Source organism: Physella acuta, unplaced genomic scaffold, assembly GCF_028476545.2.
Source record: "Physella acuta isolate Inbredline_101_S28 unplaced genomic scaffold, ASM2847654v3 ptg001036l, whole genome shotgun sequence".
Classification (NCBI taxonomy): Eukaryota; Metazoa; Mollusca; class Gastropoda; family Physidae; genus Physella; species Physella acuta.
Window position 1 is genome coordinate 120 of NW_026732553.1, and position 71,074 is coordinate 71,193.

The following is a 71,074-nucleotide window of genomic DNA, read 5'->3' on the forward strand; positions in this document are numbered from 1 at the left end:
TGCGCAATGTTTTTTTTATGAGATTCTATTCTATTTTTAAAAGTTTAAGTATTTAAAATGGATTAAAAATCATAACTATATCCCCAGTTACCATCCCCTGTTGTTTTATATAAGAATATTCGAGAAAGTTTAGGGGAGATCACTACCGGTTTATTAGTTTCCCTATTGTATTGTTATATTTATTTCCCTTCAGAGATTTTTTTGTCCTTCTTTATGCCTTTATTTATATCGTTTATTTGTTTCTCAGTCATAATATCTTTGTGGTGCGCTAAGACGTGGTGAAAGTTGTTATATTTTGGGAGGACTTCACCACAGAAAATACATCTGGAGAGAGATGTGTAATGCTTTTCTTCGTAGTGTTTAGAAATAGCATCGTGGATTATTCCATCGTTGCAGGTGGTGGCATTGCTTGAATTCCTGATGTTCTGTAGCTTCGTGATGCATTAGTTCCTCGAGTGTTTGGTGCGAGTTAAGGCAGTAGTTACATGTGAGGGGGTTTTTGATTTGCTTTGCGTGTTTTTTTCTTTAGTTGTTTTCCCTAATTCAGTGGGGCTGGTTTGGTTTTTTTCTTTTCATTGACGAGCTAGTTTCCATTTCTGAGGCTAGGTTTGTTGTTGAAGGTTTTTTGTAGGTTGCTGTTTTAATGTTTGACATAATGCTTCCTTCATAATAAGACGGTCAAAAGATATGAAGCATGAAAGCTTTGTATGTGTAATGGTTTCTCGACTGATGTTTATTTTTATGTTTTTTTTGTATTTATATTATTAGTTTTTAATACATTTCCTTTTTACACTATATCATTCTTTATAAGTTATTTTTTTTAAATAATAATTAAGAGAAGTAATTGCTTTTTAATTTGTTTAGTGCAGATATATTAAATGTTTTTTAAGAACACGCATATTTGGCTATTTAAAAAAGGGAAATAAGTCATGGAAGTGGTTTGAACGTTTGCCTATCTTTCACACTAAAACTCATGTAGCCTATATATTTTTGTTCCTTTACGAAACAGCGTACTGTAGAACATCACTACTGTAGTAGATATGTTTGCTTTTTCTCAATAAAACTATTTTTTAACTATAAAACAATTGATTATGGTCGGCTCTGGGCCCCTAAACGGCCTGGGCCCCACCGCATTGCGGGGTCTGGCGGCACTGTAGTTCCGCCCCTGCTTAGTTATGGCTTAAAATGATGGTAAACATAATGGTTTTGTTAGGGCCACTTTGGTGGAGTTTCCTTTAAAAATGAGAAAATTGTTTCGCCACGAAAAATTAAATTTCCTGCAAAAAAATCCACTATCAAAATCAAATAGTCTAAAGCTATACACACGCTAAGGGGGTCGTCCATAAATGACGTCACACTCGTAGGGGGGAGGGGGGTCCGTAATTTTGTGACGGTGTGTGGTGAAGGGGAGGGGGGGGGTCAGATGGTGTGACGTCACACTTTTGCATTCTAAAAAAGAAATGTTAGATAACGAATTTTAGACGTTATTTCGCGTTTTAGACAACTGTTTTAATACATAGGAATTGATCAAAATACTCTATGTTGACGGAGTTCAGACAAAATTTTGGAAAAAATATCGATGTTTTAAGAAAAATTCAACTGCAATTTTGAGGGGGGTTGTAGGCTGAGGTGTGACGTCATTTTAGGGGGGGGGGGGGTCAGGCTTTTTGTGACGGCGTGTGACGGAGGGGAGGGGGGGGGTTAAAATCGTCCAAAAAAGCGTGACGTCATTTATGGATGACCCCCTTAACATTATTGTAGACATTAACGTTTGTGTTTAGTTACAGTAAAGAAGGTGGTCTTAGTTACGGTGTAACATGATGGTAAACATATTGGTTGTCTTAGGGCCACTTTGAAACAGCTTCTTTAAAAATAAGAAAATTGTTTCGCCACGAAAACTTAAATATAAATATTCACGATCAAATCCGCGATCAAAATCAAATCCTTGATTAGTAAAACAAAGTCTAAAGCTATACACACACTAAACCTCGAATATGTACTTCATAGGGTTAGACCTTTAAGACGTTTATCTTTAGTATTTACAATTAATACAAAATATAACGTACATTTTTTTTTACACTTTCACAGGTCGATACTTGTACATCGAATCTTCCAGGCCTCGTATGATGGGCAACAGGGCCAGACTTAACACACTGTCATTGGAGTGAGTACTTCAAATCATTAAATAATGTCGTTAATTAAACAGCTAGATCTTCTTGATGAGATGGGTTTTTTTCTGGGAATCATAAACTCGAGCTCCCGATTTGATTTCAAGACGTTCGTAATCTTAAAAGAATGCAAGCGTCACAGTTGGTAGATCTCCGAAAATCTTTGAGAGTTGGGCTGGCAAATGTTCGGTTGTTTTCATCTAGTTCTTGTACAACTGTAACTGTTTTTGTATAATAATTTCATAATCACTTCTAAACTTTCACTCAGTGTTTCTTCAGGGCGCACCCCATCCCACCCCACCAGTGTTTCTTCCAGACTTTTTTCTCCGGGGGGGGGGGGGCACTTGAAATTTTCGGGGGGGGGGGCGGTAGACTTTCTTCGGGGGGGGGGGGCGGACACTGTTAAAAGTATATATTTTATATTTTCTATACAAATTATATAAATTTCATTTCGTTCGCGGGGGGCGGTTAAAATTTTTCGGGGGGGGGGGGGGGGGGGGGGCTAAGCCCCCCCCCCCCCCCCGAAGAGATGCCTGGAAGAAACTCTGCACCCCACCCCCGATTCATGTCTACCGCCAACCTGAATGAAACATAATTATACATAAATTATATACTTTTATATAAATGATATACTTTTACCAGTGTCCAGCCCCCCCCCCCCCCTCCAACGGAAAATTTATTCCGCCCCCCCCCCCCCGGACTATGTCTGGCCATGATTCCCATTTATTTAGTCGTCCCATATTTAAAAGTCTAGTAGGCCCTAAAACTATGACAGCATATAGATGAGATCCCTTTTTTAAAAGTCTAGTAGGCCCTAAAACTATGACAGCATATAGATGAGATCCCATTTTTAAAAGTCTAGTAGGCCCTAAAACTATGACAGCATATAGATGAGATCCCATTTTTAAAAGTCTAGTAGGCCCTAAAACTATGACAGCATATAGATGAGATCCCATTTTTAAAAGTCTAGTAGGCGCTAAAACTATGACAGCATATAGATGAGATCCCATTTCTAAAAGACTAGTAGGCCCTAAAACTATAACAGCACATGGATGAGAAGGTGTAACCAACCCCGATGGAATCCTATTTCGGCACCTTTTCAGACCTGACAGAAACAGGTGAAGTAGAGTTCATAACCTTGGTTTTCCATTGAAATGTGTGGTCAGAAACATACCCAATTACCTTTACTCTCCCCCGTTTATGCCCGGTACTGGTCAGGGCTGAGTGAGCTCCAATACTGTCCTGAGTTCGGGAAGCGACACCGAGGCTTAATGCATGGGACCCGCTCGACCAATGTGTTGATAGCGCTTACAAAAGCTGCAAGGCTAAAACATCTCACTTGGTCGCTTTAAATAACAGCAACCATGTTTATCGAGGCATTTGTTAAAATTGTTGATCGCGCTGCTTAATTTTTTTACTGCTAGGTCTTTTTAAAAAAATTGGGCCGACACAGTGTAATTCATTATTCAAATTTACTGTACAGTTCAAATTTCGCGCTTTCTATGATTTTTGGAAAGAATAAGAACTTTCGTGCTCCCTATTTTAAAAAAAAGATAATAATTACTATTGATCGCGTTAACGTTATTTTTAATAATCTTCCTTTAAAATGCATTAAGAATGTAAAACTTCATCCACCCAGTTTAAAGGAGAAGTCAAGCGATGCCTATCCTTCTACTATCACATGTTTGGTGAGCACATTGGAACACTAACGGTCAAGCTGACCAACGTCCTGTCAGCCACTGAGCTCGTCCTATGGGCAGCATCGGGTGACCAAGGAAATAGATGGCACATCAAGGAGTTGGAGTACAACGCGCAAGAAGCGTATCAGGTAGGCAACTGGCCAGATTGCTTTCTTTACAAGGGAGGCAACTGATTTAATTTAATTAAATTTAGGGTTGCTCTTTAGTTATATCCCTTTACAAGGGGAACTGTTTTTGTTATATTTAAATAAAAAATTATTATTAATATGAAGTAGGTTCTTAACTTACTGTACTTCACTTCCAGTTTATATGCATCATGTAGTAAGGTAACTGGATGTAATGTAGAGAGCCTTCATTTAAGTTTCATTAATTTTTAAAGATTTCATTTGATGGGACAGTCGGCCCCAGCTACAGAGGAGATATTGCTATTGATAACATTGCCATCACTGAGGGTGGATGCCTTAGTAAGTACTATAACTATACCAGTACCACTAGTTTAGAATGTTATTAAAAATTACATTACCCTTAAGCTGAATTACTAGTGTAAGCTTACAATAAAATGACTTACTTTTTTTATGGGACAACAATGTCTCTCAATCCCAGCTAACCCATAATTAAAGATTACGTTTGCTGGTTCCCTAATATAAAACTCGATCTTTGCAGGTTCCCTAATTTAAAGGTCCATATTTATTATTTACAAGTTCCCTAGTTTAATGGTCCATAATTGCAGGTTTCCTAATTTAACACTCCATGTTTTTTAGGTTCCCTTATTTAACACTCCATGTTTGCAGGTTCCCTTATTTAACACTCCATGTTTGCAGGTTTCCTTATTTAACACTCCATGTTTGTAGGTTCCCTAATTTAACACTCTGTGTTTACCGGTTCCCTTATTTAACACTCCATGTTTGCAGGTTCCCTAATTTAACACTCCATATTTGCAGGTTCCCTAATTTAACACTCCATGTTCGCAGGTTCCCTGCAGGTCAACTGCAGCTTCACCCACAGCCTGTGTGGGTGGGTGAATGCACCCGCACCAGGGGACATACTGGACTGGACCAGACACAGGGGGGAGACAGAGACCCCAGACACTGGACCCCTATCTGACAGGCTCGGCCCCAGTGAGTAGTTTTCTTTTATTCTCATGCAAGCCTCAAGCTAATTTAAAATAGGCAGTTTAGTGATACAAATTATCATTTCGCAAATTAGTTTTAAAAAAAAAATGAATCAAAGCACAAACAGGCTTATTGCATTTACAGTACTGTTCCGTTCAGCACTAGGATTTTTTCCCCACAATGTCCTGTCAGTATATTAAGTATGCTGTAGATCAGAATTGCTAATCACAAATTTTATTTCAAATGCTGGTGTAGTTTTTATTAATTCATAACTGTTGTTTTAATGTTCTTGTTACTTTATTATAAAGTAAAATCAGTTAAACGTAATGAATGGCTTTCCAGATGGTTATTATGTGTACGTGGAGTCTTCAAGAACAACACTGGGGGACATGGCTCGCCTGGTCTCTCCCACTATCAGAAGTTCTCTGACAGGCTACTGTTTCACCTTCTGGTACCACATGTACGGCAGAACTGTGGGCAACTTGACCGTGTCCAGTCAGTCCAGCAATGGTCGTGAGACTGTCTTGTGGAGCAAGCTGGGTGACCAGGGAAATAGCTGGCACTCAGGGTATATCAATATCACATCAAACATCACCAGTAGCCAGAGCTTTAAGGTGAGACACATTTTAAGGGAAGCTACTCTAATTGTTTCACAATTTATCTACAAGTCTTGAACCGAAATGATTAAATAGAAAGTTTTAAATAAAAATAATTTTAAAAATTAAATTTGTGAATTGTTAGACAAAAAAAAAAAATTTTTGCGAATTAACTCTAAGATAGAACCATATTACTGCTGTTAAAAATGTATCTAGATTCAAATTTAATGACTTTTTTAATTTTCCATTTTTAGATTGTGTTTGAAGCCACCATGGTGGGCTTTTCTGGTGATGTTGCTATAGATGATGTTAGCTTACAAGAATCACTTTGCAACCAAAGATAATACACCCGACCCAAGACAATATTTCGACTACCCCAGAATAAATGGCATAAACTTTATCCCAGCCTGACTGGGTACAATTGGTTGATTGGATTTCACCTTGTGACATTTTGACCATGTACAACTGATAATTTTCTAACCGGTACCTCAAGTACATGGGCTCAATGTTTGCCAAAGTCTACAACATATAGCTGTGTTACAGTGTGTTTGTGGCATATAATGTTCATTCCCGGAATTCATTTGTACTAGAACAGAATTTCTGATAAGAGACATTGTTACGTATTACATAATAAACTTACATTGCCTGAAGAGATTATCTATCATATAAATGTTAAAATTCACCCAGACATATAGTAAAATTAAAAGAAATTCACAAAATTATTATTTATTATATAAATTAATATGCATAACTAGTTATAAAGTATTTTAGTAGAGAAATGTACTTACTCGGTTTAGTTAAATAGAAAAGTAACAGACATTTGTTTTAAAAGCAAGTTCTTTCAATTATTTACTTCTCAGAATCAACCTAGAGACTCAAATTTCTTTATTAAATAAACAAGACAACAACTGTAACATCAATTAATTAGTGCAAGGTCTCAAGTTAAAATATACACGTAGATTTTTTTTTTAAATAGAATATTTATAATTAAATTAGAATTATCTCCATCTAACATTTTGTTTTCATTCAACAGTGCCCATTTTGTTCAAAATAGTTACAGGTTTACTTTCTAAAATTTGATTGCTTTTCATTATATGTTGTCTGTCTTGTACTTATTTAAAAACAATCTGTTCACAAGTTCATCTTTAAATAGACCAGCCACCATTTGTTGATTCTTGTATTACTCAGACCAAAATAATGCGTTGAATGTTCCAGCCATATTACTTTTTATCATTTTAACATGTCTTCCACACAAAGAAAATAAGTTATTTAGTATGTCTATATTTTTCTATCAGTTAAAATCTGACCATATATACTATTTTATACTAGTTATAACCTAAGACGAACAGCTGTTGAAAATGTGTTTGGAGTGTACAGCCACATATATTTAACAGTTGATAAACATAATCTTCTCTGATTATAAACATGGCCAGTTGATTTTGTTTCCTGTTGTTCAGCAGTAAAATAATTATTTTTGTAAATAGTTTCCAAATATGCTGATAATAGCATATATTATTCTACCAATTGAATACCAGATATTGAAGACAAGGCTTTTCACGGACTGCTAATTAAATATTTCACCTTTCCATTAAACTAATCTTACTCTGGTTTCTGACAATGGTCACCTGACCTATTTTACTGTACATATTACACTCTAGTTTTCACCATACAGTGAAGAAATCTGTCATGTGTGAAGATGTTAAATGAAATTGTTTTCAAGCTTTCATTGTATACATATATATATATTTGGATTGTGCATCTGTCATTTTGATATTCAGTGACATGGTCTAGTTACAAGATTTTGTAAATTATTTTATTGAATAAAATGTATTTATGTTTGATTAGTAATTACTACTTGTTCTTTTTTAACATTACAGAAGGCTTATTACTTTAGCCATCAAATTAAAAATCAAACAATATTTTTTAAAAATTTAAATTTCAACAAAGAAAAAAGATGCAAAAATAAAAGTTAATTTAAAATGTTTATTTTTCACTAGCTTCCCAACAAAATTAAAATCTTTAATTTATAATTTAACACCCTTGAGGGGTGATAATACTAAATACCCATGAAATGAAAGATAAAATACACATTTTAAATTGTAAGATATAAATAGCAAAGCCAGACCTGCTTTTTAAAAATTGGGTATAACTATACACTGATCAATTGAAACTTTAGTAGCCTTAAGAATGTCTAACTTTGGGTCATTTTTTACATCATGTATACAGTTCTTTTAGCTCCAATTACACAAGTTCTTCATCATGAAGAAAAATATTCAAGCTGTCTCAAATCAATTTTTACTTTTCGACTTCATCTGAAAAAGTAAAAAATTTAAATTTAAAAAAATAATTCAAAACATTCTCTTTTGAGTAAATAATAAAATCTACAAACTTAATGATAAATAATTTACCATCATCATCATCGTCTGAATCATCATCTGAATCATCGTCATCATCATCATCGTCGTCATCTTCATCCTCATCTGACTCAAAAGTGTGATCAGGAATATCATAGATCCTAACAACAGGCTGCAAGAAAATTAGTTATACATTGATAATTTTTCAAATGTAAATACTATACTACACAAAAAATGAGTAAAAAACAAAACAATGAATGGAATGATTTAGCTTGCTAGAACTAGTTAGTTGTTTCATTCTGTATAAATTAGGAAAAGACAGATAAGTTTATGTAAACTGAATATTTCTGAGACTTGAATGTAGATTTAAAGTAGCTTAGTCTTTAAGAGAGTAGTGGTCATAAACTCTATACATTGAACTGTTTCATTAAACCTTTACAGGCCTATACAGTCACCCTAGTGGTTCATTTTCTATTTTTCTAAAGTTACGAATTTTTCCCCTCAAAATTACAGGCAATATAATTAGTGAAATCAAATCTAATTAAAATGCCTGAACCTCGGAATTGGGCTTTATTTATAATGTAACTATTGGAAAAGAAAGTAGCTCCAGTGACTAGTGTTTTGTTTACGTTTTTCTGGGATTATTGTTATTTTTATTAATTATTAGTAAATTATTTAGCCATTTAATCTCATGCATAATAAACTTAGTCCCATTTTGTGAATATTGCTTTTATTTTAACGTAAGTGGATATTTTAATAAAAATATTTTTAAAAGTGTCGTGGTTGAAAAATGTTTCGTCTTTTCACCGGCCATAGTTTTGATGACCAGGCCGGTAAATGGTTAAATATCAAATGCTAAAATCAACAGTTCATGACAGCATCAAAAAAATGTATTTACCTTGTTTGGATCTTTCATGATGAGATATTTGCCTTCTTTCAGTTTCATACACGTGTCCACAATACATCTTAGAATACCCCAAGCATTATCCATGTTCAAGTTGATCTGACTGGCAAATTCTACAGGCTTAAACTGTTGGGTTCCAAGTAGCACATGCTTGGCTGTGTCTTTCACGTGTAACCGAGACACATATCTAGGATTAAAAAGAAAAACAAAACACTGAAAAATCTTTTCATTACAAGAGCAATATCAATAATTTTTTCAAGTTTTTAAACGTAACAATTTTAAGTGCGAAGATGCTATCTTACCCAAATTTAATCTGGTCAGATCCTGCCAACAAAGCACTGACAGTCCATTTGGCTAATTTACAACTATTGTTTTTAAGTTCAGTGGCAAGAACAGCACCTCTCTGGCTGTCTAAACGACTGCGCCAATCAACACCACCAGAAAACTGAGGGATTAAAAAAAGTATGTTTAATTTAATATGTATCAGAAAGACTAAAAACAAAAAAATCAATACAAAAAAACTTTGATGTAGAAAACAAAACAAGCAATACCATAAGTTAAATTTTAAACCTAAAACACTCTAAAACAGGATTTTAATATACCAAAAAAACATAGAATAAAAATGTCGAGATTTGCATGCATCATGTATCTTTACCTACCCTTGAATCCCATTCATTTAGAGACTTGATATTCATAAATTGAATTTCATTATTGGGACCATTTGTCACAGCATCATGCTCTGTTCGAGCTATCAAGACAATATCATTACCAAGATCCCATTTACGATACCTAGATTTAAAAAAAATTAAAACATGGAATAATATATTAAGTGCTTTTTAAATATAAATATACACAAAATAAAAATTAATATTCTAACAAAACCACAAAGAAAATATATCTCTAAGTAGTTCAGCCACCAAACTAACTTAGTAAATTATAAATCCAAGTGCACTAACCTGTATCCAACAGATGCTACTTCTGAATCATCAGCACCTTGGATGAAGGGATTGGGCTTCTCAAAGCTGTATTTTTCCTCATTCTGGGTAACAAAAATGAAAAGAACAATTTATTACATCACAGATAATTAGTAATTAGTAAAACATTTCAAATTCAATAGGCCTTATTATGATAGAAACAACACAATGTAACCAAGCTCTTAAGAGAGAATTATAAAGATGGAACTTTAAGTATATAAAAACATATCAATACTCACCATTCTCAAAACTTGCTGAGAAAAGTTGTGGTTAATAAAAGTTGCCTCAAGAGCTAAACTACGAGGGGAGTTGATGCTAGCACTGCCATCTTCTTGTGGGGGTTCTGTTGCTGTCTCACTTACAGTGAGAAGATCAAAGTCAGAGTCATCACGTTTGTCAAAGAATAACTTGTTTCCAACACGCTGGACAACAACATCCCAGGAATAGGATGAGCGGGGGCAACACATCATTGTTGCTAATATAGCATCGGTTGCAAACACATTTCCTTGGCTTTTAGCCAACTGTAAAACAAAATGCGATGAACCAATAAGCTTTGTGTTATCTGATTTTTCAACATCTTAACCAATATTTTTCGGTGACTTGTTACATCAGTTGTCTAGTAAATATTTCTTAGTGAAATGAAAATTTTAGAGAGTGCTTCTAGAGAAACAAGCAGTAATAACGTTATTTATAATAAAAATTTTTTTTAAATTTATAGCATCCCCAAAACTTTTAAGTGACCGAATTGTGTACAATATAGAAGTTTATGACATCTGACTAAAAAGGTTAACATGAATAATATTGCAAGAAAAAGTGTTAACTATTTAGCTTGGTTTAAAAATGTACCCCAATTGACAGTACACATTTTTAAAAATCTGTTACCTTAGTTACACTACTCTAGGTTAAAAGGCTAGTTACCATATTCATACCAATCGATTTTTATGTAAGTGCCTTATTAATTGAACACATTACCTGTCTAATGATGGGATCATCTGTTGTGGTAACCTTGTGAAAAATTCGGTTAATCCTTTTCAACCGTTTTTCATTTTTAGTTGTGACTCTGTCATAAGTTTTGTCATAAAACTCCATGGAGCCACATGTCATCCTACACAAAAAAAAAAAAACAAAGTGTATTGATAAAACTTACCTCAATAGCATATTGAAAAAAAAAAAAAATCAACATGCAAATATGTGTCCACTACTGGGTTGGAGACAATAGTATATACTTACAAATCTTCTCCTTCTTTAATATCAGGAAGATTTAGCTTTGTCAGTCGTGGGAAATCCATCTCTTCAACTACGACCCAATCATCCTTGATTTGCACAGATGCGTCACGGTTTCTAATGGGCATCTTGCTTCTATTCTCCTGCATTTGTTTACCAAATTGTTTCTGCCATTTTTTAAGCAGTCGCTGCCTATCCCTCTCACGATTCTTTTGAGTCTTGGTAAGAACAAGCATGTTAGCTTGAGTTTGCTGCTGGCGGCGTTCTCTATCCCTGCGCTGACGATTCTAAAAATGAAAATAATGATAGAGATTTTATACTTTCAGTAAAACCTGAACTATGGTCTGCCTGTACTTCCCGTAACCCCACCCATAATATGTCAGAATACTTGCATCGTCAAATTTACATAGATCCATCGGATAACATAGCTTTCTGCATAAAAGCAAACAATTACCCCACCCTTCCAACTAACATTTGATACCATAGCAAGCTGAGTGTATACAAAAGCAGCCGCCAAGTTCAACTTTCTTTGTTTTCCCTTAAAATTTTATAAATGCATGCATGGATTTTTAATTAAAGAATCTCAATATATAAACATTCAAATTAATTAGTAAGTTTAAGCAGGGGACAGTCGTGAGTTCATTCCCAAGCTCTCGACTCTAGGTCATCCCTTGCCTGAACTGCCCTAATTGTGTAAACCAGATGGTGTAATGCACTGAAGGAGGAAGCAAAACCCTGACAGAAACCCACATATCTAGGGGTTGATAACGTGGGTGAGAGAAATGCTCAATTCTTAACCCTGGCTAAAGAGCACAAGATTGAGCCAGTAATAACCTTATATGAGAAAGTTCTATTAGTATGTAGACTAGAATACCAGGCTACCAGTATAAAAAGTAAAGACCGTCATAGCAAGTTATTAGCCAGTGTAATGTTGGATTTGATTTTCCCCACTCAATTTTTTTTTAAAAAGTAATTACTGACCTGTTGAAACAGACGACCTCTTCTCTGGTAAACTGGTTTTTGGACCCTTGAAGTGTCCACCAATTGAAAAGTGCTTTCATCCTCTTCATGGTAATAGGCATATTGACTCCCACCTCCAAATGCAGAATTGTATTTTCCTATTTAAGAAAAAACATTTTTAAAAAAAGATTAGAAAGGGAATACTAATCTAATACAGCACAAAATAAATTTTAAAGTACTGGGTCCTTATAGCATTGGCAGCTATTCAGACGCAGCATTAATTTGGTCTATAGGTAGGTGTTCAAATTACCTATATTAAAATGTATACCTTTAATGTCTATTTAATTTGAGTTCTTATGGATTTGTAGTGTATTAAATTGTTCTGTGGATTTATAAGGAGCAAGATCCAATATTTCTAAATAGCTGACATCTATCTACATAATTGGGTAATACTGCCTATAGCAGAGTGTGTTTAACGTGACACAGTGGAGAACACTCCTGCCTAATCTCAGTCACTGGTTCAAAGCCGACCATCACCTTCTTTGTTTTTCATTTTTACCCAGAAAACCTGAAGCTGGATTTGTTCAGAAAGAAAACCTTTCAACTCAACAAGTTGATTGGTCAAGTTTCTATCTTTTCTAAGTATAGATTTTTTTTCAATATTCAAGAAAAATGCCTATCATAAACATTGTTGCTTCTATGATTGGCCACTCATGTTTTTTTGTCGGCAGAAGAATGTCATGGATTACTGTCAGTTCATATTGGTTAAGATATTAGAATGGGCCTATAGCTTTTGTTGTAGAAATAAAATTATTATTTTAGATTGTGGAAGAAATTTTTTTACTCCCAGACTAAGCATAATGAAAACCATAAGCCTAATTGGGGCCATTGTGAGTTTACAAAGGTTTCTACTACACTCTACTACCATGCAACCAAGATTGGTGTTCAATCGTTTAATTTTATGATTGGAAAATAATAAAAACAAAAGATTCTAATCAATTGCGCGAGGTCAGAAATAAGTTCATAGGCTAGGGTAAAGCAGGGCACTAAGAGCTGTGTGGCATTATGACACAGTAAGCATCCTACCCCTACAAAACCCACAATGGAACCTTTAATCTACTTCTGAGGTAACAACCACTGCTGATCTTTGATAATAGAAATGCAGAGGACTCTTCTTATGTCATTTATGACCCACTTGGAGGGCTGCCTCCCCCAAAATTTTTTTTAGTAACAGGAGCATCAATTTTCCTTAATAATAATTGGATTTTGTCCGTAACTTTCAGTATTTGTTCACACTTTTATACAAAGTAAATAAGACTAACTTTATATTATTGCAAAACTTATCTGTGTAATGATGGTCATCTGCTATGTTACATTACTCATACTACTTTATTTTGAAGAAATTGACTAATTTAAAAAAAAAAGCCTTGAAATTCAGCACATAAGGCAAAAATGGAAAATCTCAAATAAGAATTGTTCTTGCGTTGAGCAGTATGAAGTTGGTTTACAGTCTACACTACCGATATCTAAACCTATGTGAACTCAGTGACCCCTTGACGGAATCAGAATTTCCCCCCGCTCACAAGAAAATGTGAGAGGCCAATCCCACAGTTGACGATGTTTGGAATTAGCATTTTTCTTTTTTTTTTAAATCTAGAAAAAAATATTTGTTAAATATGACCTGATTAATCTAGGTGGGCCTAGATATAATTAATTAGTTAAAACATTTGTCGCACATCACAAACATGCCTCCTTAAATATGACTTGCTATTTGCCCGTAATCCGCAGCTACATTTCGCCCTTTCGAGTTTTACTCACACACAGATAATTTAATAAATAAATAGAAACCTACGCTTGCATAGCTTAGGCTACTCTTTTATTATTTAAACCTCAGATTTATTTTCTTTAAAAAAATAAAGAGTAGGCCTACATTTAGAAGTAGTTATTTTCCATGCGCGACTAGACTTTCAATGGTTTAGACTGCAGACAATTTTTTTCGACAAGGACATCACCGTCTCATGAGGTAACACAGATGACTCGCTGGGTCAATAGTTCACAATATAAACACAATGCCACCTGTCGAGGCATGAGCGGGAAAGGAAAGGGGATTGTTTCGGAAGATGCTCAAAACAGTTGAACAGATAACACAAAGAAATTTTAACTAGCTAAATATAAAACTCAGACCGGGAAGGCAAAAGTGTAGCCTTTGTAGCATTATCGTAATCCTTTAATAAATAAATAATGACTCCCGGTGACATTGACATTTGTCAAGAATGATGTCGGGTATTTAGATCTAGAGCAAGATCTAGATATCAAGCGGCCATGGCTATTCGTACCCACATCGAAATAGATGCAGCCTAAATAGAAATTCTACACAAAAACAAAAAACAAGCCATTAGCATTAGACTACAAAATCCAAAAACTGCAAGAAAAAAAATGACTAGAGGTTGACGAATGTGACATATCACTATTGACAAAGACAGTACTGGAGTTTTAATTGGTATAAAATGAATGTATTAGCGTACCTAGATATCTTTTATCTTGATAAGTGCTTCCTGTCCAATCAGATACCTAAAAAAAAGATTTTTTTCAAACAATATTTTAAGAAAAAGATAATACATGATGAATCAAGCATATTGTATAGGCCTAACTTTAAATCTAGATCTAAGGCTAATTAAAACCACCTTTAATCTAGATTTCAATACTAAATAGATCTAGAGAATCTATTAACTAGGAAAACAAAGATGAGAGATTCAGAGAGAAGGAGAGCCTTGTTGCCGGTTCAGGCGGTTGACCTGTTTCAATGTCCAAAGAGACCATATTTTTACATCGATTTAACTTATTTAACAAGTTAATAATCATTACCTTTCCAAGACGAACATCTTTAGAAAAAGGCTGATAGGGCATATCTTTAAATTGATCGGGTATTTGATTGGGTCCCCATCCATTCGGGTTATCCTGAATTTGCGGCGGTATAAAGTGGGCTGTCGACATCTTTATTACAGAAACGTGAAGACTAGTCTGAAATCAATGTACGTACGCTTTCGACCTGCACTTATACTATGGTTAAATAAGGTGGGCCAAACTAAGCCAGATATTTTTATTCCGAGTTATTAATTTATTTGTTGGCTTAGAAGTTCTTAAGAGAAGTCTATAAAATTAAATACCTAATAAAAAGAAAATTAATCAATATAATGTAAGAACAATTAATTAGCTTAACCATATTATTTAAATATTATACATAGGCCCAGCCTTCTTTGAATTTGAGGTCAGAGGTTGGCAACCTTAAATTTAACCTTTTCAAAATTTGGTCGGTACTTCCATGTTGTGGTATCGATGCTGGTATCGCTACTTTAACCATCGGGAAAATGTTATTTTAATGAATTTAATCCTAAATTTTAGGTGTAACGTGTTTTACAAGCATTACCTTTCAGACAATTAAGCAAGAAAGAACAAATAAAATATGACTCGCCTCCCACAACTTTACATCTTCTTGTTTAATTTTTGTGGAAGCAGTAGCTAAGAGGGCGGTCTGCCTGCATTAATTGTAGGAAAAAAGTCACAGGAAAAAAAAACCCAGAAAAAAGTCACAAATGTGTATTTGTAGTAATTTGATAAGGGGTCGTCCATAAATGACGTCACACTCGTAGGGGGGAGGGGGTGGGTCCAAAAATTTGTAGAAGGTGTGTGATGAGGGGGGGGGGGGTGTTCAGATGGTGTGACGTCACACTTTTGCATTTTAAAAAAGCAATGTATTGTAAGAAAACGAGTTTAGCAGTTCTGTCGCGGTTTTACAAACTTTTTAAATAAATTGTAATAGGAATTGATTAAAATACTCTATGATGACAGAGTTCAGACAAGATTTTGGAAAAATATCGATGTTTTAAGAAAAATTCAACTGCAATTTTGAGGGGGGGGTGGTGGTGTAGGATGAGGTGTGACGTCATTTTAGGGGGAGGGGGGTCTGGCTTTTTGTGACGATGTGTGACGGAGGGGGGGGGGAGGTAAAAAGCGTCAAAAAAGCGTGTCATTTATGTGGATGACCCCTAATACTTTTAAGAAAAATATTCAGAAAGTGCAAATAAACTTATAAATTAATTAAATGTAATGTAAACATATTTTATTATATGAACGTAGGTAGTAGGCCTATATGCAGTGGCGTAGCGAGGTCGGGTGTCACCCGATGCGGCACTTAATGGTGTCCCCCCCCCCCCCAGAGGCGTAGCTACCCTTCCCAGGGACAAACTTTCAAATTTTCGATTTGCACCCCAGCCCTCGAACTTTTGATTTGCACCCCCCCCCCCTCAAGTTTTTCTCTATATATTTTGCTATTTTTTGCCTTGGTGTCACCCCCCTAAATGGTGTCACCCGGACCCGGTGCGGTCCGCACCCCCCGCCCCCCCCCCCTACCTCGCTACGCCTCTGCCTATATGTAAAGTAATATTTATAACATGTAAAAATATTTAGTAAGAAGTATGTACGTTTTAATACAAGCATTTAATAGAATTTAATAGAGTGTTCCAACCTTCTCGTTTTTATCGTGTTTTTTAAATACTAACTTTAGATTAGCGTGAAGTGGCACAAAGACATAGTTGATGTGACTTGCTGTCCTCAGCTCATCGCAACAATAGTTCAACCTCATGTACTGCCCACTTTAGTGACTTTTATCGCACTTATTATATAACAAAGCATAGAATCAAAACATAAAGCCAACATGGTACAAAGGCTGTCATTGACGCAAAACGTCAACATCGAATAATGACAGACAAGGCCAACTGAAGAGAAGCCGACTAAGAAAAGGCCTACAGCAAAAAGCATAATGCAAAACACAATGGTGTGCCTGAATTTCTTTTATAATTAATTTTTCTGTTTTCTTCCAGTTGATCTTTAAGCCTGTCTAGCCCTACTTCAGAGAGGGCTTAGATTGGACTGGACATGCAGTTGATAATATGAGAGGAGTCTGCTGTCTAGGTTCTCAAGTTTTTAAATTAGGGGTTCACTTTATGGACGGAGTTTTTTTCTTCTCAAATACAGTCGATAACCATCATGGCCAAATCGCATAGACTTGCAGTACTCCGGTTTCTAAGGGACACAATAAACAACCAACTTCCTTTCATCATGTAGATGTACATGGTCAACTTTCACGAAGTATTTCTTTTATCAAACCAGGATTAGTAAAAGGATTTTACATGATGGAGTTATTAGATCCTGCCAACTCACTGACACCATAATCCCCCAATCTTAATGCAGAAATGAAGTTGTATTTTATATACTGCCATTTGTTTTTCATTAAACTTAATTAAATTTTGTTAAGGGACAGTTTTTATTTTACATGACACCATGGAACGAATAATATTTATATATATACAATAAAAAACAAAGAAAAACTTTCTACTAAATAAACTTTTATTTCTGTAGCCCGTACTGCATTATCTTTACTTTTAAATCTGTTTGTTTCTGTAAGTCTCATTACAATTCCCCTATTATGCTATTAAAAATATCTGTATATAAATTATAGCTAAACAGTGTAGTCTACTAACCACCAACAATTTAACATGAATAATAAATAATTGCAACCTTAAAAATGCATGAATTTTAACAATTTGCATCCCTAAACTCGGCTAACAATGACATAACAAATACACACATTTTAACAATTGCAACCATAACCTAGGCAACAAAAACCTTTAAATACATACATTTTAACAATTGCAACCATAACCTAGGCAACAAAAACATTTAAATACATACATTTTAACAATTGCAACCCTTACTTAGGCTAACAAAAATAGGACAAATAGGTGAATTTTTACAACTGCAACCCTAACCTAGGCAACAAAAACCTTAAAAATGCATGAATTTTAACAATGGGAACCCTAAGCTTGAATAATACAAATATTTAAAATGCATTAAATATTAACCAAAAACAGACACATCAATTGGTTTCCAGCCCTTTCCAAATGACATCAATGTAAAAACATGCTTGCATAAAAAGGCACATTCCTGGATTAAAGATCTAAAAAAATATATTAAAATCCCGGATGAAACCTCTATGTCTATAGTCTATAGGCTGACACTAACAGATGACAAGACACCTTTACTCTATGATCTTCCTCAGATTGCAACACATCAAACTCTTGGGATAACTTCAATAAAAAAAACTGTAACTGTCAACTGTTCTTAATTTGAGCATCTTGTGACCTTTAAAATAATTCATTAGACACACATACATAAGAATAAAAGGTTATAAAATCCAATCTGGATAAGGCATATTTGCTAAATGCTATTAATGACGGTGAAAATTAATTTTAAACTGATACTGAATAGCCATTTATTTCGTAATAATGATAGGTGTTAATACTGGGATAACATATATTCAGTATCGAGCCTGAAAATATTCGATACTTAAACAATTTGAAGAGATAAGTTTTTCAGAAGATTTAGTTTAACTTAACTAATCTGAAAACTTGTATCAAGTTCATGAAAAGAGAACAATTCAAATTTCCAATTAAAATCATTCATACATTGCACTCAGCTAAAACAAAAGGCCATCTTTCAACACACTCGGTCGTTGTGTTTCCTCCAGTACAAGCTCCACCTGTGGTTTTTCTTTTTCTTGTGAGCAACATTTTATACTAATGACAGGTTAGGAATTCTTACCCTGAGGTGAGAAAGCCTTTATATGACCTTAAATAAAAAGATGAGGTAAGAATATCTATTCCTGTCCCTATATTCCCTTAACAAAAAGATGGAGTTAGCAAGACTTGCATGACCCTAATAAGACCAGATCTCCATGTCCTGGGCTTGTTCATTCCCTTCCAGGTTTTCTGTGAGTCATTATGATGAGCATACAAACAAGGCAACACTCTATTTACTTGCTCATTAAAAAAAGCAACTATCAAAATTACTAAATCACCTGTACCATGTCACTATGATGAGCATAGAAACAAGGCAATGCTGTCTGTACTTGCTCATTAAAAAAAGCAACTATCAAAATTACTAAATCACCTGTACCATGTCACTATGATGAGCATAGAAACAAGGCAATGCTGTCTGTACTTGCTCATTAAAAAAAGCAACTATCAAAATTACTAAATCACCTGTACCATGTCACTATGATGAGCATAGAAACAAGGCAATGCTGTCTGTACTTGCTCATTAAAAAAAGCAACTATCAAAATTCCTAAATCACCTGTACCATGTCACTATGATGAGCATAGAAACAAGGCAATGCTGTCTGTACTTGCTCATTAAAAAAAGCAACTATCAAAATTACTAAATCACCTGTACCATGTCACTATGATGAGCATAGAAACAAGGCAATGCTGTCTGTACTTGCTCATTAAAAAAAAGCAACTATCAAAATTACTAAATCACCTGTACCATTACAACAAGCCCAGGCCAAGAAAAATCCTATAATAAAATAAAATAAAGTTTACTTTTAAGCATACAGGTCAGCATAAAGAAACATCATAAAAGTTTTTAAGGGAAAAAACAGCAAACTTCAAAATCGTCTTCAACATATTTAAATTAAACCATACTCAATTCAGCAAAGAAAGCAAAAAAAGACATTAAGTTTATAAAGTTTTGAAACTATGATAAGCTGTTGCAAAAATGTGTATAAAAGTTTTAAATGATATGTATCAGCAATGAAATATTAAATGATTACCAAAGCCTTTAAAAACATTCAGTTGTAAAATAAAGGTAAAAAAAAGCTTTGTTGGTAAAAAGTAAACAATCCTTAAAAAGCTCCAATTATAATTGTATAAAAATATTCTCCTGAATAGTGTGGGTCAACTACAAGATGTTAATAAAGTTAACACTCCAATGAGAATGAATAAACTCTTCACAATGACATTATTGAAATGTTACAATATCCAAACATTGATATGCAAAATAAATATGTTAACAAGCTTATGACTAGAGTAATGGGTGATCTCTCTCTTATATACAGAATGATTGCACAGTGAACATAAATAAATGGACGGCCATTTAAAAGAAAAATATTTTGGCTTTCATTTAGAGATTATAGTTTTTAATTTAACATTTTTTTTTAATTTAACAGTTTTGAAAAAAATAAATACAACATTTTCACAATATTTAAAATGACTGAAGTCTCTCTACGTCAAATTTTTTAAAACGTGAAATGCTTAGAGATCCTAGGGAACATCTTGTAACTCAACAGATTTTTTAATAGGCAGTCTTGTGCATTTAAATTGCATTTGAATACTCAGATAATGCACTTGCAGTAGATAATGTATTCGTTAAATGAACATAAAACCTTCATTATTAATTAAAAATATTGCAAACAAGGGTCACTCAATAACTTACTTCACTAAGTTGGCAAAACTAATAGAAACATATTATTTCAAGTATATAAGTACTTTAATATTTTAAACTTAAGAAATGAATAATTTTAATAGCAAAAAAAAAAAAGACATTTTTTTGGTAGAAAAAGCCCGGATTGGTCACGTTTGTAAACATGCTTTAAAAATGTGATTGTTTCATTGGTCCCGTACTGCATTAAAAATAGTGCAATATTTAAAAAAAATAAAAAATTAAGCCAGCTTTTGGTAACGGTAGTTTTTTTTTAAAAACATTTCTGAGTTTAGTGACACAAGTAAAACTTATTAGTAAAATATATCATATCATTCACATGAAATTATTCAAATAAATTAATGATTATATGCTACAAAAACAAATTAATTTAAATTATGTGAGTTGAGGAGGTCATCGGTCAGCTGTAACCAGTCTTAAGTATGTTTGAACAAAAAAAAATTATGATATGTCTGATATGTCAAATAGAGCCAATCTGTATAGAACAAAAGTTCTTTGTTTTGTTCTAGGTCTTTACATTCTGTACATATGATGTATTTTAAAAACTAGACTTGAAATAATTTAAAACTTTGGTTTTGAAGAATAATTATAATAATAGAAAAAAAAATAAGGAGGTGAGACGTCTCATTTTGGTCACATTTCTATTTTAAAGTTCCGGAACTTCTTCTGTGTTGGAAGACAGGTACACTCCATCAGCTCCCTGGAAATAAAAATAGTTGGACATGTAAATAATACTTTTAGTCACTCATTAAACTTAGACAATTTAATAGTAATAAATGTATTGCCATGGAAGATAGTGGGACATTAATTATGGGTGAAATTCCCTGTCAGCTGTACAGCTGTGTAGCTTACAGTGCAATCACATTTTGTAAAACACATGTAACCTTGTAACAAAACACATATTGCACACAAGCTTTTGCTCTTTACATAAATATATTTTTATTTATGTAAATCAGTGTTTTTGTTGGGAAGATAGGTAGTAAAAATAGATGTATTAAAAATACTGCATGACAACCTGAACACATTTTACATTTTGCTTACTTAGACAATAAAAATGGCACACACCTGCCAATTTTATCAAGACTGTATGAAAAAGCAAGAATAAAAAAGGCAGTATATGAAATTTTGCTCACACTCCACACCTACCTCTTTACCCACACAAGTAACACAAGAAAATAAAAGGAAGCATACATACTTTTGCTAACACCCGCAATAAACCAAATGATAATAAATTAAAGAAAAAAGGCAGCATATCCGTAATTTTCCTTACATGCCTACCAATTTACCTAAACAGAAGTAAAGAACGAAAAAAAAGGCAGCATGCATAATTTTGTAATTTTGCTAACATGCCTGCCAATTTATCTATCCACAAACTAGTTAAGAAAAAAAAAGGCAGCATACGTAATTTTGCTTACATGCATGCCAATTTAATTATACACAAACAAGTAAAGAAAAAAAAAAGGCAGCATGCGTAATTTTGCTCACACACCTGCCGTTCACACACCTCTTGAATAAGTGAAGACAGACAGAGCAACTGTTGCTTGAGTGTGGTTAGATCTGACTGCATTTGGTAATAGGTTTCTGTAGGTATAACAATACACTCAACACCATCCACCATCATTTTACGTGCAGAGGATAGAGGGGAGACCAAATCTTCAGTGCTTTCCACCAAATGTCTGTTGATATAATACACACAATGAATTTTTAAAAATAGAGAATGTGGTGTTACGAATCTCTATGGTAACAAAGTTTAATAGTGATAGCTAAGTTTACAAATATAATATTTTTGGTTCAATAATGTTTTAAATAACTTTTATACGTATTAATTTAACTTTTGCCAAGAAATTTTTAATATTTATAAATTATATTTGCTAATTAAGGCAGATATAATTAAACACTATAAGGTGTTTTTTTAAGTATATTTAAGCCAAGAGTAATTTTTATTGAAACCAAAGCTTGCATATAATATGAAGACCTATTTATACTTGGGATTTTAAAAAGTACTAATTGATTATTAAAATAAACATGGCTGGGTAATTTTTAGATCAGTAGAATACCTAACTCTGCTGGGTAATTTTGAGACTGCCAATAAATTGTGGTACTAGTAGAATACCTAATGCTGCTAAGCTATTTTGAGACTGCTTTACTGCTAATAATTAAGGGAACTAGTACTAGTAGATTACCTAATACTACCAATAGTTTGTAGAACAAACTGAATACCTAATACTGCTGTAGGAGAGGGATGTGGCCCTACTCAAGCTGTCCAGGTCTAGGCTTGCCATGTCCTCCTCTGTCCCACAGTCTAAGGCCTCACTGCTGGAGTCACTGAGCAACACACCACGACTGCTTAAAGACGCGGTGCGCTTGTGGGAGTCTAGTCAACACCAGAGAGGTAACACAATTAGATACATTGCACCAGTTAACCACAAAGCAATAACTCAAAGCTGTTTAGCAAATATAAAATTAGCTATCTCTAGATGACTATTATACATTTGTAAATATTAAGCTACATTATAATCATATATTAAATGAAGCTATATTTAAGTCATAGGTTTAGTTGAACCTATATTTAAATTATATATATCTTACCAGCTGAAGCTACATTGCATTTATACATTTAATTAAACTTGATAGATGATACAAAGCTTTTCTATAATTTTCACTGTTATTGCAGGGCAAATATTTAATTTATAATAACAAAAATCTACAGAAACTAGAACAAACATCACTTACTTTTTTTAGGCTTTTGAACAAGTAACGGCTCAGATGTTGACGTGTTACTGTATGTGAAAACACCAGATGATTCCTCAGACATGACAGACTCACTGTGGACAGTTCCTGAGATCGTTGCATACAGTTTAGACTCATCTAATTCCCCAGTCGCGTGGGTGGCAAAAGAGACATTTTTAGGCAAGCTGGCTGTCTTTTTGCTTGCTGCATTAGACTTGTCAGAAGAATGAGAACACAACTGCTCACTTGTAGGGGATTCATGCTCACACGGGTTATCGCACACATTTTGAGAACCACTGTCAACCCCATTTTCATAACAATGAGCCTGTTCAAACGACTCAGTGTTGTTTGTGTTCTCACTTAAGTGCTGCCCTGATGTACAACAGTACTCGTTCGAGTAGAAGTCACACCTACAGATAGAGTCTGTGATGTCTAGTATCTCACTCAACAGACTTCGTCTCTTGCCAGATTTGCTGGAAGGCGAAGAATTTAAATTGTTCTCCATGGAGTCAAACTGTGCAAGCGGGGCTTTGACGTATTTCTTATTGTTGATAGAAATGTCTGAGACGTCAAGCTTGTAGCCCTCGGAGAGCGAGAGTAATGTTAATGCCATTTCTAGACTGTCAGTGGACCTTATGGAGATTCTCAGGTTTTTATCTTTACGACCACCGTTTGCTTTTTTGAGACTCGACTTGAGTTGGAGGTCATCGGACACGACATTGTCTTCAGATTTATTACAAACCTGACCGTTTGATGTGTCAGTCGTATGAGATGGGGATTGTTTTCTCGGGGAGTGGTTGCCGTGGGTTTGGCAGTTGGGGTTGACGCCTGGCTTGCCCGCCTGCCTGGGTCCACACAGACAGTATGTGTCGGCCAAGAGGGCAGTGAAAGCGCAATCGTCCAGCTTGAAGTTCCCACACCTGCTGCAAGACCCGCGGCTGAGGCGCTCCAGCCTTTTGGCCAGCTGGCTTTGTTTACTCACTGAATCTGTCGTGGTTACAGCATCATCAGCGGCTGTGCCAATACTCTCTATCCCACTATCAGACGGCGCGACCCCTCGGTCAATACGTTTCTCATCTGTCTGTTCTGGAAGAAGTTCAGGTGTGGAGGACCTGGAATCCTCCCCCAGGGAGCTGTCAATCTTAGAAACAGCTGTACCTGTTTCGGCAGGGGCGTCCTCTGATGTTTTATCCCCCTCACACAAGGGCACACTTTCTGCTGTCAGTGCGTCGGTGTCACACTTCTTCCTTTTCAGCTCTCTCTTTGATTGTGGTGGTTTGCTTTCAGATGCATCTTTTGAGTAGCACGTCCCCATGGCAAACCAGAGTCAATTCAGCCTGAAGCAAAGAAATATTTTGTTATGTAGGCCAGCATGTTGTTTATAAAGTTATAGACATATTATGCATTGTAAAGTGATAAATGTTTCATTGTTAAATAGAAAAGAGGTGAAACACCAAGATAATTTCTCACATCAACCTACTTTTAAAAATGAAAGTCATGGTAATGATATGCATAAAAAAGACACAAAGCCATGTTTTCCTTTTTTTTTTTTACAAATTTTTGTGGTCATACTGTGGTCATTTGGAAAAAAATTACTTTAATAAGCTTTACTTTGCTAAATCTGCTAAATATTTATATATAACAGCAATGGGTGATCAGTGCTTGTTGTATGCCTACCATTAGTTGTTTATTTGTCTAATACTGGGTGTATTGGAGCAGAAGATAATGGAAGAATTTCCTGTTAACATAATGCCAGCAAAATATTTATTGCATTAAACGAATATTATATACTCTTTAGTTACTAAATAGTTTCCACCAATAGAATAAAACAAAAAAAAAGCATGTATTATAAGTAATAACTTGGAGTAGGTGACAACCAACAACTTAACTGTTTCCCTAAAACCCACTATTTGTTTAGATGGGATGAAGCTAAGTGAATGAAACTTTTGTGTGATATGGTGGAACTTATGTCAACAAAAAGGGAAAAAAATAATCACTGTTTTACAAAGGAATGTGGGTTCAAAATAATAGCTATTTAGTAATATGCGCATTTAATAATCAAGCAATTTTCAGGCTAGTAATTTATTTTGATAATAAAACTTGGTATCACATTATAGGCAAACAACTGCAGGAATTAACTGTTGAAAATTATGACACCTTATTTAATAACATAAAATAATTTTATTCCAATTTTACAGCAGAAAGTACCATAATCTGATACATTAAATCTACAATTAATCAGGAAAAACAAAACCTACACATCTTACATTTTTAAAAACATTTTTTATTACTACTACTAAGTTAATAACCATTGTTCAATAACAAAAATCGTTTTCATGTTTTACTAAAAGCTATTAAGTCATCAAAATACACAGCACATAATTTAAAAACAATAAAACATGTTCTACCTTAACCAAGAAATAAGAATGAAAAGTTACGGAAAACCAACATTTTTCTTTTGCCCAGATTAACCGCCTTAGCAGCAAGGCAAAAAGAAAAACAAGTTACCTGGTTTTTTCTGAAAGGTTTGGTGATAAGACCAAAAGGTAAATGGAGCTTTTGTTACAAGTGACCTTAAGACAGTGGTCTAAAAGTCACACAGGCACAGAGCTGAGGGGAGGTAATGAGCACCATTCTGTGAGCTTATCACTGAGCTCTTTCAGTTTAACATTTTCAGGACAATTACCTCAACACTGCCAATGACACAACCAAACATTTAGCATACAACTGTTTTTTTTTAAACCAATGACCCAAAAAAAAAAAACTCTTTAACCCACTAGTAAGTTAGTTTTAAGTCAGAAAACAATTGGTTGGAGACTTTGATCTATTGAATCTCAATCCATAGAGTAAATCAACACTTGCGAACAACTTTGACCCTAAACAAATCAAAAACCTTTGTTTTTTTATGGTTTGAAAAAAAAAGCACTTGTATATGCCATCTTGTATTCAAATACATGATTTTATTTTAGTCCTTGAGATCCATGAATGTTAGTGATTGATCTCATTGCACATAGCTTTCGTGGATTGCTTTCAGCTCATTAATAACATGCTTTTTTGCACCACAGTAACTAGACTGCAAGTTATATTTTCTGTAAATTTACCCTAGATCTTGTCTGATAGGCTACATTAATTGTCAATTCTGTCGTCAATCTTTTACATTGCCGAGGCTCATTAAAAATGTCATCAAAGTGTTATTCTTCTCAAGTTGTGTTTTACCCTGCACCAAAATGAGACATTTTTTCCACGAATTTGGAGGCTAGACTGGTACACACGACTTTGGAGCTGGTTTATCAAAGTAAAAAGAAGCACACATCTTCTTAAAAGTAAATGTTCTAAGAATAACACAAAAAACCAACATACCTACACTGTCACAGGTCCCTATACTGGTTCACTCTCACATTCTACTGACACAGTTCTTTCATCAAACACGTCTTAGATTTATGGACAACACCACCACAGCCTAGGCTAACGCCCTGTGTTTGTCTTCTGTCGACATTCTTCATCCCATATCACAGCTGTCATCAAACGATCTCTGAATTCAATCGTTCTCTACCCCTCTCTCTCTGGCATTCTGCATGCATTTCACAAGTACTGTATTTGACCTTCATACTTAGAGGATATTATTAAAATATACATTATTCTTTTTTTTAAAAACAAAAACCACTTAGTAGATTTCTCCGTCAAGCTGTTTCTCTGTTTTGGCATAATGAGACCATGTTATGAGCTGGTGCTGATGGGGCCATATGTGCTGATGCTGGTGAGGCCATGACATGTGCTGCTGCTGGTGAGGCCATGACATGTGCTGATGAGGCCATGACATGGGCTGGTGCTGATGAGGCCATGACATGTGCTGGTGCTAATGAGGCCATGACATGTGCTGATGAGGCCATGACATGAGCTGGTGCTAATGAGACCATGACAAGCGCTGATGGGGCCATGACAAAACATGTGCTGGTGCTAATGAGCCCTTTTAACTATGTCATTATTTGGGTTAGATAAATTTCCTTCAATATAATTGTTTTAACTGCCTCTTATAAACTGAAGGAATACTTTGCACTACAATCAAAATGTTTTTTTTTCTAAAATATTGTTATGCCAGGATCTAAATTGCTTATTAGTGATTGTAAAACAGGTCCATTTTCTTGTTTAATAGACTCGCCAGAACATTTTACTTCAAAGCAATAATTTTTAAAGGGCTCGAAATAAAACATTCAAATTCAGATTGGCAGCTTTGAATAATGCAAACTAGTCTTAAATGTTTTGATTTAAATCAAATTTTGTCATCCAGGGCCAGTTATTGATTATCCAATTAAAGCAAGAGTTGTAAGTTGTGCAATAACATTTAGTTCTTCAAGATAACTTTTGATATTTCACTTTAAAATTTGAAGATTGATTTTTGGATACATATGGTAGAAGATTATGTCTACAAAAAACTATAATGCCAGATAAATGGAGCATTCTCTTTCCAAGATGTCATAAACATTCCAATAGGAATATCTACACTTTTTACAACATAATTAAAACTTGGTGTTCTCCGGTCATCATGATAATGTACTTTGGAAATATCCATCAAACAGTGAATAGCTTTTGGGCCTACAGATGCAGTTGAAGTGGTGCCTGATGTTTTTTCATGATCTAAAAGTTATTTTCTTGCCGTTGATGCAAAGCCATCAAGAGTATTCACATGGCATTTCAGGTATAAAATTTGAGTATCCAATAAAATATTTAACTGCTATATAACTCAGTGGTTAACTGGAGCTAGAAGAAATTTTTTTGAATCATTGATTGTCAACATTGGCGTATGGAATTTTTCTCTCGACTAGCATATAAAGACACTGTTGAGATAGAAAAATATGATGTGAGTAACCACAGGCCTTAACACCAAGCCTTTCTCTGACATCCAAAATTAGGGGTTTGTTTGGAGATCTTGATTTCATCCCACAACAAGGTAACATTTTTATTCAACATCATAGCTTCTCCTATATGGAGATCAGCTAAAATGCCCAGCTCTAAAAACATCTGTGCCACAGTGGTTTGGTGTATGGTACAGATGAAATTTTTTTTACCAGTGATTGTTTCCATAAAACATTCTAGAAGGTTACCAACATATGCATCAGACACATTACACAGCAGTGACTTGTACAATACAGGCCTGGGTCAAACTGCCCATTTTTGTAACTACATGTTCTTTACTTTTAATCTTCTTAAAGCAGCTAGAAAAATCATCTATTATCTATGACTTGATTTAGAGATATAATGTTGTTGCAGCTATTTGCAGAATAGTGGGAATCAACCACTTTCAGTGCCCATAACACACAGCAGTGATGGTGTCGTCATTGGTGATGTGCTTCTTGATTGAATTTGAAGCTTGGACAGGTCTGGACAGTACAGATTCATTCTCATTGACAGATTCTGGCACCAAAGACTATAAAGTGGAAGGAGATGGAGCATCCCTCTTTCTAACTGCAGAAAATGAAGCTATAGAGAGGCAACCTGATGAAGTAGCACGCTGAGAATGCTTCTCCGATTTTGCATGCGACTTTATAGCCACTCCTCCCATATTAGTGATGTCAATGGACTTCTTGCAAAGTTTGCAATAGCCCTTCTTATCAGAGTCTTGCTGAAGCCACGATTTGTAGTTGATATTATCAAGCCACACAGTGTTGAATGAGCAAGTGTACTTCGGCATTTTTCAGTCGAAACGATGTAGATCATAAGATCTAGTCTAAATTAAATCTAGATTTAAGTAACACAAGAAAAAATGAATCCAAAAACAGAAAAAATCACGAAGTAGAAAAGATGATGTACCCCGAACGTTGAAAAAAATATTCAAAAGAACGATAGATCAAATTCGACGCATACCTATATATAATATATTGATAAATTTATGGAAGCCCGGTATGCATAGACGCAGAAATGTAGATATACGTATCGATTCCACTTGCCCATCCTAAAATTACTATTCATTGATTGGCGGAACAAAATCAAATAATTTTGGTTGGGTTTTGCCGGGCTATTGAAATTTCATGAGAATTTTTAAAATTTCATGAGAATTCCAGGAGGTTTTTATATTTTTTTTACATTTCATGAGAATTCCTCCTTGAATTTCAGGAGGCCGCACGAACCCTGACTGAGGTCTAGCTTTTTTAAAACAGATACAAAGCATAAAGGCCCCTCACTGAATATTGTCTTTGGGCATCGAATCCATATCAAATGGTTTAAGCTCTCATTGGTGTTTTGTGTACCACCATGGATAAGTCTTTTTTATAAGCTGTCATCAGTCATCCACCGGTAGATCGGAAACATTTTGTGGGCCACAGACAAAGATAAGAAGGTAGATTGACTGTGCCCTGAATGGCTAGGTGGAGACTCTCCTTTTGCCAGTGCTTTTTGAAAAATGGTGTCTGGGCTCTTTGTCAGTTGACATGGAGTGGTATAGTGTACTCCATACACCTTTTTTATCATTGCTGTATCAGGAAAATTGGATAAAATTGCCCCTCTATAAAAATGTTGTAACTTGTCACACTTGGCTTCAGTTAGTCTGCCAACACCTTTGCCACCAAGCCTTTCATTTTTGGTTAGTTTTCTAAGAGCTGTGCCCATTCTTTTATGGGCATGATTAACGCAATCAAGCTTTGTCACTTCATAGCCAAGGTATGGATCTAATTCACATATGGCTATGTGAAAGCAGATGAGTCACCATCACACAACATTTCTAAGTACCTCAAGCTTAACCTTTCTTCAGACCTGCCCCATCATTGTCACTGCTGCAGCTGCCTCCATGGAGTTGCTGGAACCATTGTGGTTTTTTCAGCAGTCAGTTTGGTGTGATTCCTCCCAAGCTTCTCGTTCATCATCTGACATTGTTTTTTCTCTGCATTTTACTTAGCACGTGACTATCAAGTACAAGCCCAGTAAGTATGTCGATGATTGTACCAATGCCATACAGGGAGGTGAAGCCTCTTTTGTGCCATGTCCCATCATAGGACACACTGATGTTTATAATGGGTTCTTCTCCGGCATCGATGGCAGCATCATCTTTCTTTGTGTTAGCTTGTCGCACAACAGCTGCAGCTTGCTTCAATGTTTCATCACCACATTCAATTTCAGCATCTGAAAAAATGAGAGATAGGCTTACATATAAATAAATAAATAAATAAACACACACATATATATATATATAGACATATATATACATATACACAAAAATATTTACTACATGCATTAACATAATGTTGTACTACATCAGCAATTTACTTATAAAGAAGATCATAAAATATTAAGTTTGAGTAAAATGTCAATGAACAGACTAGAAGCTAATTAACAATTAGTATGTATATATATTTAGGCTATATCTAGATAGATCTAGCACTAATTTATAAACTCTACTTTTGGAAAGTGGCTGGATCTAGAAATCTAGATTGGTTGACACATTTACTTTTAACAAAAATTGAATATACTATAGACTAGATCTAGTATAGTATAGATCTATAGTAATTAGTAATAGATTCTAAATCTAGTTTACACACATTACTGTGTAATAATATTCATTATTCAACCTTAGTTTAATTATAGTTCAGCTATAGTTAGATATAGATTAGATATTAATAGAATAGTTACAATACATTTACTAAAACAAAATCAAACTGTCCTACCTGTAACTGTCTTGTCATGTTTTTGATATGTTGCTAAGCTCATGCCTGGAATACCCATCACCATACAAAGTGTCTGCAGCGTAGCTTGGCGTCCACCACATTCATGACTGAAAAGTGTCATTCTTCTGTTGACCTCATACACAGACTTGCTAGTGTTGACTTTGGGTGAGGAATGCGCTGAATTAGTGTATGTGCACAGCGTGCAATGTATACTCATGATGGAGCAGAAACCAGCACTATCGCAACTTCAACTGTAAAGCCTGGCTGCATAAATAGTGGGCACAGATGACCTTTTCCATTTGAATCAAATGTAGTAAAATCCGTTTGATTCATGATTGCTTGTATTTATGTCACATTTGTTTGCAGATACATTCATCAAATCGATTTTCTTCCTCGATGCACTAATACTACTAGTACTTGCGATCGACAAATCTAGGTTATGGGGTCGAAGGTCAATGGTCGTTTATTTATTTCTCGCAGCAGCAGAACATTATTTTCTGCATGGATTTTTTGGTCAAGGCATTTTTTAAAGTAGATAATCAGAAAAGAATGTTTAAAGCAGATTTAATTTCAATTAATTAACCAATATAGGCCGGAATGTTCATTTTATTCACCACTCCTGTTTGTAGGTCAAGATGGCGAAACCAAATCCACATGACCACTCAATAGCCAATCGTTGCTATTTTTGCTTTTCAATAGAATTTCACGATTGGCCTATTTTATCAATTAATTTCTTCCCAGTCAAACTTTTTACGATTATACTACTCATGCCCACATATGGAGTTTGATGTCAAATTTTACTGTGTAATAAACAAGGCCTACCCCACCAATTTTTGGAACAAAGAAAAAGTTATCTTCACCAGTGTGTACACTAGTGTCTGTCCGACAGACTGATGTATGGTGTCTGGCGCCTCGCGAGCAATAAAAAACGTAAGGCATGCTTGACGATGGTGTCAGCATAAATGTGTGAAAAATGGATGGGGGGTACCATTGTTTCACATCGTAATAAAGGGATAAGTGTTAACTTCTAGAAGCCTGAAGCTTTTGAAAATAGATAGCCAAATGGTGTTTCCAGCCAATAAAGAAAAAAAGTGTTGGAGGATAAAAAGTAATTTTTATCGAAAACATGGGTATCTTGTATCCTTAATTACTGGCCTATACTATAGGGCACTAGTTATTAATAAATTAAGACATTGCTTTTGGCTATTATTCAGCTATCTATTATATTTGTAACAAAACTTGCGTAAAAGGCATAAAGCCATATATAATTAATGAGTCACCTTTCTTTCACATTATTAGCTTCGGACAATTTTACTAACTAAAACGATAGTTTTTCTACATCAAATAGTTATGAAATGAGATCCAATTGAAATTGGGACTTCCGATTTTGGATAATTTTAGATACCGATGTCCGATAATTGACTCTTCCATAAAATAGGTGTGTTGGGTTGTTAGTAGAATTTTAATCTCCACTAATTTTATGGTTAGAAATTAGGGTTAGGCTCATGGTAGGACCAGGGTTTGGGTTAGGGCTTAGGGACAGAGTTAGCATTGACAGTAGCCAGCCATGTGTGTATTTAGTTAACTACCAGTAAGTAACCTAACAGTACACCCCTTTTAAAGGCTTTTTTAAAGAAGATTTCATTATCGGACACCGGTATAAAAATTCCCCCCCCCCCCCTAGATTTTTTTGCTATATGTGTTCGCAGATCTAAGTTACTCTAGATGACTGATGAGTGAATCACTGAAGTTCACTGAACTGAACAACTCAAGTTGACTTTTTTTTGTTGTGATTTTGTCACTTTTTGTGACATGGTGAGGCTGCTGGTGAAGCAGGTTTATCACTAAATTCTAGTATTTCTCTCTAACTTGGAGGCGTGGTGGGTTGCTAACAACAATATGGCGTCCGAACCGGACGCTTGACTTCCGACGATTTTTCGGCCAAATTCCAGAGACCTTCTACTAATTAGTTTTTAAAATGTTTACCACGCGCAAAATGGCGGGACTTTCACGTTATAACAACAAGCTATAGGTGGCAGGGCTATATATGCCAGAAAAGCATTTTAAAATTTGCGTTGGAGAATGAAGGCTAAATTTAAAAGTTGGTTTCATCAAAAATACTAGAACTTTTTAAATATCGATTTCCATATTACAAAATTGATTTCCATAGTAAAGCATTATTAGTTTTATCAGTCTATGAAAAAATAAATCAAATATCGTCAACCGTTTTTTTATAAGACCAGCCGCAAAAATGACAACCACAATTTTTTTTGAAAAAAAAAACCACATGACCACTATTTGGAGATCACTAGTGAGGAACTCTTGTGCATGGCCACTTAAAAAGTCTAACCTGATTTGTGGTTTTCTTTACCTTCAAGGGTTAGAAGAGTTGTCATGGAGAGATGTGTTGGACATGGCAGTGATTGACAATAAATATTAAATTAAGTAATTTAGTTTAAAAAGAACTAAAAACTCCAAAGTTAGTGCCTAATAGATTAAATATGGATGTCTATTTGAGTATTATTCAGTGGTCATGTTTAAATTGATAATTATTTTATTAATTGCGTAAATTCTAGAGGAGCTTACACTTTTCGGACACACATAGCGAAAAAACGCAATGTAAAAATTCCATGCGGTCTCATTCAGTAACCGCTTAACATAGAAAACAAAAAAAAGTATCATATCTATCCGCAACCATTCTACTTTAATAATGTGTGTGTCATTTTGTATTCATACGCATAGAACTTAAGCTATTCTTGTTATAGTGACTGGGGGGTCTTAACGTGTGTTCGAACACATGTAATACAGTTTTACGTGTGTTCGGACACCTTTACCCGTCATCGGACATAGCACTTTTTGTTCATTTAGAATAATTTAAAGTCAATTTAATGAATAAAAACATATATTATATGCATTTATATTGTGTTATTGATTGTTTGTGAGGTAATTTTAATAGTATAAAACCTTTTTCCCACACTCCCAAAGTTCATCCCATTCAGCCATTGCGGCTCGCGCAGTACGCTGCTAAGCCAGCCAGGTCACATGATTCCCCCTCCTCTTTCGCATTCCACTGCCTTCTTGACCTTATTTTGACCCTTTCCCTTCAATAACCAGCCCCTTTTATGCTCTAAATTCTTATTTAATAATATTTTTGTGTTGCTGTCCGATCCCATGTAAGGCCAAATAAGTTAGCGAACACCCCTTTTTTATTGTTCAAGCACGAAAAAACCCATTAACCTTGACATTTACGATGTTCCATACATATATAGAAGCTATTTATAGTGTAACCTTTTAGCTAAGCATTGATTGGTTCAAGTTTTGCCCCTAAGTCCAACCCTAGGTCACTTCATCCGGCTGGTGTAAAAATAGAAATGTGCGTACCATGCAACGTTAAAAAATTTCTAAAAATAATTCTTGAGAAAGGAAACGGAAGTACTTGACACGGAAGTGTTCATAAATGAACAGTTTACGTGCAGGCGCCGTGGTTTCGCGTGAGACATGCTAATTAAAGTTTCTATGAGCCAAAAACCGACGAAGTGTTCGGTCCTACGTAATTTTTGGTGTGTGTCCGAAAAGTGTAAACTCCTCTAGAGTAAAGTTCCACCTGTGGTCACACATAGCGAAAAATTCAGAACTCCCGATTTTCATCGGGCGCTATTTTATAACCGTTTCACACAGAAACAAACCAAAAGTACTTTATTACTCCACTGCCATTCTACTCTAATATGCATGAGTTATTTTGTATTCATACGCATAGTATTTGAGATATTCATGTTTTAGTGACGAACCTCCTTGTGATCTACTTTTCCCCCCTTTTTTTTTGCCTGTGGTCACCTGTCCCTGCTTGTGATCACTAGCGTATTTTTACATTTTGATCCAATTTTAATAATTGAAATAAACATTTTACCCATTTAAACATGTTGATGATTGTATAATTAATTAATAGATTTGCAAAACCAAATAATAACACGTTAATTAAATTTATTAACTACAAATTACGGATGACCCAGTGATGACTCAAGGGACACAACCATAATAATCATATCAAAGGGACGTAACAATCACTAACAAGACAAAACGTAACATTTGCTTCGATTGGATTGTATGTAGAGACACAAACTAGTTTTAGAAGAAGTAGATGATTGAAATAATTTAAAACAACAGAAAAAATTAGAAATTATACAGGTTCTAGACTTAGCTTGAAATATAGAGCATCTAGATCTAGGCTAGTCTAGCTCAAGTCGTTGGTGACCACAGCGAGGGTAAAACACAAAAATCGTTACCCCAGCTGTGGTCACCCCCATTTCACCACTAAGATTCTTTTAATAGCCTTAACTACAGTATTTTCAGTGTCCCGCACATACATAGAAGCTATTTATAGTTAACCTAGTTATAAAAAGCTTTAATTGGTTGGTTTTATTCATCTCATCCGGGACCTAGTGCTTTTCATACGGGGGAACTAGAGTCGCCTACGACGTCATACCTCGAAACTTGAAAATTTAAAAACTCATCTTTCAGAAGGAGGGAAACAAAAGAATTTGACCTGGATATATTTAGAAATGGACATGTTTACAGCAGATATTGGTAGTTTCGTATAAAACATCCAAACAAATATTATATGAAGCCATAAACAGGAATGTGACCACACCGTGGTTTTGACCACACGAGGAACTTTACTCTAGATTTAGTGAGAAAAACTACTAAATTCTGGTTTTCAGCTTGGATATTTATTAATTAATGTTATGAGTTTTTATGAGTACATAGATTATATCTATAAACTTAGAAAATGAAAACATTTTAATACGATCTAGATCTATTAACTTACAAAAGTTTAAGAATATCGAATTGTTTGTTTTCTTCATCACAGCTAGAGCAAACAATAAATAATAATACCGGAAGTTTAAATAGTACATCCGAGTTCAATCTTTTCAACAGGAGTTTAGACAAATTGTAGATTATCTTTTTTATGAAAAATAAATATAGGTTAGGCCTAGAATATAGGTATTTTTAGCGCAATTTCCATTCTGGAGAATTGCGTTTATTAACCCGTCATTTCTGGATGTATGAATGTATGAATGGATGAATGGATGGATGGATGGATGGATGTGTGTCCGCAGCTTTAAGTCGTATCTCCTCCTCAACGAAGCAATATCGATGACTAGTTCCAAAAGCAATTATGTTAAGCAAGTTACGAGGATGAACATAGGTTATAAAAATTCCGGGTTTCTTTCATGGATTTCCTGGAAAAGCCAAAAAAACCTCGAAAAAAAGCAGTTTTTGGCCCATATCTCGGCAACCAGACCACTTAGCGACTTGAAACATGTACCAATCGATTCCTGCCATAATGTAGAACAATATTGCCGAAGAAAGTTTTCAAAAATATCCTTTCGTTCGGTCACAAATTTTTTTTTTAATTCATTAAAATTTGGACCGAATTAGTAGGCATTTTTTCCCAACCACACCACACGCGTCATCACGTTCAATAGCTGCACCATCACGTTCTATAGCTTCGTCATCACGTTCAGTAGCTAGGCGCGCAATGGTTTTTAGTCATGTAACTCTATTGTAAATAAAACATGTAAAATACTGAAATTTTTTTAAAATAAAAAACGTTTTAATAACTAACCAATGGTTTTACTAACCCTGCTCTTGATTTACGCTACGACAGAGCTATTTTTAGATAACATAAGGAAATTGCGCTAAAATTGTCACTAGACTTTTTAATTAACTTGTTTTTTTTAAATTAATAGATGATTGATCTGTTTTGTCAAGACTTATTAGTCCAAATTTCAACTACACTAGTAATCTTTTCACTAAGAAATTAACAAAGGGCTTGAACATATATTATTACTGCGTTACGTAGGCTAGGTCTTACTTTTAAATTAGGATAATGGTTAACATAGGAGAGAGTGTGCTTGTTCTAGCCGCTGAAATCAGTAGGCCCTATCTAATAGTCTTTTTGAAATTAAATTAAAACGAACTCTCTGCTAGATGTTAAGTTTTAAAGTGGACACGTCTGCAATTGACAGGCCGCTTTTCCCAGGTGAATACGAACTTCGGTCAGAGTCTCTTCCAGGCATCTCTTCGGGGGGGGGGGGGGGGCGAACCACCCCCCCCCCCCCGAACGAAACGAAATTTATATAATTTATATAGAAAATATATACTTTTAACAGTGTCCGCCCCCCCCCCACCCGAAGAAAGTCTACCGCCCCCCCCCCCCCCCCCCCCGAAAATTTCAAGTGCCCCCCGGAGAAAAAAGTCTGGAAGAAACACTGACTTCGGTTATGGGAATCTCTTCTTCGTGCAATAATGTTAGTTTCAGGAGTCAAAGTATAAAAAATAATATAGCCTTTACTTTAACATCTGCCGCCACCCCCCCCCCCCCCCCCCCCCGGAAATTAATTTAAGAGCCCCCGGAGAAAAATGGCCCAAAGAAACAATATGTGCGCGATACGGCCAGTTGCTTTGAGCCCTATACATTAGCCGGCCTTTTTTCTGAATTTACTTCCATGGCTTTAATCCACCCAAGAAAAATATGCTAGGCAGGCTGTTTAATTGTGGAATTTGTATCTCGTCGATGGATGGCTATCCCTATCATACACCTGAATTCCTTTGTGTTTTTTTGCGTTGGTGTTTGCATTGTGTTTATGTTTGCGTTTTTGTTTATGTGTGCGTTGTGTTTGAGTTGCGTTTGTGTTTGCGTTTTCTTTCGAGTTTGTGTTTGGTTTTGTTCTTTTCCCAAGTTGGTACATTAAAAAAATATTCACCGTGGTGCAGAACGGGTATGCAGCTAGTATAATATATAGAGGAAGGGGTGGGGGTGGAGGAATTCGTACATCATAAGAAAAAGTTAATTAAAGACTAAATTTAAGGTCCTAGAAGAAGTTTATTTTACTTTACAACAAACTTTGTTGAAAACCAACCCAAAAAATATGACTTCAAAGTGTACACATTGAAGGTCAAGTCACATTAATTAAGACAACAAATAAACATAATGGTACTAAGGGGTCAGCCATAAATGACGTCACGCTTTTTTGACGATTTTTACCTCCCCCCTCCCCTCCGTCACACGTCGTCACAAAAAGTCATACCCCCCCCCTAAAATGACGTCACACCTCAGCCTACAACCCACCTCAAAATTGCAGTTGAATTTTTTTTAAAGATCGATATTTTTCTAACATCTTGTCTGAACTCTGTAAAAATAGAGTATTTTAAACAATTCCTATTACAATTTATAAAAACAGTTTTCTAAAACGCGAAATAGGGTCTAAAATTCGTTTTCTAACATTGCTTTTGTATAATGCAAAAGCGTGACGTCGTACCATCTGAACCCCCCCCCCCCTCCCCCTCATCACACACCGTCACAAAATACGGACCCCCCCCCCCCTCCCCCCTACGAGTGTGTCGTCATTTATGGACGACCCCTAATTACCCTCACGTGCGGCCCAAGAGTACCACTGGTGAGTCCGATCGGTACTAACGTGTATGCAGAATGCTCTTTGTACTATAAATAGACATGCAATCAAACAATAACTAGTTTATTTTTACAAATTAAACATTAAATCATATCTTCTTTAAAGTTCCCAGTAGACTTGAAGTAGAATCAACGCTTTCGTTTGCTCTCTTTGGAACTGGATATGTTATCATATTGATTGTTTGTCTTGTTTGTCTTGTAGACTTACACTTAATTCTCTTGTCAGTTTTTATTGTTTGATCATTTAGTATGCTTGCCATTTTCTCAATGCTAGTGCTAGTTATTCTTTGGTTTTCAATTTTTTAATTATATTTTATTACCGAGATATTTCTAAACGCTTGGTCAGAAATAGTTGTCTCATGTAGTGTTGCAAGTTATCTGAAGAAATAGAAAGAAGGTAGTTAAATATCTAAAATGTTGCAAGTTATCTGAAGATTACAGGTTACTGAGTCAAATTGTAAACAGGTTGGGTAAATAGTACCACCAGTACCCGCATTAGCCTGGTACGATTCAGCCGACATAGGACTACAAAAAAGTTTATGCTTCCGTGTTTTTTAAACGGCAAAAAAAAATTAAAATAAAAACAAAATGATTTGGTCTGCATCCTAGAAAAATAAACCAGCCACATGTATCCTCTACTGCATGGCACAGCTATAAAGACAGTCTATACGTTACATAGAAATTTAACAAGACCCAAAACAGTCTTACCATTTCTCTTGTCCAATCGATAACGCCATTAAAAAAAAATCATCATACATATTGCATCATCTAGAATGATGTCGGCATGTTTCCGCAAATTTTAAAACGTTAAGTATTGGGGTCATCAATAAATAACGTCACGCTTTTTTTTGACAATTTTACCCCCCCCCTCCGTCACAAAATGCCAGCCCCCCCCCCCCCCCTCCATGACGTCACACCTCAGCCTACAACCCCCTCAACATTGCAGTTGAAATTTTCTGAAAATAAGATATTTCTCCAAAATCTTGTCTGAACTTTGTCAACGTAGAGTATTTTATTCAATTCCAATTTATTAAAACAGCTTTTAAAACGCAAAATTACGGCTAAAATTCTTTTTCTAACATTGCTTTTTTACAATACAAAAGTGTGACGTCACACCATCTGAACCCTCCCCCCTCCCCCTCATCATACACCGTCACAAAATCACGAACCCGCCCCCTCTCCCCTACGAGTATGACGTCATTTATGGACGACCCCCCCCCCTGTAAGCGGAATTAGGGTCGTACGAATAGCTTGCCGGTACGAATGACCCACCCCTACCCTACATTTATCACTGTTCACCTTTCACTGTCCCATGCAGTGGCGTAGCGAGGTCGGGTGTCACCCGGTGCGGCACTTAATTGTGTCACCCCCCCCCCCCACCCCCAGAGGCGTAGCGACCCTTCCCGGTGACAAACTTTCAACTTTTCGATTTGCACCCCCCTCAAACTTTCGATTTGCACCCCCCCCCTCAAACTTTCGATTTGCACCCCCTGAAGTTTTTCTCTATATATGTTGCTGTTTTGTGCCTTGGTGTTTCCCCCCTAAATGGTGTCACCCCATGCGGTCCGCACCCCGCCCCCATCGCTACGCTTCTGGTCCCATGTATCCCCGTATTAAATAAAGATCCAATGTACAATCAGTTGATTTTGAGCATGCTACAAACTAGAGAATAGTAGACACTCAAACAGCAAATATGGTAGAATAGGACCCACAAAAGATTCGCGAGTTGACATTTAGTGATATCGATCGACGATGTTGAGGGAATATAACGCCTTAAAGTTACTTTCACAGAAGAGAATACAATTTCAGTAATTGCCAATTAATACGTTTCTCAAATTTCACCCACACTAAACTAAAGCTACAAGAAGGGAGAGCGCAATGGAATAAGATAGCACAACACCAAAACGAAACATCTGCTACAGAAGTGGTGCCTTGATTTTTTTATGGTGATCGGCACGATGCTTTCATGTTAATTTAATCATTAATTAACAAGGATTTATATTGATGACTAAATTAAGGATGTGTCAAGGCTTAATTAAAATGTGGGGATGTTTTGTGACGCAAGGGGGTTTCCAGAACGTCCGCAACGGTAAAAATGCGCAACCGAGAATTGCGCACCAAATAGCGCAATGGATATAGAACAAACAGAAGTTTGCGAATATAGAAATATCCGCATACGGAAAATAGCGCGCACACAAAAACACACAAGCAAAAATTTACCAATACATCGCAAATATCAATAGAAAGTAAACACTTTATTGTATTGTGCACGAAGTCAGGAAAAGTGGAAATATTATTAAATTTCCCGGTCGGTATTTCGGTTGATAAAAATTTCGATTGTCGGAAAAAAAACTTGAAATTTCCGTATTGACCTATTGTAACTGTAGTTTTCGCCGAGCGGTGGTACTTGTACGCCATTGTTTACTTCTACTTTAATTTTCCAAACCTTATTAGAGATAAATAGCAAATGTGTTCTATTAATCTATCTATCTATCTATCTATCTATCTATCTATCTATCTATCTATCTATCTATCTATCTATCTATCTATCTATCTATCTATCTATCTATCTATCTATCTATCTATCTATCTATCTATCTATCTATCTATCTATCTATCTATCTATCTATCTATCTATCTATCTATCTATCTATCTATCTATCTATCTATCTATCTATCTATCTATCTATCTATCTATCTATCTATCTATCTATCTATCTATCTATCTATCTATCTATCTATCTATCTCTCTCTCTTTCTGTATATATATATATATATATATATATATATATATATATAGGCTAGACTAGATCCGAATATTTTATAATTGCTCTTGAATATTTGTGAATGCATTTAAAAAATTTAGGGTTATTCGTGTATGGATGAACAGAAAAGAAAAGGCACCATCACCCATGGATATGCTATTTATTTAATATGCTTTTACTGACAGAGAGAAATATTTGAAATGGTAATACATTGTTGGTAATATTAGTAATAAACATGGATTATAAATGCTTATACACAGTTTAATGAACTAAAACGTTAGTTTTGATCGTTTACATTACAGTATAAATACATTTAGCTATATACAAACAATTACTTATTTTCATTCAATAAAAAATTAATGCACCTATATTAACTAGACGATTCTATAACTCTAACTAGATCTGTAATCTGGGTTAGGGTCAGGGTAAACTGGTGTTTTCATTATATGGACAGTTCTGTAGATGTTCTTCCAAGCCTTCTTCTGTCGTCTGTAGTAGTTTCTTCAGTTCTTCTATTCTTCGGGTTAGATTAGCATTCAACTTTGTAAGCTCAATATTTTTCTGTGAAAGTATAACCATATTTCAGCAAACCGTCTGGTTCATATAGAAAATCTGGTAGATTACCATGTAGCTAGTTGTACAGGATATTTTTTAAACGACAAGGCTTAAATTGAATCTTTTAAAGGTACTTACACAAAAATAAACCGGGAGTGATGTCCCCTAAACTTTCTCGAATATTCTTATATAAAATAACAGGGATGGGAACTCGGGCTATAGACATGATTTTTAATCCATTTTAAATACTTAAAGTTTTAAAAATAGAATAAAATCTCGTAGACAAATTAATTGCACACCAAGTGAACGCCAAATAAAAAAGTGCATAATAGTGCGCAATATTATTAGTACTTTAAAAATTTACATTTGTTTTTTGAGAAATCGGAAGTAGCGTAAATTACTACTTCCGGTCAACAGAAATTACTCAAAATTTAACAGAAGGTAGAGAATTAGATCTTTTACTTACATGTGAAATTTCATTTATCTATTTGAAATAGTACTCAAGTTATAGGCTTTTGAAAAATTCAAAGTAGGTAAAGTACCACTTCCGGTTATCGGAAATCGCTCAAAAGTTGAGACGGATCTACGATTTTGATAAAATACTTATATATGAAATTTCATCAACCTAGCTGTAACGGTACTCAAGTTATCGTGTTTACACACGGACACACAGACAGACAGACAGACACACAGACACACAGACATACGGACAAGATTGCAACATTATGTTTTTCCGTATCAGTGAGGTGTAAAACGTCGAGATTTGTAAAAATCTCGATTTTTTTTTTTGCACGATTACAAGACTTTCTCTATACTTCGTATATACGAGAAAGTAAAAAAGTTTTTAAAAAAATCAGAGGCAGAGTTTTTAAAGGCCCCCGCACAGACGTACTTCACCCCCACCCCTCCCAGTTTCGGGGGGGGGGGGGGTGAATGGGGTAGAATAAAAATAAAAAACTAAGAAGTTCGGTAAAAATTTAAAAAATAATGAGAGTTAAATAAGGCGCCCCATTTGAGGTCATCGCCCAGAAGGCGCCTATATTGGCACTTATACCTCGGTGTTGGAGACTGAAGGAGTCCATTTTGGCACCTATACCTCCATACTGGAGATCGAAGGCGACCATATTGGCACCTGTACCTCCATACTGGAGATCGAAGGCGTCCATATTGGCACCTTTAATTCCATGTTGGAGATTAAATGCGACCATATTGGCACATGTACCTCCATATTGGAGACTGAAGGCGTCCATATTGGCACCTTTAATTCCATGTTGGAGACCGAAGGCGCCTACATTGGCACCTGTACCTCATTCTACACCTAAACTCAGGCTACATCACAACATTTTATCTTGCGCTTGACATTTAAGGTTAACCTAGGAGTTGTCCACACATGTCTATTTTTGTCTATTTATAGCCTACCTACACACCACCCTTCTGTCTTCAATTTTTGTCATGAAAGCTAGACCCCACCCTCTCTTAAGATAACTTTACATCACAAAATTTTATGCCACCATTTATGGAAAACACTTCATGAACCAAGATAACCATAACAAGTGTGTTATCTAACAAAACAATTTGTCAACTATTGAATATACACCCACATAGCCAATCTAAAAATGTGCAAAAAACCAACCACAAAAAACAACACGAAAACTATTTTTAGTTTGCTAACATTACTGACTTAAAGCAGTGCCGTAACTACCGTAAAGCTAGCGTAAGCAAGGCATAAGGGCCCGAAAATCCTAGCTACGCGACTGACTTGAAGTCCAACATTCGGCAAATATTGATAGTCTACTTTCAATTATCTGAGACATCAATTATCTTATCTATAACCAGACCCACTTACGCGTGCTAAAGAGCTCCTTAAGTCTTGTGTCCTCTCCCGAGAAATCTTGGCATAAAGTCTATTTTTCATGCGAATCTCGTTCCGTCTTTTCACAGCTTCGTAAGATATCTGCAACATAAAGTATAAATAAATATAGATCTAAGTACTCGAACAAAAGGGACAGAAGTGGTCGGATGATAGAGCTTACAACTGATAACACGAAAGGCTCGAGTTCAGATCCAGTGCTAGAGTCCGTGGGAAACTAAGACAGGATAGATGAAGAACTTTTCTTCATCTGCCCCATAAATGGGTCACATACGGGAAAAGATATAGATCACCCCAATAATATCGCGGGTATTTTACAACTTCGTAATCATGAATGATTCTTGCTTGTTACTTTGGGGGGGGGGGGGGGGGGGGGCTTGAAGCTCTTAGTCTCTATATAGCTAACTTTTATTATAGGCCTGTTCACTACACAAAAAGAAAAAAAAACAACAAGGAAACTGAAGCCTTACAGTCTCACCGGGCTGTGTAAAGTCCACCCTAAGCTCTTCTTGACCCATGCTGATTCTCTTCAGCTGAATCTTGCAGCGAATTTCTTCTTTAATTGTTTCGGTAAGAATCGTTTTTAATTTGTCTTCGCCAATGCTAGCATACGTCGGCACCCCAGTTAAACCATCAACCTGCAATGGCACGCGAGCGCCGCTTCTCAAATGTGTTGTTTGTCCACTTCCGGATGGCAAATTTATGGAATCTTCAGTTTCGGAGACGGGCTTATCAAAAGATATACCAGGAATGTTGGATGCGGCTATTGCGTCTTCTGATTCTAATGTTACGAGCGTGTTCAAGATTTCTCCGCCAATAGTTTCCGCTGGAGCCTCATTCTGGATCGCCTCTAACACTTCCGGTTCAATAAAGTCTAAACTCAGTTCACTCTCGCTGGATTGTGAGGCAAGGCTCCCTCCTTCGTCCATCCAGACGTATCCAACAACCAGAATCCATTTTACGCGTCCATTTTCATCGAAAACCATGAGAACAAAGTGCTTATGGGTTCTAAATTGGAAAATAAAAAAAAAAGTTACCTGACTTTTAAACTTATTTAAACTAAAACAAAACAATAGAAACCGAAACCAGGTTTATGTTAAAAAATGATACCGACTTTAATAATGCTTAAACAAATATTGAAAACGTTACAGAAATTCATTTTCATAATAAGAAATAATAATGGATACATTCTTTTATAAGATAACATTAAATAACAAGTTTTATTCCCACATATTTCTGGCTCAAATTAGTTAAATAAAAAAAATTGAATAAAGGACACTTAGCAGCAATTGGATAAAAACTAAGCAAACACATTAAAAAAAAGTATTTGCTACGGTTTTCTACTTTTAGATTTCAATCTTTTGGTCAATAAAATAAAAACAATTCTGGTTAAAACATATACATTTCTTATAAAGTCATACAAAATTGAAAGTAAAAAGAGTGTCAGATAGAAGACATTTGTAAACTAACAATTTTCCGACAATTAACACATTATTTGAGCGTGACTCAGAGGCGTAGCGACCCTTCCCGGCGCCCGGGGACAAACTTTCGATTTGCACCCCCCCCTCGAACTTTTCATTTGCGCCCCCCCTAAGGTCGGCGCCCGGGGACATATGTCCCCGCCCGCCCCCCCCCCCGCTACGCCTCTGGCGTGACTGTATCAATGACTAATTCGTGCGTGAGATGAATCAAGCGGAACGTTATGTAGCCTACTGTTTGCTCACCGATTTTGGAATTCTTATTTCAAAGATTTCCCTTGCATTTTGTAATATTTTTTCTCGGCATAATCTGAGATTAGGGTATCTAAGTTATGAGCCAAAACGGTGAAAGATAAATTTACAGATCCCCTGCTATTGCATATTGTCTTTAATAAATACTTTGAATACAAAATTACCATTAACATATTATTTTTCTCTTATTTAAATGTTCTCTTTAAGAGCTCACACTTAGGCAGTGTTTATTCCAGACTTTTATCTCGGGGGGGGGGGGGGGCACTTGAAATTGTCGGGGGGGGGGGGGGTCGGACACTGTTAAAAGTACATATTTTCTATATAAATTCCATTTCGTTCGGGGGAGCTGGGGGAGGGGGGGGGCGTAGCCCCAAGAGATGCATGGAAGAATCTTTGCACTCAGGAATTCACCAGTTCATATTTCCCTCATATTGAGGTCAACTTATTCAACCATTTTAAATTTTAAAAGCCCACGGGATTTAATAAAAACAAACACCGCAGAACGTTATATAAAAAGGTAGACTAAAAAAATATCTACATATATTTTTTTTACACAAAATAACATTGCCACGCCCTCTTAAAAACACCATCTTACACAAATAAATATCATTAGGGATTAACATTCCCCCTGTATTATATCACTGTAAAAAACACAGTATTAATTAATTATATATTTTTAAAAAAAGTTATGACGGTTGTTTTAAAAGTTAGAGATTTAAATAGTGTGTATGAGTACTTAACATTGTTTATAAAATAATTTATATGATGCTGAGTTTCAACTTTTGTTAAATAACAACGTCAGATGATTTAAAAACTCTGGAACCATCAACACATGTTTTTAGTATCTTGTGGACACACGTACTATTTCTTTAGGTCCATAACACTAGTGTTTACAATAACTTGCCCAAAGTTTTTTTTTTAAATCATGGTTAAAGAGTGGCTGATAATGGACGGAGTAGCGATACAATTTCAGGCTACATCTTTCTATTTTGTTATTCTTACGTAATACGTCTCTTTTGTTTCAAATTATATTGTACCTTATCTATCGGTAAATTGGATACGGAAGTATTTTCAAATAAAATACTTCTAACTCAAATATTTTTTGGGGTATTCATTTTATCAGTTACCTTCTTGCTGACTCAACAAAAGTTACTTGCAAACAAAAAGTGACAAAAAAGTGACAAAAAAAAAAAACAAAAAAAAAACCAGATAAAAACAGATGGGACACACCTTATGCTGATAAACAGAAATTACCGTTTCTAAAAATAAACTTTTATAAATATCTATTCTTTTAAATCTATGAATCAAACACAGAAAGATATTAGTATGGACTATCAGTAATCAAAGCATAATATGATAATACTATCATAATACACTCGGATAATTTTATATGTGCTATAACTAGAACGGGAACACGTGAAATGTATTGCTCACACCCGTTTAGTAACACACCTAAGTAAGCGTTTAAGTAGTGACGGTTTAAAAATAACGACACGTACATTAAACACTGCATGTGTACAGGTCACTACGCAAAAAGATAAAATTTACCTCAGTAAAAAGGAAAATCAGCTTCATAACAGTACAATTGGTAGATTTCCAGTGGCGCGGGAAGAAATTCTATTTTTAGACACGTGTGGACACGTAATACTATTAGTAAGATGTGTTGAATTCTCAGTGTGCGTGTGTGTGTATACGTGTGTATGTGTGTGTGTTTGTATGGTACTAATACTTATGTAGTCGAATACACAAATTAATTGTGTTTAAGAAAATTGAATAGTAGCCTTTGAGTTAGGTAACTATAACTAACAGATTTTCGTTTTCACCTGGAGTTTAGATAGAGAAACCAAATGACACCATATGAGACGTCTCCTTACGAGGCGGACATACATATGCGGACACACACATCAACAAACAATCTTAGACATATACACAGACACACACACACCAATAAACACACCAACGTATAACCAGGCATTAATACGGACACACACACACACCTACAGTAGGAAGACACACATACACGGACACACACGTCAACAATCTTATACATACAGAGACACACTGACACTAATTGACACACCGAAAAATACATAATCAGGCACATATTCGGACACATAAACGTACACGAAGACCCTCATACAATCACACTATATACACACATACACGGATAGACAAACATACACTAAGACACACAAACAAACACACAGGAATACATATACACACGGACACACATACACATACAGCTAGTACTTACACGAAAGGTAGTCACGTCTCAACAGTCCACGTAGTGACGCATATGGACTCTCGCCAATCCTACCCTTCAATGCATTAACAAGTACACCTTGAGCAAATTAAAAAAAAAAGCCGTATAAAAACACTTGGCAGCTTTTTATGCTAAATCTCCATTTACACAATCTTGATTACTCCCGAGTTCACCCCCCCCCCCCCTCCCCTTCATTATCAAGTCAAACTTAATCACAATAATCTGCCTCAACCCATTAAATACATCGCGATATAGGCTACCAACAATGAACATTTTTTTTACATCATGTGTGTTTCTCGATTTACCTCGGCACCATTAAAATAAACAATAAACATGGGCTTTTTAAATGATAAACATTAGTATTAGAATATAACTTTTAAATGAACTATTTTCATATGACGCCACATCACCAAATATTCATTACTGCTCTTCATTATCAATGTATAACCACACTATTATTTACCTCCCCCAATCAATAGAAAATGTACATGTGCAATTAAGTACCACTTTTTGATTTGACGTAATGACATTAGAGAAATATAAAACAGTATTTCATGCAGGCTTTTTACCAAATCAATATTTTTTTAAAAACTGCTTCATAATCATTTTTTTAATGTGTAATGTACCATTATATTTTTACTTGACGTGTTATATTTTTTATTTGCCAATTTGAAAGACGAGCACACTACACACTGGCCACGCAATAGGGAATTTCCGAAATTTGTAATATATTTTTTGAATGCAGCGGAATTCTCCTTTCACACTATCACGGCAAAAGAAGGGTAGACAAACAAGGAAAGAGTATTGCTTCATGATACAACGATTGTCTTTCTTTGCTGTTGATTCAAGGATTTTCCCGATGATTATTATTTTTTTTCGACCAGATGTTTTATATACTGCTGGGTGGTATAATCTTTTCGTAAATTCTATTTCTTTAATTTTAAATCAACTAACTTGTGTCTAATTATAATTGATTTTATACGAAGATAGAACTTAATTAGCAAATTCACAAAAAGAAACCGGACACGTTCAGCAGATATTAATATCTATTTCATATTAAAATTTAAGTTTTAAGCATTAATAAACTAAGAATCCCTCCCCCAATCAAACAGACGAAAAGCATATATTTTTTGCTCGTTGATGATATTTTATTGTCATCGCAGAGCTGATCATTACAGTTAATCTTCACATCAAAGAAACCTGCAATTAGTCGATAATCCCTTAATCTAAGCTAATTCCCGAGTAAAGCCATTGCAGTAATTTACATTGCCAATAGTGACCTCTCTTTATACAAGCCAGTATCATAAACTGGGGTGAGCTGATTGGGTAGTTGTTTGCGGACCTGACTCCATCCGACATTTGAGGAATCAATTGCAATAATTATGAAGGAAAATTGCGAGTCGTTAAAGTTTTGTGTGTGAGTTTAATGATTGTTACAGCTCTCAATATTTTAAAAATTAAATTACATTTACAATCGAGCGTTTAAATTGAGACTACAAAGAGAGAACGGGTGCAGAATATGTAGCTGTATTACTTCCCCTTGGTCACACTTACTTCCCCTGCCTCCCAATGACTACTCTATACTCACCCGGCCATTGATGCAAAAATCAACAATGATCATCCAATAGTCAATAAACAATTACAGCGCTCAATTTTTAATTACGCACAGTATCGAATTATCGAAAGTCTCTAACTAATTCAATCACATTTTTTCTCAGATCACAGGGGAGTATCCAAATGTATTTGCTAGTGAAGTGAACCCACATAGATCTTTTATACGCACATACACACACACACATACAAACACACACACACACATATATATATATATATATATATATATATATATATATATATATATATATATATATATATATATATATATATATATATATATATATAATTATATATATATACGTATATGAAGGGCTCAGTGGAAAAAGTACTTAAGTGTATTTTGAGAGTTTTGAGAAAAATGAGTGCACATTTTTTAAATTGAAGGTGAAATAACAAAACAGCTAATGCGGAGTATTCGAATTAAGCTACTTCGGTAGTTTTTCCATGGCCCAAATTTACAGGGATGGTTTAGGGGAGGTAATCAAATAATATACCAGTCTTAACTCATTTTTGAAAAAATGTAACTTAAGTACTTTTTCCACTGAGCCCTTCATATGTATACTCGCACATACATGTGTATATAAATGTATAAATATATGTGCATATACGTATATATATATATGTATATATACATATATACATTATATATATATATATATATATATATATATATATATATATATTAATGCCGCTAATGTAGTAATGAATAATTTCACTAAACGGTGTAGTTGTCCGGATGGTATATGCATGTGTGTTTGTGTGCGGAGCGGACGGTCAATTTACGGTTACGCCTACGCATGGTGTGTTATTGATTATATTTTCATTTACAAAGCACAACGTATTTTTTGCGCTATTTACCTGCTCGAACTATAACCTTCGGGTCTCTAGTTGGATGAGTACAAAAGGGTATTGTGTTTAATTTAGGAAACCTTTCCCTTTTAGTACAGTTCAAGTGCTACTCTCGCACTGCATTGTAAGTAAACGAAGTTTATGGTTGTCATGGTGAAGTATAATGTTGACGTGGCGTCCATTGTTAAGTCCTTGGGTCTAATGATACACGTTGTTGTAAACATCTACCTTTAGACTAACTAGTGACACTAAAAGTTGTTTCAACTTGGTACACAATCATGTTGGTTTGTTAACGTAGATGAAATCTGAAACGACAAAACACCAGCCGCATACAGCTACATATTGACCACTGCCGTAGTAGCTTATAAAGCTGTTTTAACCTTGTATAGTGTTACATGCAACAGTAAAAAGCTACATGTCAGCTGTTTCAGCCTCGTTTAATGTAAGACTAGCTGAAAAAAAGCTACCTATTAGCTGTTCCATACAAGCAAACAGCTGTCGCCAAGACCCCCCCACCCCTGTATGCAAGTTTCTAAACACAAAACAATCGATTGAATGTTGACATCTGATGCACGTTGGTGTAGGGTTGCATGGTTATGGCTGGTCGCCAGATGAAGCGTTCATTGGTGTGGGTCGCCAGCGATGTCTCGCAATAGGGGTCTGAGATAGCAGGGGTCTAATATGGTGGAATTGTCACGCTTCAGGGGTCTGGCCCTGAATGGATCTAGCAGAGCAGGGAGTCGTACAAAACGGACTTGAGGCACAGCAGGGGTCTGGCAAAACAGGGGTGTAGCTCAATAGGGATCAGGAACAGGAGGGGTCAGGCACAACAGGGGTCAGGCACAGCAGGGGTCAGGCACAGCAGGGTCAGGCACAGCAGGGGTTAGGGACCGCAGGGGTCAGGAACAGAAGGGGTCAGGCACAGCAGGGTCAGGCACAGCAGGGGTTAGGGACCGCAGGGGTCAGGAACAGAAGGGGTCAGGCACAGCAGGGGTCAGGGACAGCAGGGGTCAGGCACAGCAGGGGTCAGGCACAGCATGGGTCAGCCACAGCAGGGGTCAGGCACAGCTAGGGTCAGCCACAAAGGGGTCAGGCACAGCGGGGGTCAGGCTCTTCAGGGGTCAGGGACAGCAGGGGTCAGGCACAGCAGGGGTCAGGCACAGCATGGGTCAGCCACAGCAGGGGTCAGGCACAGCTAGGGTCAGCCACAAAGGGGTCAGGCACAGCGGGGGTCAGGCTCTTCAGGGGTCAGGGACAGCAGGGGTCAGGCACAGCAGGGGTCAGGCACAGCATGGGTCAGCCACAGCAGGGGTCAGGCACAGCTAGGGTCAGCCACAAAGGGGTCAGGCACAGCGGGGGTCAGGCTCTTCAGGGGTCAGGGACAGCAGGGGGTAAGGCTCATCAGGGGTCAGGCACCAGGGGTCTCAAGCATTCAGTCACGAAGTCAAAATATCCAAACCCAAAAAAATAAAAAAACAAAATCCACACATGTATGAGGACAGTTTTATCCCACAGCTCTTAGGTAAAAAATAGACCAATGATAACATTGCATGCTAAGTGCTGTTTAAAAATAAACCGCACAAAATCGTATTCCTAGCTTCCGGTGTGGATATTTTTATCTGTTGTTGTGTATGATAACATGTGGCTGTGGACTGACGCGAGATAACTACCACTGGGAGAGCTCGCTAACATTTAAAATTTAACAGAAGTTAGAACAGCAGAAATCTTTTGTTGTTGTTTAGCTAGGCTCATATGCTGATTTAGTCACTGTAAAAATAGGACAACGTTTGCTAACATTCAGGGGCCATCCACGTATAACGACCACTACCATATTTTAAAAAAAAAGCTCTCATTCCCCCACCCCTTAAAAAATTAATGGAACTCAAACTATATAAATTCGATTACAAGTGTAATAAGCCATAACGGTTGTTTGTTGTTTTGTTGACGTTATAAAAAAAGCTAGAAAGAACTGAAAGGACTGACAATTTCAATTGTGACTCTGCTTCTGTTCGATGTCTCAGTTTCTGTGACTCGAAATATGTAGTGATTGCCTACGTAAGCGACTCTCTATAGACCCTAGCCCTGGATCCGAACTCGAGACAGTCGTGTTAACATCCGTGTGTTCTACCAGCCGACCACGCCGTCCCATACTAGGCAGGATTAGATTACTTCCTTAAAGCAGAAGAAAGGTATTAAAAGTTTAATTTTCTCTGTAGTCGTACGCAGCATTACAAGGTATAAGACCACATCGGGTTCATGACCGCTACCTCTATCTCTTCCATCGCTTGCTTACTGCAGAGGGGTCATCCATTAAAGACGACACGCTTTTTTTGACGATTTTTACCTCCCCCCCCCCCTCCCCTCGGTCACACATCGTCACAAAAAAGCCAGACCCCCTCCCCTAAAATGACGTCACACTTCAGCCTACAACCCCCCTCAAAATTGCAGTTGAACTTTTCTTAAAACATCGATATTTTTCCAAAATCTTGTCTGAACTATGTCAAAATAGAGTATTTTAATCAATTCCTATTGCAATTTATTAAAACAGTTTTCTAAGACGCGAAATAACGTCTAAAATTCGTTTTCTAACATTGCTTTATTATAACGCAAAAGTGTGACGTCGCACCATCTGAACCCCCCCCCCCCCTCTTCCCCCTCGTCACACACCGTCACAAAATTACGGATCCCCCCCTCCCCCCTGTGAGTGTGACGACCCCAGAGGTACTAGTTTTAAAGTACAGATACCAAGATTTAATCCCCGCTAGGCTCCACCGTTTACGTGGATACAGTTTGTATACAGGTGGAGTGGTCTCTGTGCTAGAGTAAAAATATTTTAATGTTAAACACAACAGCTAGACGTCCACATAAACCCAAACGCCATCATTAAAAAAATCTACCACCCTCTTTTCTCTGTGTGGACATATAAATTTAAAATAAAACCCTAACACAATGCTGCCATATTGTACTTGCCGTTTGTAAGTTGTTTGAGAAACATAATCAGCATTTTTTTTTCAATTTAAAAAAAGTAATTGCTTTAAACCCGTATGTTACGTTGATCCTGGGTGCGGCGCTGATTCTTCATGTATTTCAAATTTGGATTTTTTTTTTGTGCTTGTGGCATCTGGCATCAAAATGGCCAGTGACAAAACGGCCCCGTTAAAACGACCCCAACATTTAGGGGCTATTTTAAAAGGGTCGTTTTGTCATTGGCCGATTTGTTGGGGTCGTTTTGTCATGGGCCGATTTGTTGGGGTCGTTTTGTCATGGGCCGATTTGTTGGGGTCGTTTTGTCATGGGCCGATTTGATTAAGGTCTCTTTGACGGGGCTATTTTGTCACGGGCCGTTTTACTGTGCACCTTTTTTTTAAAAATTGACATAACAACCACGACTTCAATGTATACCAAATATTAACTTTTACAACCTGTTACACAAGAATCTGTTAAACCAGAATTCGGTGTACTAGTCTAGACAGTAGCCTGAGTTAACTGATATCTATCAGCTGTACTCACACCGTGAACCACAACAGCTGGTGGTGATTCAACCTTCATTAATTCACTCATTAATTCACTCATTAAACGTCGCATTAAAAATATAGCCATGTGGATAAAGCTCCGTTTTGATCATATAAAGGCGCCACCTCGCCTTTGACAAAATAATTTGTCACTTCTGATTAAATCTAGTGCATCACAATTTCCACGTAAACCATAGCTTAGCTGTACATAATGTACATATTGTGTAAAGTACGCATGATTGTACAGTTGATGTTCTATGCTTGAAAAACATGGCACATGATTTATGATGAAAAATCTCTTTTTAGATATAGTACGGTAACAGATGTTAGATTAATGTTACATTACACTTGCACCGGACAGTGATTGATATAGTATGGTTGTTTAACACAAGTTATTTTCATATTAATGGTAACTTTATGGTAACTCGTGTAGCAATGTGCATATTGATTGAGGTGAGTTTATACATGTGTTCGGCGGTCCGATGTAATTAATATTGTTTGTTAATTGGTGGATCGGGGTAATTAGTGCTGTTTTCTAATTGGATTTTGTTACCGTTTAGATGAGTTGATAATAATTCGTTAAGCGTGTCGACTACATATTTGATGTGATGATAGCACATTAGTGGTTAGGACTTGTGTAGCACACTGATGTAAAGGACATGTGTAAAGCTATGGTGAGTAGCACATGTGTAGCACTAGTGAGTAGCACATGTGTAGAACTGATGTGTAGAGCATGTGTAGCAGAGGTTTAGCACTGGTGGGTAGCAATGTGTAGAACTGGTGAGTAGCACATGTGTAGCAAGTATGTAGCACTGGTGGGTAGAGCATGTGTAGCATTGGTGGGTAACACATGTGTAGCAGATGTGTAGAAATTGTGAGTAGCAGATGTGTAGCATTGGTGTGTAGAACTGGAAAAGAGTACACATGTATGCCCCATCCAAATACTGTTTATCCGAACAATTTATTTCAGCTTAACTTCTCTTTATCCGTTTAATTAATCACACTGTCCACCCACCCACCCACCTCATGTAATCCGATAAACGTCTCATTGAACAAATTGAATTCTCATTTGTTATATCTAACTCCCCTCCATGTTACATGAATGCACCTCACCAATGTCAAATCTGATTAAACTACGTTCAACACTAGATGTGTACAAGTGTATACTTGCGTGCTGGTGTACAGTTGTACACATCCGTGGGTCATCTGCATTGTCTTGTGTATTGGGGACGGGAAAGATATAAAAATGTCACCGTGTCTACATGGGTCGGGTTGGTGGGGGGGGGGGGAGGGTCGATATTAGTCCAGTGTTGATAAGAATGTATCTTTGTCAAATAGGGCGAGTAGATGTGTTAGAGGATACACACTACACTGTGTGTTTAGATTCGTGTGAGTGTGTTAAGCTTGGGGGATTCGCCATGCTCTTTGTGTTTAGGTTAGTATGGCTGTGTTAAGCTAAGCTAAAGGGTACACACTGCACTGTGTAATAAGATTCATGTGGATGTGTTACCCGTGATGTTGAGGTAGATGTAGTATTTACAGCGACACGCTGATTGTGGTTTTGTGTAAATTGTTGTGTTGCCTTCTCACGTAAATTGCCGCGCTGTGTAAAGGGTGAGGACTATAATGTAAAGCGTTGCATATTTTTAAACAAGTCGCATAGCATTGAGGAACAATAAATTTCAGTGAGTAACAAAAGTAAGTTGGTCTTTCATAAAATCGTTCTAATGAATCGAATGATTAATATTGATCAATAAATAATCAATAACTCGTAGATCAAACAGCTAATGATAGCCTTGAGTGTTCCCGAAGCCTGGTCCATACAGGCAGGTAGTATCAGCTTTATCTGGCACTGTACACTACCCGTCCCCGGGTCCACGAATGGTGCTGGGTGTGTAGGTAAGGCTACAGGTGGGACTTGCAAGAGTTTGGTAATTTATTATTATTGATGACATTAGAAGTAAATTAAGCCGTACTGAAAAATAAATAATGTAGAGATGTGTATGAAAAACTGTTAAGCAAAATATAAAAAAAAAATATTTCGAGAATTTTCAGACTGCGAAACCGATAACGCTATACGCTCAGTTTGACTTGAGCAAGGAGTATGCATGAAGTATGAAAAATGAAAATGTGCAATATTTCAAATAAGCTGTTTCCAGTATGCTTATTACCTATTTGGTACCAAATTATTTTTTTTCTTCTTCTTTTCGCCTCAGACATGTAATTTACAAGGTCAGTTTGCCTTCCATATTCGCTTTAGTATTACAGTTTTCATCATCTGCATGTGAGGACTGATACAGATTTACAATAGTAATACTTCTTTCTTAGATGTAGCCTACTTTGATTCTTTTAAGATGGTTTACTTATACATAGATCTAATACAAAACGTCTAATTACAATTTTATTAAAAAAAAACAACTGAAAATGCAAATGTGTAATCAAAAGATGATTTAATGGATTTTTTTCTCCTCGGCGTGGTGGGCTCAGGGAGGGGGGAGGGTATGGGCTTTTAAAGTAGAACTGAAATAAATTTGGGATTAAAGATAAACAAAAACTTTTTTTTTAAATTTAAATTTTTAATTTTATTATAATTTTTTTAGTGTTTGGATAGTTATTGTCACATAGAGTTGCTCTTTTTTTTAGCGGTTCGAGCCGTGCTTTTAATTACAACAGGCTTCTGACTTTTCAGAATAGCACAGGTTCTTCTAACAGCTGGGTTAATCAAATCCTTTCTAGATCTATAGTTGTTGGCTTGCAAGATGGCACGAATGCAGAGTTTCTTCCAGGCATCTCCCCCCAAGAAAGTCTATCGCCCACCCCCTCCCCCGAAAATTTCAGGCGCCCCCCCCCCCCCCCCCGGAGAAAAAAGTCTGGAAGAAACACTGCACGAATGGGCCCTTTTTTTTTTTTTAGCTCAACTTTAGTAAGACTTTTGCTGGTCTTGATCTGGTCTTTAGTTCTGCGAGTAAACAACACAACAACTATGCCATCTTTTGTGGGTTCAACCCCAACTGTCTTGCGATGAATGAGACCATTGTAATTGAATGAGTTGCGGCTTATAAGGTTTTGAGGTTCAAGACTCCTCATCAACAAAGTAGAAGAGTTGTTCCTAAAGATCAACCAAAAGCACCACCAAATGAGGCAATTTTTCCCCTTTTTTGCTACTCAATTAAATTTTTTTTTTCAATCGTAATAATTATCCCTGATATCGATAAAAGTTTCAATGAAATTAAACAACTAAATCATGAACAACTGAAAACTGTTAGGAAAAACGGAAGTTGTAAAGTTATTAATTTTGTATTAATATCTAAATTTAAATTACGAAATAAAAAACAGATTTAATGTAGTTTAGAAATGGGAAGATAAAACAAAAATGGGATTACCGTAAAGAAAACAAATATCAAAAGACGGTCTCTGGAACGAACAGTGAAGGTAATTTGTGTTTGATGACAATAAATGAATTACCTCCCTTTAGTTTTACACCGAATTTTAAAATGACACAAAAAAAAAACACTTAAATTTTAAAAAAAAATCACATACATATACTTCAAAATGTTGCATGCATTAAATTCTAATTAAAACCAGAAACATCTGTAAACACTCTTTTTTTGCGAGCAAAAAGTCTTTTTGATGTCGCATAAAAACACACCACAAAACAAACCGTTAAGGCTTGTTCGTCACTCAAAGTTTTACGTCACTTGTCAAGAGTAGGACGCGCTAAAAATACATCACTCAGCCGACCGGTGTGTGTGCATGTGTATGTGTTTGTGTGTGTGACGTTACGTGAGGTTTTTCATTAGAGTTGTCCTCGCTTTGTACCGGAAGTGTGAAATTATTTTCCACTTGTTTGAAGTGAGGACGATAAGATCTACTGGCTGCTGGAGCAGGTGGGGGAGTGTTGGGCGGACCTTTAGTGTGAGAGACTGGTGTGGGCTGGTGGGGAGGTGTGGGGATATGTTGGTGGGTGGGGCAGGTGGGGGAGTGTTGGGCGGACCTTTAGTGTGAGAGACTGGTGTGGGCTGGAGGGGAGGTGTGGGGATATGTTGGTGGGTGGGGCAGGTGGGGGAGTGTTGGGCGGACCTTTGGTGTGAGAGGCTGGTGTGGGCTGGTGGGGAGGTGTGGGGATATGTTGGTGGGTGGGGGGCTTAATGTGAGGTGGTGTAGACTTGGTGGTGGTGATGATGTGGGCGTGAAGGTGTTGAGCGTGTGTTATGTTCAGAGGTGTGGGGTGATTGGATGTGAGGGTGATAAGGCGTGTGGCGGTTAGTATATGTGCTGGGGTGAGGAGATGTGTGGGGGTGAGGAGATGTGTAGGGGTGAGGAGATGTGTGACGGTTAGTATATGTGTGGGGGTGAGGAGATGTGTGAGGGTGAGGAGATGTGTGGGGGTGAGGAGATGTGTGGGGGTGAGGAGATGTGTGGGGGTGAGGAGATGTGTGGGGGTGAGGAGATGTGTGGGGGTGATGAGATGTGTGGGGGTGATGAGGTGTGGGGGTGAGGAGATGTGTGGGGGTGAGGAGAAGTGTGGGGGGTGAGGATATGTGTGGGGGTGAGGAGATGTGTGGGGGTGAGGAGATATGTGGGGGTGAGGAGATATGTGGGGGTAAGGAGATATGTGGGGGTGAGGAGATATGTGGGGGTGAGGAGATATGTGGGGGTGAGGAGATATGTGGGGGTGAGGAGATATGTGGGGGTGAGGAGATGTGTGGGGGTGAGGAGATATGTGGGAGTGAGGAGATGTGTGGGGGTGAGGAGATATGTGGGGGTGAGGAGATGTGTGGGGGTGAGGATATGTGTGGGGGTGAGGCGATGTGTGGTGGTGAGGAGATGTGTGGGGGTAAGGAGATTTGTGGGGTGAGGAGATGTGTGGGGCTGAGGTGATGTGTGGGGGTGAGGATATGTGTGGGGGTAAGGAGATTTGTGGGGGTGAGGAGATGTGTGGGGGTGATGAGGTGTGTGGGGGTGAGGAGATGTGTGGGGGTGATGAGATGTGTGGGGGTAAGGAGATGTGTGGGGGTGATGAGGTATGTGGGGGTGAGATGTGTGGGGGTGATGAGATGTGTGGGGGTAAGGAGATGTGTGGGGGTGAGGAGATGTGTGGGGGTGAAGAGATTTGTGGGGGTGAAGAGATGTATGGGGGTAAGGAGATTTGTGGGGGTGAGGAGATGTGTGGGGGTAAGGAGATTTGTGGGGTCTAGGAGATGTGTGGGGTAAGGAGATGTGTGGGGGTGATGAGATGACTTGAGCAATGAGTATGCATGAAGTAAGCAAAAATGAAAATGTGCAATATTTCAAATAAGCAGTATGCTTATTACCTTTTTGATACCAAATTATTTTTTTGTAATAAAATGTATTATTATTATTTTTTTTCTTTTCACCTCAGACATGTAGGCCTAATTTACAGAGTCAGTTTGCCTTCCATATTCGCTTTAGTATTACAGTTTTCATAATCGGCTTGTGAGGACTGATAGAGATTTAGAATAGTAATTCTTCTTTCTTAGATGTAGCCTACTTTCATTCTTTTAAGATGGTTTACTTATACATAGATCTAATACAAAACGTCTAATTACAATTTTATTTTAAAACAAAAACAACAACTGAAAATGCAAATGTGTAATCAAAAGATGATTTAATGGATTTTTTTTCCTCGGCGTGAGGGGCTGAGGGGTTTTTGGGCTTTTAAAGTAGAACTGAAATAAATTTGGGATTAAAGAAAAACAAAAACTTTTTAACATTTTTTATTTTTATTTAATTTTTGTTTATTAAATTTTTTTTTTAGTTTTTGGATATTTCATGTCACATAGAGTAACTCTGTTTATGCGGTACGAGCCCTGCTTTCAATTACAACAAGCTTCTGACTTTTCAGAATAGCACAGGTTCTTCTAACAGCTGGGTTAATCAAATCCTTTCTATAGTTGTTAGCTCGCAAGATGGCACGAATGGATGCGATTGTATGTCTTCGGCCCTTATTTAGCTCAACTCTAGTAAGACTTTTGCTGGGCTTGTTCTGGTCTTTATTTCTGCGAGTAACCAACACAACACCTTTGCCATCTGTTGTGGGTTCAACCCCAACTGTCTTGCGATGAATGAGACCATTGTAAGGGAAAGAGTTGCGGCTTATAAGGTTGTTGGGTTCAAGACTCATGTTCTGTCTACTCCTCTTCAACAAAGTAGAAGAGTTGTTCCTAAGGATCAACCAAGCAACATCAGTAGAGGCATTTTCTTTTTCCTTTCTTGCTGGACACACAAGATAAAATTTTTTAAGTAAACCATTTTATTTTATGAGAATAGCAAACAATTAGATCACTGCAGTAAAGAAATCATGGGACCAAATACGTAGTACAATGTGTATGTTGGCTGTAGCAGTTCTCATGAGAAAGTAAATAAAACAGTTTATTAACAAAACTCCTGTACACTATCAACAGTCAAGAAAATGTCAACAAATTACTGGTTGACACTTAATGTACATGGAGCATGAGCTCAAGAGACAAATGGTTTTGTCCAAACAAGTTTTTGAAACATCACTTTGTAAGGTTTAGGCCCCAGAAACGTTTCTTGCCAACATCATGCCAGGTCATTGTCAAAGAGGTCATCAAAATAATTGAATAAAATCAGAGTGGACAGCTTTTTCATTGGCAGCAAGATCCATGAGCAAAGCTGTAGAACGACCAGCCTCTTCCATTTCCATGTAGGAAAATTATTTTTTTATTTTTTTTGTTTTTTTTCATTTTTTTTTTTTAATTTTTTTTTTTATTTTATTTTTTTTTTTTAATCAAAATTTTAAAATAATTAAACTTCAAAACAAACTTATTAATTAATTTGAGTAGGTAATGTACAGAGATGATCGTTAAATCAAATATGTTGAACGTATTTGAATTACATAAAAGGACAAATTTATAAGAGGGGAGCGGTGGTGGGTCAGTGAGGGGGGGGGGGTGGGTGGTGGGTGGGGGTTGGTTGGGTAAGCGACCTAGATAGCGTGATCGTTTTTGCTACGCTGAGTAAACAAAAATCGTTCACTGGGAAGTTTGGTTGGGGGTGGGGGGGAGGGGGTTGGTTGGCTGTGGCAGGCCAGGCGCTGGGAGCGTTGTTGCGTGAAATGAACGCTGTGGTGTTACATTTATAGCGTCATGTTGCGTGACATGACTGCTACAAGGGGGAGATAAAATCTCCCAGTCTCACGATAAGAGTGTAAAACTAGTAACATCTTACTTAAACTTTCACAGTGAAACATTACCAGTGGGGTGGATTTCCATGTATGGCAAAGTAAAAGGGTAGTATAGTTACAAAGATTTCAAGTAACAGATTTTTACTCTTGCTAAGTGGTTGGGGTAAAGAGGGGTTGCAAAGATTATTTATAAGTAAAGTAACCAATAATTTATTCAAGGGTAGGTTTGAGTGAGGGGAGGGGGGAAGTTGGTTGGGTGTGGCGGGCCATGTACTGGGAGCGGTGTTGCGTGACCTAACGGCTGTGGTATCATATTTATAGTGTGTGTGTTCGTGTGTTTTCCCTGTCAAGTCGTCTGTTAAAAATCAAGTCCAAAGTCTGTCTGTTAAACTCTGTCTCGTTGTATTTTGCCCTATTTCTGCAGTTCCAAATTATTTGTCTGTATATTGCTACTGTTCTTATTTTTTTTTTCAGTATAGTCCGATCTTGTTGTTTTGGTACTTTGTTAAGCGTTATTCCTATATCAACATTGAAGGTCTCGTTCCTATTTCTTATTTTGGTTTCTAACGTTTTCTTCATGGTCTGGATGGTTGGGCAGTCTAGGTAGATGTGTGTTTCTGTTTCTGGAGTGTCTTGTTTGCATAGATAACATAGGGATTTTTGTTTGCGTGTCGCTAGTGGTGTGTTGGTCTTGTGTTGGTGTCCGTGTCTCAGTGGTGTTGTGTTGTAAATCAGTCTGTATGTTATTTCCCTTTCCTTAGGTGTTATTGTTTTGAAATGAAGGTTTTTAAAAGTGTCCGTCGTGTCTGTTAAAGCGAATGTCCTGCACCTGGATATTCTATTGTAAAGAGGGGTGGCAAGCTTCTGTACTAATTTCCTATAAATCTGTTGAGATTTCTTTTTTAAAAGGTTTTCGTTAGTTTTAAAGATTTGTATACATTCTGTATAGAAGTTGTTTAATTTTTGTCCTATGAAATGTGGGGAGTTGTTGTTAATTTTTATATGTTTATTTAGATTAATCCCTATGTAATAATGTGCTAATGGGTGGTGTTGTGGTTCACTAATTATTCTGTTTACATGTGTTAGCCTAAATGTATTTATTTTAGTTTGTATGTCGTGTAGATTTATTCCCCCGTGTATTTTGCTTTGGACTAGTGTGTTGTGACTGATGTTGCCTATAGTGTGTTGGAAGATATATCTCCTAATGAGCTTGTTTATTTCTTTGATTGTTGGTTTTGGGACTGTTTGGGCTGTGGCGATGTATGTTATTTGGGGTATAATGTATCTGTTTGTGATTGCGGCTCTTGTAAAAATTGTTGTCGTGCTGTACTTGTAGAAGTCTATAGTTTTCTTAATTTTGTTTATAATTTCTTTCCATCTTTTGTTATTTTCCAGCGAGGGATTGTTCTGGTGTGTTATGCCGTATATGTGTAATTCGCTTTTAGCTGTCATGTTTAGTGGATATGTTTGTCTGTTTTTCCAACGTCCTAGTCCCATAATTTCTGTCTTGTCTAAGTTAATTTTTGTTCCACTAGCCTGTCCATAGTCAATGAATTTTCCTACCACTAATTTTATTGAGTTTTCCGTCTGCAAAGTAAAGGCGGTGTCGTCGGCATATGCTAATATCTTTTTATTCGTCAAGTTCGGTATGTCTATTCCTTTAATGTCTGCGTCTCGTCTGATATTTTCTAATAAAGGTTCTAGGGTTAAAATATATAATATGGGTGATAGGGGGCATCCTTGTCTAACTGATTTGTCTATACTGAACGGTCTGGTTATGTTACTGTTTATAAGGAGGTGGCTTTTTGCATTTGTGTAAATTATTTTGATCCAAGTGTTGAAATAACTGCCTAAATTATATGTCTTGAGTGCTTTGTGTAGGTATTTATGTGAGACTCTGTCAAATGCTTTTTCTTGGTCTAATGTTAAAATGCAGGCTTGCGTGTTTTTCTCGTGTGTATATTGTATAATGTCCCTAATTAGATGGTTGTGGTTCTGTATGTTTCTGCCTGTGACGCTGCATTGTTGGTCTGTATGTATTAGTTTTGGTAGGTGTGGTTCTAATTTGGCTACGAGTGCTTTGGTTAGTATTTTGTAGTCTGTATTTAGGAGTGATATGGGTCTATAGTTTTTGGTTAGTTTAGGGTCTGTTTTTGGTTTATGGATGAGTGTTATGTATGATGTATTGAAGTTTTCGTGGCATTGTTCTAGCATGTATATTTCTTTGAATGTATCTAGTAGGAGGGGGCTTAAGTCTGCTATGAAAGTTTTGTAGAATTCACTTGTCAGGCCGTCGGGTCCGGGGGATTTATTGTCGTTAAGTTTTTGAATGGCTTTCCTGATGTCGTCTAAGTTAAAGGGCGTATCTATTATGTTTTTGTCGTTGTCGTCTAGTGGTTTGATGTAGCTTAGGTATTCGTCTTGTTTCTCGTTGTGTGTCGCTTCTCGTTTGTAAAGTCGTGCGTAATAGTCTATAAATAAGGATTGTATCTTTTCAGGGTCTGTCGTTTCTTGGTTGTTTTCGTCCACAATTTGTTTGATTTGTTTGGATCTTTGTATGCTTTGTTCTAGTATGAGTGTGTGGTGTGTAGGGTTTTCTGATCCTATCCTGTCTATTTTACTTCTTATTTGTGCTCCTCTGTATTTGTATTCTTGTATTTCTGTCAGTTGGTTTTCCAATGTGTCGATGTCTTCCCTACTGCCATTTGTTTTCTTAAGTGTTTTTAGTTGGTCTTCTATTCTTTTTTCCCTATCTTGTCTGATTATGTTGATGCTTTTGGCTATTTGTATAGTTGTTTGTTTGATATCTGTTTTGAAGTCTTCCCAATGTTGTATTTTATCTATCCTAGGCGCTGATTGTATGTAAAATTGGATAGTGTCTTTAATTCTAGATCTGTATCTTTCGTCCGAGAGTAGTGAGTTATTTAGTTTCCACGGTGTGTTTCTTTTGAGTTTTGGTACGAAGTTGTTTAGTGTTGTTATTACTGCACTGTGGTCGCTAAATTTTAGGGTGTGTGTAAGGTGTTCCACTCTGTTTATTTTCATGTCCTGTGGGGCATATATCCTGTCTAGCCTAGCTAGGTTACCTTGTGATTTGTTACCGCGGGTGAATTGTAGTGAGTGAGGGTATAATGTTCTGAACGTGTCCACTAGGTTGAATTGTGTTGTAATGTTTTGGATCAGTTTTACCTGAGGTCTGTCTCGTTCTATACGACTATTTTTCTTTTCCGTCGTTCCAGATATGTCTATCGTTCTTTCAACACAATTAAAGTCCCCTAATAGTATGATTTTATGTTGTTTATATCTTGTTGTCAGCAGTTTATTTAGGTCATTATAATAGTTTGTGTTTCGTTTTTCCGTCTGTCCGTGTACGTTAACTATTGCTAGTGTCCCTGTTTGTCCTTGTACAGTCGCTATTAACAGTTTTCCGTTTATGTCGTTATACGTGTCTTTTACTTTGTAATGGTTGGAGGTGTTGAATATGGATGTGCCGCTACCTGTTGTAAGCTTACTTAGGCTGTGATATGCTTGAGTGAGTCCTAGGCTACGTGTGAATCTGTCCGCTGTGTGTTTGTCCTTGAAGTTAGTTTCTTGTATTGCTATAAAGTCTGGTGTGTAAGTGTGTATTAATTGCCTTAGGTACTTATCTTTATGTCTGATGCCTTGGATGTTGAGGGTGATGATTGTGAGGCTATCTATGTTGTCTCCCATACATGGCCTGCCTTGGTCGATTTGGGGCTTGGGGGGCTGATGAATTCCCCTGGTGGTCTCTTGTTTGTCCTGTCCGGTTTGTTGGCTAAGACGCCAGCGTATGTAGTGGTTGGGCTAGCTATTTGCTCAATCGTGTCTGTTCGTTCTGCTTTGTTAATTCTGCTGTTGTTCTTGGCTCGTTGATGTCTGTATGCTGTCTTCTTTTTCCTATTAACCGTGTGCCATTCATCCTGTTGTCGTTCCTCTTGGTCGCCTGCTTCCCATCGGGTCGTAGTCTCGTCATCTGTCGTCGATAGTTCTTCGTCTTCTCGGTCCACTATGAATTGTCCCTCCCTGTCCAGGTGTATGTTGTCTCTTTCCCTAATGTGCTGGTTTCTGCACGCCATTGGCCCGTGCCTGGTCGTTTTGCACAGAGGACACACCGTCCTCCGTCCCTCGAGCTGGAGCAGCAAGGTGTGCTTCTCCTCGCCTGCCTCCACTTCGATGTAGTGGGGCAGCTCCTCCGTAGGTGCCATAGGGCAGAAGTCCACGGCCCACTTATCACTTTTCCCAATTTGGACTGCTGTTTTAGGTTCATTCGGGATGGCGATGTCTTCTAGAATGATGTTGATGGTTTCTTTCGTAAAGGTCGGGGGTACTCATTTCAGCATACCTCTCTGGCCGTTCCTCTCTACGTCTAGCATGAGTATGCTTGAACAGATGTTGCTATTCTTGGCAATTTCTCTCATGTGGAGGCTTTTAAACAGTTCTTCCGAAAGAATGGTGACGAACCACTCATTCGGTTTGCCGAGATTGTACAATTTTTGTATCTGTCGTTGCGGGATCCCTAGTTCTTGCATAATAATGTCTTCTAATATAATTTCATCGAACTTGGATGTTTTCTTTCCTTTAATAACCAGTCTTAGGGTGTTCTTTAAGTGAGTACCAACAGGTCCTCCGGTCAGAGTAATGCGCTTAATTAGTGAGGATTCTGTACTTACAGTTGCTTTGGTCTTTTCCTTCGCCAAAAACAGAATTCTCTCCACTTGGGGGGATACCAAGATCTCCCTTACCACCTTTGCCTCGACCAGACAGATTGAATTTTTTTTCTTTGTTGATGAACGAGTGTTCGAAAAATTATTTTTTTTTATTACAGGAAGATACAATTTATAAACGTGCAAAAAAATTCCCAGAAATCATCAACAATAAAATCATGAACAACTGAAAACTGTTAGGAAAAACAAAAGTTGTAAAGTTATTAATTTTGTATTAATATCTAAATTAAAATTACAAAATAAGAAAACAAATTTAAAAAAGCTTGAAATGGGAAGATAAAACAAAAATGGTATTACTATTAAGAAAACAAATATCGAAAGACGGTCCCTGGAACGAACAGTGAAGGTTATTTGTGTTTGATGACAATAAAGGAATTACCCCCCTTTAGTTTTCACAGTATTTTCAAATTACATACATTTAAATAATAATCATTAAAAAAGTTTTAAAAAACCCACGTTTTCTGATTGAACTAAAAAGTAGAAAATAAATACTATACATCACAATAATGCAAGCGATCACTCTACTATAAGCGATCAAAAACGTGGGGCACCGAAGTAAAAGTTATATTACTATTGATTAGATAATACTATTGACTTTTATTAGGGAGCTTGTAGAGAGTCAACAGTATTAGAAACTGTAAGAAAATCACGGCGCCCCACGTTTTTGATCGCTTATAGTAGAGTGATCGCTTGCATTATTGTGATGTATAGTATTTATTTTCTACTTTTTAGTTCAATCAGAAAACGTGGGTTTTTAAAAACTTTTTTAATGATTATTATTTTCTACTTTTTAGTCTTTGTCTGTTTGCATTAAAATCTTGCTATCGATTTTATCTTTTCACTTTTTTTTGGGTAAACGAAGACAACTCGTAAAAAGACAACTCGTAAAAAGACAACTCGAAAAAAATCGTTGTGTGAATACGTTACTGACTAGAACACATAGATTTGAACCCGTGTCGAGTGGGATAGCAATCGTGTGCCCAACCACTCGACCATATCGTCTCCCCCAAACTGGCCTACATCCTGTAACTTTAAACTCGGTTCAAAGTAAATTATTTGCCCCTAAGCCTGTGGCAACGTGGGATCGTTCGCTTCACTGCGCGCGAGGTACGCGTCGCTGGTTTTTTTTTCTAATGGCTCGCAGAGGAGAATTATATATATAGATTATATAGCGGTCTAAAATGCTCAATAAAATGTTTCCATTGATCAATTTAGTAATAATAACAATTGCATATTCTATGGTCATCCAAAAGAAAGCTTCCCTGAAAATTTCAGCGCGCTAGCTAACTGGGAAGTGCCAGAAATTTCGATCGCAAGATTTGATTGGAAAGACAAACAAACACAGACACAGAGAAAGCAAGTTAAAGAAAACGTGGGAAAAAAAACAACTAATGAAAAAATTCTCTCTTAAACATCAAATACATATACTTCAAAATTTTGCATGCATTAAATTCTAATTAAAACCAGAAACATCTGTAAACACTTCTTTTTGCGAGCAAAAAGTCTTTTTGATGTCGCATAAAAAACACACCTCAAAACAAACCGTTAAGGCTTGTTCGTCACTCAAAGTTTTACGTCACTTGTCAAGAGTAGGACGCGCTAAAAATACATCACTCAGCCGACCGGTGTGTGTGCATGTGTGTGTGTTTGTGTGTGTGACGTTACGTGTGGTTTTTCATTAGAGTTGTCCTCGCTTTGTACCGGAAGTGTGAAATTATTTTCCACTTGTTTGAAGTGAGGACGATAAGATCTGCTGGATGCCGGGGCAGGTGGGGGAGTGTTGGGCGGACCTTTGGTGTGAGAGGCTAGTGTGGGCTGGGGTGAGGAGGTGTGGGAATATGTTGGTGGGTGGGGCAGGTGGGGGAGTGTCGGGAGGACCTTTGGTGTGAGAGGCTGGTGTGGGCTGGTGGGGAGGTGTGGGGATATGTTGGTGGGTGGGGCAGGTGGGGGAGTGTTGGGCGGACCTTTAGTGTGAGAGACTGGTGTGGGCTGGAGGGGAGGTGTGGGGATATGTTGGTGGGTGGGGCAGGTGGGGGAGTGTCGGGAGGACCTTTGGTGTGAGAGGCTGGTGTGGGCTGGTGGGGAGGTGTGGGGATATGTTGGTGGGTGGGGGGCTTAATGTGAGGTGGTGTAGACTGGGTGGTGATGATGATGTGGGCGTGAAGGTGTTGAGCGTGTGTTATGTTCAGAGGTGTGGGGTGATTGGATGTGAGGGTGATAAGGCGTGTGGCGGTTAGTATATGTGTTGGGGTGAGGAGATGTGTGGGGGTGAGGAGATGTGTAGGGGTGAGGAGATGTGTGACGGTTAGTATATGTGTGGGGGTGAGGAGATGTGTGAGGGTGAGGAGATGTGTGGGGGTGAGGAGATGTGTGGGGGTGAGGAGATGTGTGGGGGTGAGGAGATGTGTGGGGGTGAGGAGATGTGTGGGGGTGATGAGATGTGTGGGGGTGATGAGGTGTGGGGGTGAGGAGATGTGTGGGGGTGAGGAGAAGTGTGGGGGGTGAGGATATGTGTGGGGGTGAGGAGATGTGTGGGGGTGAGGAGATATGTGGGGGTGAGGAGATATGTGGGGGTAAGGAGATATGTGGGGGTGAGGAGATATGTGGGGGTGAGGAGATATGTGGGGGTGAGGAGATATGTGGGGGTGAGGAGATATGTGGGGGAGAGGAGATGTGTGGGGGTGAGGAGATATGTGGGAGTGAGGAGATGTGTGGGGGTGAGGAGATATGTGGGGGTGAGGAGATGTGTGGGGGTGAGGATATGTGTGGGGGTGAGGCGATGTGTAGTGGTGAGGAGATGTGTGGGGGTAAGGAGATTTGTGGGGTGAGGAGATGTGTGGGGCTGAGGTGATGTGTGGTGGTGAGGATATGTGTGGGGGTAAGGAGATTTGTGGGGGTAAGGAGATGTGTGGGGGTGAGGAGATGTGTGGGGGTGAAGAGATTTGTGGGGGTGAAGAGATGTATGGGGGTAAGGAGATGTGTGGGGGTGATGAGATGTGTGGGGGTAAGGAGATGTGTGGGGGTGATGAGGTATGTGGGGGTGAGATGTGTGGGGGTGATGAGATGTGTGGGGGTAAGGAGATGTGTGGGGGTGAGGAGATGTGTGGGGGTGAAGAGATTTGTGGGGGTGAAGAGATGTATGGGGGTAAGGAGATTTGTGGGGGTGAGGAGATGTGTGGGGGTAAGGAGATTTGTGGGGTCTAGGAGATGTGTGGGGTAAGGAGATGTGTGGGGGTGATGAGATGACTTGAGCAATGAGTATGCATGAAGTAAGCAAAAATGAAAATGTGCAATATTTCAAATAAGCAGTATGCTTATTACCTTTTTGATACCAAATTATTTTTTTGTAATAAAATGTATTATTATTATTTTTTTTCTTTTCACCTCAGACATGTAGGCCTAATTTACAGAGTCAGTTTGCCTTCCATATTCGCTTTAGTATTACAGTTTTCATAATCGGCTTGTGAGGACTGATAGAGATTTAGAATAGTAATTCTTCTTTCTTAGATGTAGCCTACTTTCATTCTTTTAAGATGGTTTACTTATACATAGATCTAATACAAAACGTCTAATTACAATTTTATTTTAAAACAAAAACAACAACTGAAAATGCAAATGTGTAATCAAAAGATGATTTAATGGATTTTTTTTCCTCGGCGTGAGGGGCTGAGGGGTTTTTGGGCTTTTAAAGTAGAACTGAAATAAATTTGGGATTAAAGAAAAACAAAAACTTTTTAACATTTTTTATTTTTATTTAATTTTTATTTATTAATTTTTTTTTTTAGTTTTTGGATATTTAATGTCACATAGAGTAACTCTGTTTTTGCGGTACGAGCCCTGCTTTCAATTACAACAAGCTTCTGACTTTTCAGAATAGCACAGGTTCTTCTAACAGCTGGGTTAATCAAATCCTTTCTATAGTTGTTAGCTCGCAAGATGGCACGAATGGATGCGATTGTATGTCTTCGGCCCTTATTTAGCTCAACTCTAGTAAGACTTTTGCTGGGCTTGTTCTGGTCTTTATTTCTGCGAGTAACCAACACAACACCTTTGCCATCTGTTGTGGGTTCAACCCCAACTGTCTTGCGATGAATGAGACCATTGTAAGGGAAAGAGTTGCGGCTTATAAGGTTGTTGGGTTCAAGACTCATGTTCTGTCTACTCCTCTTCAACAAAGTAGAAGAGTTGTTCCTAAGGATCAACCAAGCAACATCAGTAGAGGCATTTTCTTTTTCCTTTCTTGCTGGACACACAAGATAAAATTTTTTAAGTAAACCATTTTATTTTATGAGAATAGCAAACAATTAGATCACTGCAGTAAAGAAATCATGGGACCAAATACGTAGTACAATGTGTATGTTGGCTGTAGCAGTTCTCATGAGAAAGTAAATAAAACAGTTTATTAACAAAACTCCTGTACACTATCAACAGTCAAGAAAATGTCAACAAATTACTGGTTGACACTTAATGTACATGGAGCATGAGCTCAAGAGACAAATGGTTTTGTCCAAACAAGTTTTTGAAACATCACTTTGTAAGGTTTAGGCCCCAGAAACGTTTCTTGCCAACATCATGCCAGGTCATTGTCAAAGAGGTCATCAAAATAATTGAATAAAATCAGAGTGGACAGCTTTTTCATTGGCAGCAAGATCCATGAGCAAAGCTGTAGAACGACGACCAGCCTCTTCCATTTCCATGTAGGAAAATTATTTTTTTTTATTACAGGAAGATACAATTTATAAACGTGCAAAAAAATTCCCAGAAATCATCAACAATAAAATCATGAACAACTGAAAACTGTTAGGAAAAACAAAAGTTGTAAAGTTATTAATTTTGTATTAATATCTAAATTAAAATTTCAAAATAAGAAAACAAATTTAAAAAAGCTTGAAATGGGAAGATAAAACAAAAATGGTATTACTATTAAGAAAACAAATATCGAAAGACGGTCCCTGGAACGAACAGTGAAGGTTATTTGTGTTTGATGACAATAAAGGAATTACCCCCCTTTAGTTTTCACAGTATTTTCAAATTACATACATTTAAATAATAATCATTAAAAAAGTTTTAAAAAACCCACGTTTTCTGATTGAACTAAAAAGTAGAAAATAAATACTATACATCACAATAATGCAAGCAATCACTCTACTATAAGCGATCAAAAACGTGGGGCACCGAAGTAAAAGTTATATTACTATTGATTAGATAATACTATTGACTTTTATTAGGGAGCTTGTAGAGAGTCAACAGTATTAGAAACTGTAAGAAAATCACGGCGCCCCACGTTTTTGATCGCTTATAGTAGAGTGATCGCTTGCATTATTGTGATGTATAGTATTTATTTTCTACTTTTTAGTTCAATCAGAAAACGTGGGTTTTTTTTAACTTTTTTAATGATTATTATTTTCTACTTTTTAGTCTTTGTCTGTTTGCATTAAAATCTTGCTATCGATTTTATCTGTTCACTTTTTTTTGGGTAAACGAAGACAACTCGTAAAAAGACAACTCGTAAAAAGACAACTCGAAAAAAAATCGTTGTGTGAATACGTTACTGACTAGAACACATAGATTTGAACCCGTGTCGAGTGGGATAGCAATCGTGTGCCCAACCACTCGACCATATCGTCTCCCCCAAACTGGCCTACATCCTGTAAGTTTAAACTCAGTTCAAAGTAAATTATTTGCCCCTAAGCCTGTGGCAACGTGGGATCGTTCGCTTCACTGCGCGCGAGGTACGCGTCGCTGGTTTTTTTTCTAATGGCTCGCAGAGGAGAATTATATATATAGATTATATAGCGGTCTAAAATGCTCA

General features: G+C 36.9%; 6 protein-coding genes and 1 long non-coding RNA gene across 10 annotated transcripts; 2 read left to right on the forward strand and 5 right to left on the reverse strand.

Moving 5' to 3' along the window:
• The first annotated feature begins 3,813 nt into the window (after positions 1-3,813).
• LOC131954862 (MAM domain-containing glycosylphosphatidylinositol anchor protein 1-like) lies at positions 3,814-7,406 on the forward strand. The gene is made up of 5 exons (XM_059318677.1): positions 3,814-3,996; positions 4,248-4,332; positions 4,840-4,986; positions 5,323-5,594; positions 5,831-7,406. Exons 1-5 carry the CDS (start codon positions 3,850-3,852, stop codon positions 5,918-5,920), a joined length of 741 nt encoding a protein of 246 aa, XP_059174660.1. The 5' UTR covers positions 3,814-3,849; the 3' UTR covers positions 5,921-7,406.
• A 384-nt stretch (positions 7,407-7,790) lies between these two features.
• Positions 7,791-15,046, reverse strand: LOC131954873 (eukaryotic translation initiation factor 3 subunit D). The gene is made up of 12 exons (XM_059318692.1): positions 14,858-15,046; positions 14,518-14,563; positions 12,014-12,150; positions 11,039-11,319; positions 10,781-10,913; positions 10,048-10,329; positions 9,791-9,873; positions 9,494-9,623; positions 9,137-9,279; positions 8,829-9,021; positions 7,985-8,102; positions 7,791-7,888 (listed from the first exon to the last, which is right to left on the reverse strand). The coding sequence occupies exons 1-12, from the start codon at positions 14,984-14,986 to the stop codon at positions 7,872-7,874; spliced, it is 1,692 nt and encodes a 563-aa protein (XP_059174675.1). The 5' UTR covers positions 14,987-15,046; the 3' UTR covers positions 7,791-7,871.
• A 2,331-nt stretch (positions 15,047-17,377) lies between these two features.
• LOC131954870 (uncharacterized) lies at positions 17,378-18,983 on the reverse strand. The gene is made up of 2 exons (XR_009388808.1): positions 17,715-18,983; positions 17,378-17,662 (listed from the first exon to the last, which is right to left on the reverse strand). It is a non-coding gene; the product is annotated as an uncharacterized LOC131954870 (long non-coding RNA).
• A 1,784-nt stretch (positions 18,984-20,767) lies between these two features.
• LOC131954871 (uncharacterized) lies at positions 20,768-35,595 on the reverse strand. Of its 2 annotated transcripts, none has more exons than XM_059318690.1 (5): positions 35,540-35,595; positions 23,063-24,396; positions 22,550-22,703; positions 21,834-22,005; positions 20,768-21,029 (listed from the first exon to the last, which is right to left on the reverse strand). In XM_059318690.1, exons 2-5 carry the CDS (start codon positions 24,372-24,374, stop codon positions 20,976-20,978), a joined length of 1,692 nt encoding a protein of 563 aa, XP_059174673.1. In that variant the 5' UTR covers positions 24,375-24,396; positions 35,540-35,595; the 3' UTR covers positions 20,768-20,975. The 2 variants fall into 2 exon arrangements, with proteins under 2 accessions (XP_059174673.1, XP_059174671.1); XM_059318688.1 differs by having other exon boundaries at positions 21,819-22,005.
• A 5,419-nt stretch (positions 35,596-41,014) lies between these two features.
• LOC131954864 (uncharacterized) lies at positions 41,015-47,471 on the reverse strand. 3 transcript variants are annotated; one of them, XM_059318681.1, is made up of 4 exons: positions 47,363-47,471; positions 43,849-44,386; positions 43,355-43,462; positions 41,015-41,514 (listed from the first exon to the last, which is right to left on the reverse strand). In XM_059318681.1, the coding sequence occupies exons 2-4, from the start codon at positions 44,362-44,364 to the stop codon at positions 41,374-41,376; spliced, it is 765 nt and encodes a 254-aa protein (XP_059174664.1). In that variant the 5' UTR covers positions 44,365-44,386; positions 47,363-47,471; the 3' UTR covers positions 41,015-41,373. The 3 variants fall into 3 exon arrangements, with proteins under 3 accessions (XP_059174664.1, XP_059174663.1, XP_059174662.1); XM_059318680.1 differs by lacking the exon at positions 47,363-47,471 and adding an exon at positions 46,657-46,739; XM_059318679.1 differs by lacking the exon at positions 47,363-47,471 and adding an exon at positions 46,363-46,516.
• Positions 47,472-50,252: 2,781 nt separating this feature from the next.
• LOC131954867 (uncharacterized) lies at positions 50,253-51,163 on the forward strand. The gene is made up of 2 exons (XM_059318685.1): positions 50,253-50,279; positions 50,639-51,163. The coding sequence occupies exons 1-2, from the start codon at positions 50,253-50,255 to the stop codon at positions 51,161-51,163; spliced, it is 552 nt and encodes a 183-aa protein (XP_059174668.1).
• A 17,890-nt stretch (positions 51,164-69,053) lies between these two features.
• On the reverse strand, positions 69,054-69,846 carry LOC131954868 (large ribosomal subunit protein eL28-like; the record flags this gene model as incomplete). The annotated part of the gene is made up of 2 exons (XM_059318686.1): positions 69,828-69,846; positions 69,054-69,505 (listed from the first exon to the last, which is right to left on the reverse strand). Coding segments are annotated over exons 1-2 (471 nt in total), but the record flags the coding sequence as incomplete, so codon positions are not given.
• Positions 69,847-71,074: the final 1,228 nt, after the last annotated feature.

Excerpts from the sequence above, each read along its gene's own strand:
- LOC131954862 (XM_059318677.1), top strand. The coding sequence starts at position 3,850 with ATGTTTGGTGAGCACATTGGAACACTAACGGTCAAGCTGACCAACGTC. Across the intron at positions 4,333-4,839 it reads CACTGAGGGTGGATGCCTTA|GTTCCCTGCAGGTCAACTGC; the intron begins GTAAGTACTATA and ends CCATGTTCGCAG. Across the intron at positions 4,987-5,322 it reads ATCTGACAGGCTCGGCCCCA|ATGGTTATTATGTGTACGTG; the intron begins GTGAGTAGTTTT and ends ATGGCTTTCCAG.
- LOC131954873 (XM_059318692.1), bottom strand. The coding sequence starts at position 14,986 with ATGTCGACAGCCCACTTTATACCGCCGCAAATTCAGGATAACCCGAAT. Across the intron at positions 11,320-12,013 it reads GAGGTCGTCTGTTTCAACAG|AATCGTCAGCGCAGGGATAG; the intron begins GTCAGTAATTAC and ends TTTCATTTTTAG. Across the intron at positions 10,330-10,780 it reads ATGATCCCATCATTAGACAG|TTGGCTAAAAGCCAAGGAAA; the intron begins GTAATGTGTTCA and ends TTTGTTTTACAG.
- LOC131954871 (XM_059318688.1), bottom strand. The coding sequence starts at position 24,374 with ATGGGGACGTGCTACTCAAAAGATGCATCTGAAAGCAAACCACCACAA. Across the intron at positions 22,704-23,062 it reads TGTTCAAAAGCCTAAAAAAA|ACTCCCACAAGCGCACCGCG; the intron begins GTAAGTGATGTT and ends GGTGTTGACTAG. Across the intron at positions 21,030-21,818 it reads AAGAGGTGTGTGAACGGCAG|GGAGCTGATGGAGTGTACCT; the intron begins GTGTGTGAGCAA and ends TTTTATTTCCAG.
- LOC131954864 (XM_059318681.1), bottom strand. The coding sequence starts at position 44,364 with ATGGTTTTCGATGAAAATGGACGCGTAAAATGGATTCTGGTTGTTGGA. Across the intron at positions 43,463-43,848 it reads TTACACAGCCCGGTGAGACT|ATATCTTACGAAGCTGTGAA; the intron begins GTAAGGCTTCAG and ends TTTATGTTGCAG. Across the intron at positions 41,515-43,354 it reads TAAGGAGCTCTTTAGCACGC|AAAAATATTGAGCTTACAAA; the intron begins GTAAGTGGGTCT and ends ATACTTTCACAG.
- LOC131954867 (XM_059318685.1), top strand. The coding sequence starts at position 50,253 with ATGTCAGCTGTTTCAGCCTCGTTTAAT. Across the intron at positions 50,280-50,638 it reads CTGTTTCAGCCTCGTTTAAT|GGATCAGGAACAGGAGGGGT; the intron begins GTAAGACTAGCT and ends GTAGCTCAATAG.